Source organism: Cryptomeria japonica, chromosome 1 (assembly GCF_030272615.1).
Source record: "Cryptomeria japonica chromosome 1, Sugi_1.0, whole genome shotgun sequence".
NCBI lineage: Eukaryota > Viridiplantae > Streptophyta > Pinopsida > Cupressales > Cupressaceae > Cryptomeria > Cryptomeria japonica.
The window spans coordinates 325,274,489-325,346,577 of NC_081405.1; the positions used below are offsets into that span (position 1 = coordinate 325,274,489).

The window sequence follows — 72,089 nt, forward strand, 5'->3', positions numbered from 1 at the left end:
ATATTCTGCTCTTGAGAAACAAACTTTTTCTCTAGTAAGAGCAGTCAAGAAATTTAGACACTATATCTTGAGGAGCAAGATATGCACAATTGTGCCGAATCAAGCAGTTAAGTCACTACTTATGCAATCAGAGCTGAGAGAACGTCGAGGGAAATAGATGGCTATTTTACAAGAGTTTGATCTAGAAATGCATCCAATGAGGTTATTTAGAGGCCAGGGTCTGTCTCAAGCTATGGTGACTAATATCCCTCAAATCCAGTGTCAGCAATATATGTTGCAGTCATTCACTTAGGACCCATGGTACACTGCTTTGGTTTTTATCTTATTGAATAAAAAGTGTCATGAGGGGTTGGCAACCACACAAAGACGAGCTTTAAGGCTCAAAAGTGTCAATTATATGATCAAGGATTCAACACTTTATAGGAAGAACTACGAAGGTATTTACCTTCAATGTCTTGATCGTCAGGAAGCCCATAAAATGATTGAGGAATTCCATGGGAAATATGGTACAAGCCATGGGTCAGCAGATGCTACTGCACATCAGATTTTGAAGGTTGGATACTACTGGCCTAGTATTTTTAAAGATACTCGTGAACATGTTCGTCATTGCCATACATGCCAAACTGCAGATTCTAAAGAAAGGAATCCTGCTATGCCTCTCCAACTAGTGTTTGAAGTGAGACCATTTGTCCAATGGGCATTAGATTTCATAGGTGTCATTAATCTTAATTCGTCTGTAGGACACAAGTTCATTCTCACAGCAACGGATATTGCACCCGATGGACGGAGGCCATAACATGTAGGAATGTTAGTGTAGAAGTTGTTCTGAAATTCATTGATGATTACATCGTCACCAGGTTTGGTATGCCATTCACTCTGGTATGTGACAATAGCCTTGCTTTTACTTTAGCACAATTAATGCAATGGTCGTATGAGTACAAGGTAGTTATGAAATTCTCATATAATTATTACCCACAAGGGAATGAAGTAGCTAAATCCACGAATAAAAACATCTTAGATGTTATTAAGAAGTTGCTTGAGAGTAACCCTAGGGATTGACACAATCAATTGAGGTACGCCTTATGGGCTAACCGCACCATAGTTAAAGCCGCCCTAGGAACTTCTTCGTACTACCTTGTCTATGGCCAAAACCCTATTTTTTTGGTCAATTTACAGATACCTATCCTCCAACTAATGAAAGATCTTGAAATTGAGAACTAGGTAGAGGTTCGTCTCCTTAATCTATTAAAACTTGATGAGAAAAGGATAAATATCCTGCAACACTTCGTTAAGCATCAAGCAATTGTTAAGCGATGGTTTGATAAAAGAGCCAAGGTGAAAGCTTTTTGGATCTCCGACTTATTTCTGTTATGAGACAAGGCTAAAGAAAATAAGGGTGATCACCATAAGTTTGAGAAATTGTGGTTAGGTCCTTATCAGATTGCTGAAATTTTAGGAGAGAACACTTTTAGGTTGATCTCTTTGACATGAGAACTTGTATCATTGCCTGTCAATGGTCAGTTCATCAAGCATTATTTTGATTAACTCTCAAAGGAGCTTGATATTTTGTACTATAGTAGTTTAGTTGTTTTAATTTATTTGTTGCGTGTTTTTGCTTTTTGCTACATGTTTGTTTTCTTCGGTTTGTTGGTTTTTGTCTGTTTGTTTCATTTTGCTTTGCTGGGATACATGTTTATTCTCAAGGACTCTAAAGGATAGGTGTTCTTTGCATAACAGGTTGCCAAATTTGAGAGACTTCAACTCTTTGCTCTTTGTAGCTTCATTGTTATTTGGTTAAACTTGAAATATTTGTCTACACTCATCCAAGGTGATATATAATGGTTTAAATATGATTTGAGTTCTTGACTCTTGATTGGAAAAGGCAAACCTGATTACTTAGCATTACTATCACACTAAGTTACATCAGAAAATTTTGTAAGGTATCAGATGAACTTGTTTCCAAGTGAAAAATCAAAAGTCAAGATGTTTCATGTAGTCCACCATGGCTCCCAACCCAGTAATTGGACTTTAATGTTTGAAAGTTGCTTAAAGGTTACAATGAAATAATCCTTCTGTATTCTATAAGAAAAATGATCTACCACGAGCAAGAGAAAGGAAATGATTCACTTAAAGCAACTAAACTTGGGTTTTTCAAGTAGTCTCGACCAGGGCTATGGACGCCTGGTTGGAAATGGAGCACTACTTGATGGGGGCCAGAGGCATCTCTGTTGGGGCTATGGATGCCCGACTGGCAGCAGAACTATGCCTAGGATGACCTTGCATGAAACATATTGATTGACTTCACCTACGTAGCTTGGGCCCAATTTCCTTTGTTTATCTTTGTTATTCAGAATGATGGAGTAATAAATCATGAGCACACACTCAAGAGTTAAATCTTGTTTTGTTCTGAACTCAGTTGTTTGTTCATTAATTTCACTCATCTTTTCACTCTTGTACATTTATTTTGAATGATAGTAGCCTTAAGCGTCAGGTTATATTAGAGATTTTGAAGTTCTAAAATGCCTAGAGTCATTTTTCCCAGATAGTCGCCATTTATTATGCCTTGCATACCTACCCCCATTAGTTTCCTTGTCTTCAAAGTATAGGTCCCCTTTCTTTCTATTTTGTAGTTTTGTTTTGCTTAGTTTTTGCCTTAACACCCCAGAACTCCGTAACCCTGGAGTCTCGAGGTGTTCTTTGCCTGGTTTGAAATCCTACCTTGGAACCTCGAAGTCCTAAGGTAGGCTTTTGTTTCCTGTTTTGGTTCCTACCCCAGAGTTATGAGGTAGGATTTTATTTCTCGTATTGGTCATGACCTCGGAACCCTGAAACCCCACAGTCCCGAAGTCGTGCCTTGTCTTGTGTGTCGTTGAAGCCTCGAAATCCCAGAATTATGAGTTCTTCATGTTTTGTCGTTGGTCACTTCGGAATCCCCGAGTCCCAAAGTTGTGTTCTTTAACTTCAGAATCTCGAAACCTCGGAGTCCCGAAGTTGTTTTTTGTTTTTTTGTTGTGAACTTCAAAACCCCAGAACCTCAAAGTCTTGAAGTTATCTTGTCTCTTCACCTTGGAACTCTGGAACCTCAGAGTCTTGAGGTGAGTTTTTGTCCTTTTTGTGTTTTGACCTCGGAAGTCCGGAACCCTGAAGTTCTGAGGTATGTTGTTGGTTTTCTTGTTGTCATCTCAAAAATTCAGAACTCCGGACTCCCGAGGTCGTGTTTAAGGAGACCATACAAACGAAGTATCAAAGGGGGGTATAAATAAGAGAAATGACCTTTTTTAAGCTCATTTGTGCATTCAAGTTTGTTAGTCTCCCAGCTGTGATCTCCCGACTTCGCTCCTCCGTGTTGTCAAGTTCTTTATGGGTTTTTCTTCTGCCAGGTTGGTGGATTTTCTCCCTTCTTGTGTTTTCATGTTTAGATTTTCTAGTTTTTGGGCTTATATTTTCCTTTTTGTTTTTTTCTCATTTTGTGTGTTTTGATCTTTCTACATGCCCTAGGTTTTCAAAACCCTGGAGTTCTGGGCTTGGTAGTCCTCTTCATCTCAAAACCCCGGAACCTCGGAGTCCCAAGGTTGATCTTTTTGGGTTGTGCTTTTACCTCGGAACACCTTTTGACCCATGAATGAACTACCCCCAACCTCAAGACCCCGAAACCCCTGAGTTCTGAAGTTCTTTTAGGCCACTGTTATAACCTCAGAACCTCGGAGCCCTAGAGTTCCAAAACATCATTTTTTGGCACTCAATAAACTACCCTGGGACCTCGGAACCCCGAAGTCCCGAGTTGACTTGTTTTATCCACCCCGGAACCTCAGAGTTCCGAATTTTCTTAATCCTTTGCGGCCATGTTGTTTCCAACCTGGAATCCCAGAGTTCCAGACCATCTTTTGGGTCGTCATTTAAACCACCTTGGGACTTCGAAAACCCAAAGTCCCAAATGGGCCATGTTAACTGGTCAACCCCGGAACCCCAGAGTTCCGACCTTTATTGTTCCATGTTTGTCTACCCTGGAACCCTAGAGTTCTGAAGTCAGTTGTTATAGAAGGCGTTACCCACCCCAGAACCCTAGAATTCTTGAGTCCCGAAGTGGGCGATATTATTGATATATTTTTTATGCGATAGGCTAATTTGTGAATCCTTATCGCAAATCAGAGAAATTAGATGGACCCAACCTCCAGTAAGAGAGGCAAGGAATTGGACAAACTCCTTGTAACCACGAAGTACCACTACCAAGGGCAAGTTTATGTTTCAAAACTGGATGATCAAATTAGATGGGTAGTTGACACAAAAGTGGGACATGTGGAGTTGGAGGATATTAGAACTCAATTGGATGAACCAAGGCTAGAGGCTCCTTATAGGAGAATCAAGAGGTCAGGACTGGTAGAAGCAATTGTTTTCCCTCAATCTGTTTAAGCCCCGGAGTTCATGATGACCATAGCACAATTTTACAACGCGGACACAAGAAAATGCATTGATGCCCAAGGAAAGACAATGATTGATCTATCTACTGATATCCTCAGATTTGTGTTTGGTATCCCTACAAGGGATGAAGTGCTCCCGTCCACATAGGAAGAAGCCACCGAAGTATGGGATAGGGATATTGCTTCAAGAAAAAGACATATGAATGAGAATTGGCTAGAGGAAGAGAGGAAGAGAGGGCTAAAGGCCACAAATATTTTGAGGGTTGATTTCAGGGAGCCTCAACCGAATCTATTTATCATGCTGAGCAAGGCCTTTGGCAAACCTAATTGCCAACACTTCCATCCTTGGATGTTTCATTTCATGACTACTATTCTGATAGGGAAAAAATATTTTGATTGGGCTCAAATCTTATCAGATAATATACATAAGCAGTTGATTAATGTACACAGACTCAAGAAATTCTTCTTTACCTCATATGTTATCTGGGTAATTGCCCGAGTAGGTAAATTTCCAGGGCTATTTATAGAGGATCAACTTGGTGATGAGGAAGGATAGAAGAAGGTGTGGGAGTATTACACTCAGCTCCCTCTAGGCAATGCAAAGACTCATTTCAAAAGAATAAACGATGCCTTCCTTTTCCCTATTATAATCGAACTCACAAGTGATACAGGCTACAAGATAAGCCCAGTAGCAATGGCCATAATCAAGGAATGGGCATGTTGGTTCATTCAGAACCAACGTTCCACACATATCAGGGTCAGTGGATTCACAGGGAACCCTATGCTATTACCTAGATACTGCAATGACCGAATAATACTCCTGGAATATGTCAGGCAGATGTTGGGGTTACAATCTCTATTGTCTTCAAAACATAAGGCAGGTGTGGATTTTTTCAGTTTCTATTGGTTACTTTTCCTGTTCTAAGATTCAGGTGGCCAAGACGACGGAGCAAGAACTTCAAGATTTAAACAAAAGAATTCAATTATGCTCGAGAGTACTATGACCCATACAAAAAACTGAAGCAAATAATGCCAAAGGCATATGAGGGGCATAAGCCAAGGTTGGAGGATTTTTGGGCTAACCTCCAAGATAGTTTTGAAGTCAGAGAGAAAAATTATTCTAGACTCTATGTGCCACATATAAGAAATTTTGAAATAGAAACTAATCTTCCTAAAGAATTGAGGGACAATGGCGAATTACTAGACCCAACATATAAAGAGCAGGAATTTGATAAGAAGCCTCTCTCTCCAATAGGATGATCAGGACAAGAGGAGGTAGACATAGATTCTGTAAGCCAAAATGTTATAGAGAGGACCAGACAATGGTTGAGTTTGAGGGTTAGACCAAGCACCTCAAAAGGGAAGCAAAAGGAATCAACCTCTGGTGTTCCTCAGTCGGGCTCGTAAAGAGTATGCCCATAGGACAAGGTCTAGCTCCAAAAAGAATACGTCCACGGACCTAGAAGAGGCTGCCCAACCTGAATAAAGTACTGAGGAACTCCTCAAGCAAGTCAAGGAGCAAATGAAGAAGGTCAAAATTTTGAAGAAGGTTGCCGATTTTGGAGTAAGAGAAGGGTTAGGAGTTGTGCCATTGGCAGAGGCACATCCTGTTAGGACGACAATTGGGAAAATGTCAAGAGAGGGCACTCAGGAGGAAGATGAACAAGGGAAAGCTGATGAAAGTCCACGACCTCCTCCTGATAGGACAAGTGCATCTACTTAGCCCCTGCCAACAACAACCACACAGGCTCCAATTTTGACGTCAACCACTATAACCCCTTTGCCAACACCACCTGGTATTTTTGTAACAACATTACCTCCAATAACCACAGTATTAACTCCCACTGTAGAAAAGGTAATCATTCACAACATTGAGTCAGATTCTAACCAGGAGGAAGATCAACCAGTGGTGCAATCGGTGCAGAAGAAGGCTAAGAAGAAAGAAAAGAAGTCTTTCGGGTTTGAGAAGCAGGCACCGGGGGATCCCATGGACGTCGATAAGAAAGATTTGCCAGGGAAGCTATCGGTTGGGAAAGAAGAAGAATTGAATAAGCCCAAGGATGAGGAAGATGAAAGATTAGTCTTAACTCCAAAAGACCAAGAAGATTTACTAAAAGAGATAGCTGCTGGAGGAAGGATGGAGTAAATAGATAAAGGTGATAGGGAGTTTGAAAAAGAGGTGAGTGATAGGTTAAGAGGGCTACATAGGAAACAATAGTTAAATATTGATGCCACTCTCCAAACTGCCCAAATTCAACCTGGTACATCAACCCGAGATGTTCAAATCTAGGAGCAAGAAGAAGAGGAGAAAGACAAAGTAGAAGAGCAGTCAAAGGTAGACATGGTGATTGTCAACATCGTGCCACATGAAGGTGAAAAGGATAAGGATGTGCTATAATGGCTAAACTTCACCTTTGAGAAGAAGAAGAAAGTAGTGCTACCAAAGGTTACACTACAACATGCCATCATTGAAGAACCACATAAAACAAAGAAGGCAAAGATAGTGCATCATTTGTCAAGGACAGGTTCTGGTGAAGTGATTGTTGATGTAGCAGTTCCAACACGAGCTGAAGGTCAAGACTCCTCAAAATACCAGGTGTCACAGGTCAAATTGGGTAAACAGACCAAGTGGGGAGAGCTAGATACATTGGAACTTGCTACTAGTGCCATCAGGGACCGAGTAGAAAAGGAGCACATCTCCCACTTAGAGGTCAAGGCACAACAAGAACAATATAAGTAGCTATTGGTAGAGATGGGTAAGCCCCTAGATACATGTATAGATGACAACCTACCTTCAACCTCATCACTCCTAAAAGGAGATATATAAGCATTGGTTGAAGTAAGACATGTGGCAACTACAACAAAGGCATGGGCATAAACAAATGCCTCTAAAATTAGATTATTTTTGCAAAACACCATGAGAGAATATGAAAAGGCGATGCGGGTTGGAGGAGCATTAGCTTCATGTTCTCAGCAGTGGGAGTAAAAGCTCAACTTTTTTGGCAAACAATTTCAAGTTTTGAATAAAGTTTTGGATCTTGGGGAAGAGGTTATAATGAGAGAAGACCTCTTAGGCAGAGATAGTTGTAAAATTTTGCAATCCTACATATACATTTGGAGTTGAAGATTGAAATGCTTCAACAATATGGGAAGGATATAACAGGTATTCGGTCTCCCCTTCTTGGTGTAATAAAGAAGTATGATAAGTTTATAGAGAAGTTGTTAGGAGTTTTTGGGCTTGGTATAACTAGTGTTGGATATATGGAGGAAGACAATATACTCCGTCAATGGGATGCATATGAGGCACATTATTTTGTAGCTTCTGCTTGGTTTAATGTTGCGTTAATGGACAGGTATACATATTTGATAACTCAGTGTCAACAAGACGTAGGGATAATAAAAAAGTTGGAAGGTAGAAGAAAGAATGCGGGGGATATTTTGAAGAAGTACAAGTTTAGAATCAAACATGTTGTTGACCCTCGTGCGGAAGTGGTTGCATGCATCATTAGCAATTATAGGAGCTATAAAAAGAAGTAAAGAATAAAAAGGTAGTTGCTAATGATAACATCATATTTTTTTTTGGAATTTTGCATGACACCAGAGCTGGGACTTCGACTGTTGCTTCAGCATGTACATGGATTATGGAATGGATTTTGCATGATTACGAAATGTTAGCTCATGCAACACCGTTTTCGTAGTACTCTCCCAGTCCCAGTTTCATAATAGTTAACTAGAGTCTAAGATAGAGACTTGCATGTCAACTGCGACTCCTTGCTTTTTAGTTCTTAATTTAGATAGATTTATTTCCTAGAAAGTAGGACAAGAAACTCTATAAATTGGAGAGTTTGATTCATTTGTAGGGGTCCACAAATTGATTATTTGAGACCCACTTAAAGATTTTAGATTATTTTATGCAGATTGTTATGAATTATAATATTATCGTGATACATTCTTTGAAGTTAATACAAAAAGCAGCTTATAGATTGCTTGATCTATGCGTATGTGCTATTAATTTGTTCTTTGCAGTCTGGTAATGTTTGTTGTTTGAAATCAACAACTTGTCATGGTCTTATGTTTATTGCTTTATGAATCATATTGCACACATAAGTGGTGTATGAGAATTACTGGGATAGACGATATTGTGGTAATATTCTTGCCATGAATTTGTGAGGTTGCTGACTTTGCAGGTTTATCAAAGGTCTGTTACTGAATACTGGTTTAAATAATATTGATGATTTTTGGATTGCAGGGTACTAATTGAGTAGTTCATTAAGTTGTGGTTGCATTAGTTTCATTGTTATTTTCTTGTTCCCTTGATCATCCTTTGCAGTTTATTTCAAAAGAGTTTTAAATCATAAAATACAAAAAAAAGTGAAGTTATTGGAAGTTATTGGGATTCGTTTAACCAGTAAGCCCCTTAATAGGTACATCCGCATCAACCATTGAGTTGCCCATCACCATCGAGACCCAACTATAGAGACGTTGGAGTAGTTAGTTTCTTGAAACTTATTGCTTTTTAGGAGAGGTGGCAAGTGGTCACATAAACTACTTGACTGTTGACGAGTGTGTCAAAACACCCGTTAACAGGTCAATGGACATGAAATGTGAGCAAAATGATGCCATGGGATAGGAAAAGAGGTCAACATGATGCGATCAAACCATAAATTGGGAGAAAATGATGCCATAAAGATAGGTATTGGGAGAAAATAACATTACAAAATCAAAATGGGAGCAAATTGACCTCATCGAGACAGGTTTTGGGACGAATTGATGTCACAAGATCAAAATGGGGATAAAATGACATTAATGTGATAGATTTTAGGACAAATTGATACTATATAATTAAAATGGGGAGAAAATGATATCAACTAGACATAAAAATGGAAAAGAAGTGAGATAAGATCGATAAATAGTAAAGGCTATACACACAAAAGGTTAAAAATAGGAGACATAGGCATTGACCATTTTTTAGTGTCTATAGAAAGTAGTTGGGCATAATATGCCAACACAAACAATATTATGAGAGATCGATGAAGAAGGAAGATTCATATTGGAGCTATAGCTCATTCTTCAAAGTAAGGACAAGAAAACCACTAAGTATCTCATATAATGGAAGAAGTTTCTAGTTGAAGATGTCACATGGGAGGATGAAGAGTTCATTCCAAAGCATCTACACCCAATTAAGTCATACTTATGGTTATGCATAGGGAGGCATAGGGTTATGTGTAGTCAGCTTATGGTTACTGTAACTCTTAATTAAGTCATATTATCATTATTACAATGTTATTTAGCTATTTAGGTCGCCCTAGGGTTTATATTTGGTTTTTAAAGTTGACTTGGGTGATATCTTAGACATAAGCAGGGTTTATATAGGAGGTGGTATGTATTGATTGATCATTGGATTGCGAATTGTGCTCTCATTGGATATATTTGGAGGTTTGCCCCCTCAAAGTGGTTTGTTATTCTAAGGTATTATAAAGTATTTACAACGTATTTCCTATTATATATTCTTTTGTGCAAGTTAGTTCATTGCAACGTCTTTGTGCCTCTCACAATTAAGTTTTTGTGTAATAAAATAAACAATAACTAACAAGGATAGCATTGAGTCGATCACTAAAACTTCTTGTTAATGTCCAATGCAATTAATGAGTGACTAAGACGAAGATGTCCCTGGAGTATGTCTTGACAATGGATATCAATTGCTATTTGTTGAGGGATGTTGATGTTTGATGGTAAATGATGACGAGTGACAACTGATTCTTATAAAACCATAAATTCTTTTGATGCTTAGCTAAAATGTGCTTTTGATGACCATTATATTATATAAGAGCATGGTAAGAAGACATCTTTAAGTACACAACCCAAAATTTTAATGATTCAAACTTTTTGGCATCCTTATTGCTTAGTAATAGTTAGAAATTGAGATTGCTAGTCATAAAATATAATAATTTGAATTTAAAAATTTAAAAATTGAGGCACTCAATCACACTTAAGATCTTATCTAAAAGACAAACTTGTAATTACAATCTTGTCAAGACAAACAAATTGATAGAAACCAAACTATGAACAAAATGAAGTGACACCACTAAATACTAAATTGAACTTATAATGACAAATAAACCCAAATAATCAAATTATATAAAATTATAGATCAAATATAATAACCCCAAAATAGGTGAAAACAAAAGGAAGCGTAAAACCTTCTCCTCTACAATTATAGAGGAATATGAATGAATCTATATATTAGAAAGCCTTACCACTAGGCATGAAACTCGTGAGTCCTATGGCATTGGATCCCGTTGACTGGCCTAGCCCCTAACGAACTGCAGACATAATTCAGAGTTTCTCCAAGCTGTCGGTCACATGTGGCGCTCCCGATCTGACCATGGGCAGCGCTCGGCGTAGGTCTTAACCGTGAATGGTGGAAAATAATTTGAGCAGGTGATCCTGTGAAAAGCGCTTATTTGGTCCTGTCCTCTCCCGCCACAAAACCCCATAAAAAGAAAATAAAAAACTAAAACTACAAAACAAATAATGTGCCGTATTGCACATTTATGCACAGCTGTATAGGCAACCTACTGCAACTTCTTAGAGTCTGCAAAGGTATGTTGAGCATTTTTTTTTTCCTGTCATGTTTATCTTACAATCTGTCATCGAACGTTAATTACAGTCAGGAACTCAGTATTCTAGGCATTCCATTTCTGTCGAGGGTTTCAAACATTTTGTTTCATTCATTCTGCGTCACTTGACGGGAACGTAATGCCTTCCTGCATTGGATTCTGTTCCAGATCGCTAAAGCTTGCTTGCCTGCCTCTTGCGCGTTCGCATTTATGTGCGCGTCACTAGAGAGCGATATGTAGTTTGAACTGGCATTTGTTGTTCGCTGCCTTCTATAGTTTCCGCTACCGTCAATAGACACAAGTTGTGTTTTCGTTCGTTTCTTTGCCTTCCTTGCTTGGCAGAATCAGGTCGCCTCCAGACGTCCGTATAAACCTGGTCAGCTCATTTGTAGCTTTGATTAAAAGTTCTGTCAGTTGACGCTGACGATTTTGTCGGAATGTTGTCATAATCATCGTGCTGCTTGCTATCAAATTTCATGTAATGTGCGTTTAGATCTCAGCCGCATTTCCCTTATCTGACGATTTCCAACATTTAACGTTCATTTGAGCTAGGGACACCTATGCTATAACATCTCGGCCATTTATGTCTGTTATTTAACATAATCTAGTACCTGATATACAATAGTACTGGAGATTCGTGAAAATTCGTTTGCATTTCTGGTCCCATCACTATTTCAGTCTGGTTAAACGTTATATAAATTTTTACATCAAGTCTTTATTAATATTTGTGCATATCTCAAATTTAACAAAAAATCTAAGTAATAATTTGTCATTAGTAACAATCTTGTAGGGCAATCATTAATCCTGCAGAGTTTCTGTACTCTTGCAGATTCATTTGTTTTAACGGCTGTAGAAACGAAATTGAACAGAAGGGAAGCTGAATGGACCAGGTCAGTAATTTATTTAGTTCCTTATGCTTATTTGTTTGAAGTATAAAGCAGGACAATCCTCTTTTATCTTTGATGTATCTTTAAAAAATTGAATTCATGTCAATGGCCTCAAAGTTTCGAACAGATATTAAATCGAAGCGTGAACCCTCTCATGATTTCTTATCTTATTCAAATGTGAGGACAGTGGTTGCGTGTCTTGGCTTTAGATTCTCAGGCATCAGAGCTTTGAAATCTATTGCCTCATGTTTCTGTTTCGTTTTGAGCTTTTAGATGCTTTGTATTTTTTGTTCTGTTTCAGTTTCGAATCGCTTTACTGGAGAGGTAATAGGCATTCTCATTGTTATGCACTTTCGGGCTTATGAATTTTTCCTCAGTTTCTTTGGCCTTTTCTGGTCGCTCATGGACATCAATTTAAATTAAATCAAGTTAAAAGTTAAGCTTATTTGGCGGCAACAATCTTCTTTACTGTTCACTAAATCTGTAACAGGTTACAAATACCGTGTTTATTATTCTATATTTAATTTGCAAGATAGTTTCTCGAAGCTTTACTGTATTACTAAAAGGTTAAAGTGATGTCAATGACCTAATATACATGCCAATACAAAACCTATTATAATTTCTTCTTGACTATGAATGCAAGAACAGAAGTTGTGTTGGCTTATGTTTCTAGACATTGCAGCTTTGAGAATTATTGCTTCTTATTCATGTTTTTAAGAGCTTTTTGCTGGTCTCAGTTTCATTGTTCTTTACCGCAGATGCATCAGGTGCTTCCATTTTTATGTTTTTTTTGATTATGAATTTATCTTCAGATCGATAAGCCATTCTTGGTCACTCATGGATGCCAATATTAATTTAATTTAAGTAATTAAATTTATGCTTATTTACTCTGTTATTAAACAGCCACGATCTTCTTTTAGTTCACTATATCTGTAACATGTTAAAGCCACTGTGTTTACTACCGAAAACTTAATTTGCATTCTACTTCATCTTTTAATGTTGTTACAATTCTTTATTTCACACAGTGTGGTATCTATTTTGTTAGTTGATTTTGAGATTTTATTTCTCTGGTAAAATTTCAATTATTTTGCCTTTGGGAAATTTATTTTATGTTGTTTGTTACTGTTTTCTTTCAGTATGAGAAGGTTGAGAAGATAGGAGAAGGAACATATGGTGTTGTCTACAAGGCTCGCGATAAAATTACAAATGAGACCATAGCTCTGAAAAAGATTCGCCTGGAGCAAGAAGATGAGGGTGTTCCTAGTACTGCAATACGTGAAATCTCACTCCTTAAAGAAATGCAACATGGAAACATTGTCAGGTTTGACAGTCAACTGTTATTGCTAGATTGCCTGTAGCATAATATTGTCCATTTTGGTCTTAGCATTGTGCTAATTGAACCTATGACCTCTTGTTGGCACTTGCTACTGGCTAATCGTAAGACCTAACATGCTTATTTAACTCTATGTCAGAATTGCACAGCTGCAAGGTCAGCTTCTTTAGTTATTTATGCCTGCCATGATGTATAAGTGTGCCTCATTGTTGGCATTATTAGTATGTTGTCTGTTTTTCAATTAAAAACTCTTCAAAAGGTTTATTTATGATTCTCCTTTTTATATCGTATTCCGACTTCTGTGCCATGAATTATGCTTGCAAAATCTTTGATATTATTTAATGTCTGTTCAGCATTGTAGGCCTCTAAGCTGATATCAGCTACATTTTATGAGTCCGCATTACTACCAGTAAAGCCAAAAAGTCACGTTACAAAGTCAAATCTCTCTACAGGCATCTGTTTTTTATTAATGAAGGTTTTCATTGAAAATTTTGTACTGAACTCGGTGCTTTTGGTGCATTCTCTTGCCTACTATTTCCTTTTTAAGCTTTACCGAGAGGGTACAATGGTTAATATTCCAAGGGCATTGTATCTTATATTCAGTTTCATGAGTATGTAGAATTTTCAAGGCAGTACAGGGCTGTAGATTTGTTGTATTCTCATGGCAGTGGCATTGTATTCAGACAAAGGCCATTTGCCTAGATCTGAGACAGTGCAGCTTTAGGCCATTTCTAGAAGCGGATTGATTCTTAATGCCTCTTTTATGGCTGGTTAGTTAGTTGATTCTGTTGAATTGATATTTTAAAAAAAAAAAAAAAAAACTATGCCTGGTAAACTTTTTAGCGTGACTGGTGACGCTGGCATGACACGCCCTCCGGCTCCACGTGAACGCTTTTGACCTGGAGCTATGAACCAGTGAGGCCACAAACGGGGGACCTCATCCCCACACTTCACTTGTTCAAATCCGCGAGCACAACGACCCAGCGAAGGCACAAGGCCTTGCGAGCACAGTGGCCCAGCAGGGATTTGAACCTTGGTGGCCGCTTCACCAACGAAGTGTTTTAACCGCGACACTACATGTCTGAAGATTATGTACTATCTATAGAATGTACTATCTAAATAATAAATTGTGAATTTTTATTATGATCTGTTGTGATATTTTAAGATTATGTACTATCTATAGAATGAATCAAGGTTTATGGAAAAACTCGGCTTTGTAATGGAAGGGGCAAACATTAGATTATAAAGGCATTAAAAGATAATATGCTATTCTTAGAATAAGTGAACCGAAAATACTATATTAAAAAGCTCATAAATAAAATCTTTTAGTTCTAAAGTTACCTGATTTTGGTAGGAGAACGAATGGAATGTGTATCAATAGTTGCAGTGACAATGCTGATTCGTGTCCCAAGAAAATTACAGTTCTGTCTTGAATTTCATAATTGTAAAAGGCAGCTCATTAATTTCTTTGAGACAGCATATGTTGGCTTTTCAATCCTAGTAAATGCTACAATATGCTCATGTCAACGTCATTGTATACTGCTGCTGATTGATTTCAGGAAATTTCATCCTTGAACAATGCCCAGTACATTAGATCTGAGACACTGCAGCTTCCTGTCGTTTCTAGACATGCTGATTGATTTTGTTATCTTTTATAATGATCTGCTTCATAGTGGATTTTGTTGAAGTCATATCAGTAAATGCTATTGAGTCTACCAATAGAATGCAAAATTTAGTGCTCAGAATTCAATGATATTTGAAGATCATGTTTTAAATATTTCTAGAATGAATCAAGTGATCTGGTAAATCTGAGTTTTGCATTAAAAGGGGTATTGTATAGCAGAAATAAAATAATCTGGGCAAGAAGCCAACAAAATAAACCAAGAACAATTGAGGGGTAAAATATTTGGTCTACTAGCTACACTTCAAGTTGGCAGTGACTAATGTTAATGGACTACGAGTAAAAATTGAATGTACTGTAAACAGTACTGAGACAGCCCTCAGTAAATTCTAAGAGACTCATGATACATTTCAACCTCTCCAATGCTAGTAGGAAAGTGATTTTCATTGACCTGACTGCATGTGGAATTTTTCCTATGCTTCATTCAATGGGACCCACAACCAGCATAATTTGGTAAAATAAATTTTAACATAACTCTGGGATGTATTATGGATGAAGGCATGGATAAATTATATGGCAAACTGAGGCCAGTATGAGTAATAGTCACTGACATTTTAAAGAGACACAAGGGACATCATTAGACAAGAGTCTGCATCTGTTCTTCAGAATGTTAGTAGTATTTTACATAGATCAATCTCATTAAGGAAGAGCTTTAAGTTTGTCAAAGATTGAACAATAGACCTGATATAGGAGATTACAAGATGATTAAGGAATGCATATATTATCTTGAACAAAGAAGAATATTACAAGAACTATTGGATGGAACTTTTGTCAATTAAGAACTCCAGATAAAATAACTGCTACATACTGAATACTGTTGTGACTTGCGAGGAAGGTAACTAAGGCTATTATTGCTGCATCACCTACACTCGAAGTAGTGTGATCATGCTTGTAAACAATCAGCAATTGGGAGAACATGAAATTTTAGTACTGTTAGGTTTTCACAGTAAATCATGTTTGTGTTTGAACGTTTTGGATGAAAGCTGCATATGCTTTTTTACCATCAACATTTTGGATCAAACTCCACGATTCGTTTGTCTCTATCATCCTAGCTCTAAGGATGGATTACAGACTGTGATCCAAAACTTCAAGGTTAAAAAAGCAACTACAATTTTCTTTGGTAAGCATCAAAAACAAACATGAAATCTGCTCGAGCAAAAATATTTGGGGGAAAATGAGAAAAACAATGTATAGAATGCTGAATGAGAGACTTGATGTTTCCGCAGTCCATAATAATGAGAAATATGTTTTCTGTGTAAAAACTATGTAGGAGAAGGTTAACATCCTGATGATGGGTCACTTGAGTGACCTGAATTGAAGATGGTAAAATTCTCATTCACACAGATTTTACACAGAAAATATATTACTTCAATTTAAATGTTATTAATTTTTCTACTAAATATCCTTGATCAACTAGAACTTCCTTCATAGAGAATTTCATTTGAGTTGTAGTTGATTAAGGTCAGCGAGTCAAAACTGATCCACAATCTACAAAAATTGTTTTGATTCACATGGCCATAAAAAGGATTTTTTCCAATGTTTCCTGGGGATGTATGGCCAAGACACCATTTCCTTACTGTTGACATCAGGGTGTCTGCTTATGTCTGTACTATTTAAACAGCAAAAGAAAAAAGAAAATCTTCTAATAAAAAATGTGGAAGACTTAAGGTGAGAGTAGAGTAAAAGAATGAGAAATTTAGGTAGCTTTCCAGATTTAACAAAACCTAAATTGATAGCACTCACCTGCTGTAGTTTGTCAAATGTGATTCCAGTCTGTTCCCATGGGAACTGGGAAGACTTACTCCTCAGGCAAATTCCAGATGAACCGAAATACATTCACCAACAAAATATAAACATCAACTTCTTGGATATTATTTCGTTATACAAAAGCAGTAACACAAACAAGAGGGCACCCACTGTTTAGAAGCAAGGAATAAAACACTGCCGTTAAGGGTAGTTGGGGACCTGTTGAATGTAAAGATTTGATTATAAAGGATGTCTTCAGTGTATCTAAATTTTTTGCTAATGCTCTATGGTATATCAATCAATATCACAATGTTTTACGACCAAACATTTGACTACTCACTTTCGGTCCAGTGCAATGATATACTTTTATAATCATTGAGGTTGTTTTGGCACTCTTCTAATCTATTGGCTAAGTAATGCTAGCTTTTGTTCCATCATTAGCAATTCCATATACAAACTTATGCCAAGCAAGTTAAATTCACTGACATCATAGTTGAATCTGTTTTAGACTGGCATTGACTTAGACACCTATGCAGTTGCTCCCTGTCAATTATAGAAAAGTTTAAACATTACTAAGAGTTAGACTTTGTATGGAATGATGTTTATATTTTAAGTGCATATATTTAATTGCTCATTTTTAAAAAAATTTATCTTCTTTTTGTTTTTAAGTTGTTTCTTTAGATATATTAAATTTATTCGTATTTTAAAAATTCAAATTTTAATTTTAATATACTATCTTAATCAGTCTCCTCTCTTCTCCCTGCCCTCACCATTCCCCTGCTGCCTTTAAAATCTGTAATTTTTTCAATCCCTGAAATCCTGTTTTCTCATCTCCCATCCCTGAAACTCAGAGAAACACTGGTTATTTTTTTCCATTTTGAGGGTGTTTTGCTGTTATGCCCCAAAGTTAAGAGGAGATTGATCTCAAACGTGGAAGTCTTTCCCTAATATCCACATCACTATCCAATACAATAATTACTGTCTTTCACGAGATTCACAATGTACACAATGAGAATCTTGTAGAAGGATCATCTGAAGGAAAAGAAATCACATCTAGCAATTAATCTCTATAGAATTGGCTGTAACATGAGATAAAATTATAAACCACTAGTTGGAGGTCACTGTATTTTACTATAAATTGTTGGCTAATATTCTAGAAGATTATTTCTAGGACCTCAAAATGATGGAGCATCAAGTAACCATTACATGATATTCAAGAGAATTTTCAAAGTTAGGCTGCTCATAGGAATATTCCTTCCTATTTCATGCTTGATATGTATACTGATGAATTCAACTGTCAAAGCTTTAAGCCTGCCATGTTCAGTGAGTTGATTTGGCAAATAGATGATTATGTAAATGGTGCTAGAAATCACCTTAAAAAATGAACCGTGATGGTTAAGAAGTGGTCATGAAGAACTAGCAATAGGTGAGGAAACTGCCAAAAGTCAAGAACAGCAAAAGGTTTCCACAGTGACTGTTATTGCTATGTTATGAAGCATCTGATGCAAGTCTATGGGAGTAAGATGTAAAGCTGTAGGGGCAAAATACATGATAGCTTAAAAGAAACAGCATTTGTTTCTGCCATGCAGAAAACAATTTTGCTTTGCTACCTGATCGTTTTCCATTGTTTGCCATTTGTCCTCTATTTTGGGATTTCTCTCATCTCTTTGAAAATATTATGTTTTACATCTGGATTATGCCGGATGTTGCAATATACAAAGTATCAACTATCTGGCATGGCTAGCTTTAAGTCTAGCTCACCTTTGACAAAAACTTCCTGTATGTTCTACGTGCTTGAGTTACATTTTACATGGCTGTATAACCTGTTCAAATGCCTGTTATCTGTTTTCGTAATGTTGACTTCTCTAGTGGTACATGGAATGTTACTCTTGCTGTAAATTGGCCACTTTAGGCCCTAGATGGGTTGTTGTCATTTTGCAATGGTTCATATTATCTATTACTCAAACATTTGAGGGGTGTGTGTGATTTTTGAACCTGAGAGTCTGAGACTACCGTAGAAAGCCTGTCAGGCCAAATTGTACCAGCCTTATAAATTTGGCCATTGAAAATTTGTTGGAAATTGCAAATCTCTGGAATGCAACAAATTTTGTCAGTTTTTCCTTCAATATGCTCTTATACCTCTACAATTTTTATGTGGTAATTTTTCTTTGTTTATTTTGAGGGCAAGTCTTTCATTAGCAAAATAGCTGAGGGTTACACATGAGATTGGAAAGCTCCAGAATGCAGCGAATTTTATCAGTCATCTGCATTATGTTTTTCCTGGGTTATTGTAGAGCTTTTCCCTGCATTTTGCTTTCATTTGAATTGAATCAGTCCATTAGTGCAAATTGTTTCCACAAGGTTCAGCTTGTCAGTTTTGAGGATCAGATGTGCCATATGTCAGCTGTTTGCAACGGTAGTGATGCCACATGTCACTATTTGCAACGTGTAGATCTTGTGAATTTTGACAGGTTTAAAATGTTGCGCTATTGGCTGAATATCTGAGTCGGATTTTTCGTGGGGCCCATTGTCCTTAACATATAAAGCTGCAGGTTTTTTTCAAGGAACCTCCATATGTCATCATAGCGTAGCGGAGAAACTGTGAATGATGCATTTACAAGCATGATGCTATCGGCTAAGAGTATCTAGGTCATTCTTCGAAAGGGCCTGCATTTCTTTTGGAAGCTACTGATAGGGCTTGGTGAAAGTGATCCACATGTCACCATGGCACAACAAAATGAAATGCAAAGATTGCCAGATTTAGAATGCTGTGCTATTGGTAAAAAGGTTGAAGTTGTTAGAAGGTGGGTCTAATCAGAATGAGAACAAAGGGAAAGTGAGCTAAAATATTTTATGTGACTGGGGTCGTCTTGGTGCACCTTCACAAAAATGGTAGTAGTCCCATGTTTGCAAGATTTCCCATTGTCGGTGCAGGTTTAAAGACAAGTGTAAATCTTATCAACAATTTTTTGGCATGCCTAGTGGGACACAAAGTATCACAATTGCTTGATTAGAAGTTAGATTGCATAAATAGGAGACTAACCACAAGATCAATCTCAGGTAATGATCTCAATCTCTTGGTTCCTTTGTTGGTTTCATAGAAAAGGGTAGCTCAATCAATTCCACTACTTGTTTTGATGGTTGTTCCAAGGAATTTTGTTAACATGAATTGTAGTAGCCCGTTGGTTCCTCCAATGCCATCGGATACATGGGATCCTATCCCTGCGAATGCTCTCAAGGCTCTTCTCTAATTTCTTGGGAAGGACTGAAAAACTTATGTTGAACATCTACTTGATGTAGAGGATGTATGTATAAGCCATCATGTAACGGAGCAAATGTTGCTCTAAGATTACTGACAACTTCCTTTAAGGCCTTTGTTTGGTACTGATCTCTTCAATCCAATTCCATATGCACATCAGATCAGTTGGGAAATGCTCTCTTTGAAAGATTTAATGGAAAGGGAGACAACTCATCATTGTTACAACAATCAAGTGTGAACCATAGGAGGCAATCACAAATTTCACTACATGATTCCATTACACATGGCAGAGGATTTCAGCCGTGACAAGACCACCTATGGGTATGGTTATTGTTTTTTATATTAAGGGCTCATAATTTAGATATAGCTGTCATGATTCAATCATTAGGAGGACAAACTTTTCCAACAACATATGTTTTAGTAGTAGGAGTAGAAAGTAGCTTTATAGATGTGGGAAAACTGCCTCCTAGGCCTCCTTTATTAGTATTTCTTGAATTATCAATCCCACTACAAGAGGAAACACCTAACAAAACCTTCTATGTATTTATGTTTACCCTACATCTCAAGTAGTATGAGCTCTTGTACCAGTTTCACGAGCTTTATAAAAAATGGAGGATATGAAGAGTGTTTTAGGAAGTTTCTTGAATAAGATTATTAACTTGAAGAGACCTCAAACTACTTATCAAAATTTTTAAGGACCTCAGCCACGATATCAACCAAACAGGTATCAAGACGCACAAGGAGCAAGTACTCAACCATTGAGCCAAATAGTTCCAGTATCAACTCTGTTATAGAAGACTACATATAATTCACAATGGGATTTGGTCCCAGAACAAAACAATCTTGCAAATGATATGAATGCATGGTGTTTTCCTTGCAATGATGCACATACACCCAAAGCTTGTCTTAGAGGAAATATACAATAGCAGATAGCAGAACAAAGGAGACAAGGTGTTTGGCTAGGAGCATAACTAGGACAATAGCCATACTTGTCGCCAGTAGTTCAAAACACAATTTTGGTGGCACAAATGCAAGGCATGTCTCTAGAACAAGAAGAAGAAATTGCTCTTGAACATGCATTGTTTCCTTGGGTTGAAGAAGAAGAGGCAGTGTTCACAAATGGCCTTTCTACCTTGAAGGCATCTCAAATGCAATTCAATTTGTACCCACTCCAAAAGAAGTATGGTGGAGGGACCAAAGGTAGTTGTTCTTTTTGAGCAGTCATACAAAAGAATCTGTCCGTTCAGACATCTAATCCTATAGTTTAGTGGCATGAGGATACAAATGTATGGGCATACAATCATGGAGCATTGAGTATGCAAGTTGAAAGGCCAAAATAACCAAACAATCGTCAATATCGGAGAGAGGAGAGCAGATCCTCATAAGACCTCACAAGTTCAATGCCACACTGCTTTCCTAATTGCAAATCCAAAAGTAAGACAAAACCTATGTCTTTTTTTGACAGTAATAGTGGGTAAGAAATTGCTACATAATTCCATGTTAGACTCCGATGCTAGTACCACTGTAATGCCTAAGGAGATAGATGACTCACTCCAAGTATCATATAAGCCTATGGAAAAGGGAGTCATGCAATTAGATGGAAAGAAAGTACCAATTATAGGTTTTATTAAGGAATTACCTCTTACTTTGTATGCTTGTCCAAATATTATTGTACCTCGAGAGGTTGTACTAGTTGACGTTCCTCCAATGTTTGGCTTATGTCTTTCAAGACATTTTATTGTTAAAATGGGTACTTTTCTCTTGATTGGTCACATCTTATCCTTAGAACTAAATATGGCTCTAAACTGAACGTTTTATTAAAGATGCTTCATAAGGAACGTATCTTTCATGAAGTGATGGGAGGCTTTGATTCAACTCATACCATGTCTTCAAAGGATGAAGAGCATAACATAGAACTCACATAAATGAAGTCGTGTTGGATCGCAAAATTGATCATGAAGAAGCACTTTTATTGAGTCCATGCAAATTGACCCGTATGGTAATTTTGATTCAATAGGACTACGGACATGATTTATGATGAGAAACAATCAGTCCTTGAAGTAATCAGCTTATTTGAAGCATTAGTTGTTGATGCTTGTAAATCATCACAATTTTGGAAGTTATATTTTGACGGTGCAAGATGTGCCAATGATTTAGGAGCAGGTATTTGCCTCATTTCTACCTAAGGAAAGAAGATACCTAAGGCTTTTTGTTTTAAATTTATTTGCACTAATAACGAAGTAGAGTATGAAGCTTTGATACATGGCCTCGTTTTGGTATAAAGGATGAATGCCAAACAATTGCAGGTATTTGGCAATTTAGAGGTAGTTGTCCTACAAGTTAGAGGAATAATTGTGGAAAGAATGTCATGATGAGGTTGTATCGTCATAGAGTGTTGGATTTATTTAAAAATTTCGAAGCATTGAATATTGAAGTGATTCCCAAATCTTGGAATATAGAAGTAGACATAATGACTTAGATTGGGTCATAGTTTGATCCAACAGAAGATCATTTTGAAAATAAAGAAGCAGTGAAGTTGATAATTTGGGCTACTCTTCCTAATCATAGAGATCATTGGCAATTTTTCAAGAATGATGCTCAAATTGCCTCATTTTTGCAACAATTTGGTGAACTTCTAGAACAATTGCAGCTGAAGATTGAAGAGGCTTATGAGTAGCAAATAATGCAATTAAAATCAAATAAATTGCCAAGAGGGTTGATAACCTTCGAGAGCTTGTTTGGCCTAGATGATGCCAAGGTGGATGAAAGGAAATTTTTTTGCTAATTAAGGAGATTATATAGAAATAGAAGCCAACAGTGGAAAGAAGGTTAAAGATGGGAACATTAAAACCAAAGTGGAAAAGGATAGGCTGATTTACTTTTGTAACAAATATGATAAGGCAATGGCCTAGAAGTATGTAGATCTGATAGGATACGACTTGGTCTAGCACACGATTAAGTTAATTCCTTAGTTGAAGCCTGTTCAACAAAAGTAGAGACTAGTTAATCCAAAAATTTAGCCTTATGAATCAATAATTCAATAAAGCTAATGGATATGAAGATTATCTTTCTAATCAAACAGTCAACGTGGGTGTCGTCCAATTTGGTCATGGTAAGGAAAAAGAATGTCAAAATAAGACTTTGTGTCGACTTTTGAGACTTAAATAGAGCTTCTCTTAAAGATCACTACCCACTTCCTTTAGTGGAACAAATGCTTCAAACAGTTGTAGGATTAGAAAAGCTTTCCCTACTTGATGGTTTTTTTCGGTATAATCAAATTTGGCTTAAAGAAGAAGATCAACATAAGTCACATATACTACAAAGTGGGGTATTGTTGCTTATGCTAAAATGCATTTTGGTCTTTTGAATGTAGGAGCTACCTTTCAATGTGCTATGGACATTGCATTCGATTAATTAAATTATCCTAATTTACTTAGATGATCTCATCGTGTTTTCTAAGTCAAGAGGATCATTTCGATCACTTGGAAAAAGTTTTTTATAGGTGTCAAGAATTTTGGATCTCACTGAATCCTAGGAAATGTGTATATGGAGTACCATAGGGTAAACTCCTTGGACACATTGTCTCAAAAGCAGGGATCTCTATAGATCCAAACATTGTCAAAGCTATTATGGATTTACCTTTGCCGGTTAACAAGAAGGCTGTTCAATCTTTCCTAGGAAAGATTAATTTTGTGGGTAGATTCATTTCAAATTTTGCGGGATTAGTTTGATCCATCACTTTGATGCTCAAGGAATATCAAGATTTCAAATGGACTGCTAAAGGAAGACAAGCTTTTGAAAATATTAAACAGGCCATCTCGATAGCACTCATCCTTGTTGATCTTGATTTTTCAAAAGATTTCATAATGAATTTATATGGGACTAACCACAATCTATCAATAGAATTGACTCAAGGATGTAATGGGAAAAGGAGAGCATCCTATTGCTTTCAATTCTAGAACCATGAAAGATTATGAGAGAGTATAATTTTGTTGAAAAACAAGCTTATGCTTTAGTCAAAGGTCTCAAGAAGTTTAGGCACTTCATATCAAGGAATAGAATCATGGGTGGAGAGTATTGAAAAGAGAGCAAATTGGATTACAAAAATCTTGGATTATGATATAGAGGTGAGGTGAACCATGTTCATTAGAGGAAGAGCTCTTTGTGAATGTATAGCTCAAAATAAAAACTCAACAACGGGGGATGATTAGACACATGAAATAATCTTAGTTAATCAGTAGAAAGAGTTGGGGTCAGGGATAAAAGATAAGATGTGTTTCATGAAAACATGACATTATTGAAGTCAACTTCCTCTTTCTAAAAGAAGATTCACAGGCTTTAAGGAGCCAATTTTTCCATAATCTATAATAGTGTTCTTAAAAGAGATTTTGATGGAATATTTCTCAGATGTGTAGAAAATGAAGAAGTCGACAAGATTTTGGTTGAATTTCATTTCCGGCCATTGGGAGGACATTTCTTAGCAAGAACAGAAACAACAAAGATTATATGCGTCGGGTATTATTTTCTGTCAATCTTCTTGGATTGCCATAAATTGGTTAGGCAATGTCATCAGTTTCAATTTTATATTGGGAACAGAAGAAATTCTGCTCAACCCTCTAATCCAATTCTAGTAGAAGAACCATTCACTCAGTGGGCACTAGGCTTCATTGGGATGATAAATCCAACCTCAAGCGCAGGTCACAAATGGATCCTCATGGCTATAGACTACTTTACAAGATGGAGTGACTGTGATACTATTAAAGGAAGCAATAGAAAAGGTTGTACTGGAGTTTCTTGAAGATTGTTATCATATTTGGGCTCTTCTCATACAGTCATATTAGACAATGCCAAAGCGTTCTTGGGTTCTAGGATCTCTGAAGTTGCTTTGAAGAATGACATTTTTCTAAAGACTTCCTCAAACCTCTATCTGCCAAGAAATGGTTTGGTGGAATCAACAAATAAGAATCTGATCTGATTAATTAAGTGGATGCTCAAGATATAAAAGGGGATGGCATAAGAACCTCAAGACAACATTATGTGATGATCAGATCAATTCGAAACAAATCTTGGGGATATCCCCTTATGCTATAGTATATGGAAAAATGTTGTCCTGCCTATATCAACGAAAATTCCTGCTATCTAGTTGATCAAGCAACTCCAATTCACAGAAAACGGTGCAATAGAGGTTCAACTTGCAGAATTAATGGAGCTTCAAGAAAAGAGAGAGCTAGCATTCAATTCTATGGCCAATTATCAACAAATGATTAAGTGATGGTTTTGAACTTTGAACAATGAACTGTTGACCTGCAGTTCAAGGTAGGAGACTTTGTTTTAAAGTGGGAAGAGCGGGTTGTTAACCTAGGACAACATTCAAAGTTTGATTCCCTATGGAGTGGTTCATACAAGATTGTAGCATGCAAGCAAGCTAATGCCTATGAGATGGAGAATGATGTTGGAGAGTTGCTTGAGATTCTAGTTAATGGAATCTTCTTGAAACACCACAATTGAAGGCATGAGTCCAGTCTTATACCTATTTAGACTAGGTGGGTGTGTTTTTGACTCTTTTCTAGCAGATGGGTGTGTTTTCTTGCTTCTTTTAAATAAGTGTACATTTTCACATTTAAATTCAGTTGTGTGTTGCTTTCGATTAAAGGATTTTCCAAATTTTCCAAGTGTCACCCCTACTTTGATTCACGATAGAAATGGCATCTATACAAGTTTCAAGAACTTGCCGAAAAGACAGTTCATCTACCTGATTGCATAGGCATTAAATTAAGTATAATCGAAGATATAGTCATGATACGAAAAATCAGCAGTTATGGCAGAAAAGGAGTTGCGAGACACCATTTCCAACTAATTGGCATTGACAAGGCCTTACTAAGCCATAAAGTTCACACGAGGGGTTTTGTTAGAAATGTAAGGTTAAGAGTGCAAGAAAATTTATTTGAACGTTGTGAAGAGTTTCAAATGTCTCTGCACTTTGTGTAACTGTTGCCTTTTCGACAGTTCTGAGCAAAGAAAATGGATCCACAAGGATAAGCTCCAACTTCAAGTAGTGAGATGCCCATGAGAATGAAGAGTTCATTGTCTCAACAATCTCAAGACCTACTTTTTGGACTAGGAACCAGCAAAGCCTATGCTGCTGCCCCAGATTAGCCAAAGATCAAGGTCCCTAATTTTAGGGGGGTAAAGAAAGGTATATGTAGAGATTTGACTACATTTTTCCACCTTGTAGACCATGTTTTGATACAAATCTTTCTTAAACCACCGAGACATTTGAGACAAAGAGCACATGCACACATTACAAACAAAGTCAAGACGAGCAAGGTTGAAACATTTAGGGTTAGAATTTGGATCCTCACGTTGGTTCAATATATGGTTCCAATTGTCCACCCATGTTACGAGTTGGTAGATGCATGTTTTTTAGGTGTTTTGACTTAGGCACGAGAACCATCAAAGAAAGGAACCTTCTATTAATTATCAATGTCAAATGATATTAGGGACTTGTTGAGAATATGCTATGATCCAACAACCCTTTTTAGCAGCCATACAAAACTACAAAATATATGGGAAATGAGGGACAACCAACTAGGATTTCTCAATAAAGATCTTCACTTAGATGAAAATAACAATGTTTGCCACAATTTTCACAAGATGTTTAGAACACCTATTCAGTGCTAGTTTTCATTTTCGGCTTGGATGATGATTAGAGTGTCCACAATTTCTAGCTAGGTGCTATTTATAGGCTCATGACTATAACTTGAAGGCAATCTTTCAAAATGGATTTCTAAGAGGTCATAGTTGACCAACTTTGCTGCGAATTGAAAAATTTCAATAATCAATAATTCTTTAGGTATTCCTCATTTTTATTACATTCGATTCTACATCAAAACCCCTGTTTCTTTCAGTCAACTATGCATTTGGTAGTAGTTGATGACTTGACGGATCCTTAAAAGAACACAACAATGTCAGCATGGATTCATCTCCTTTCATGCACATTTTGACTATAATGAGCTCTTGGAGAATTTCCTTGCTCTAGTATTCATTGAATTTTTGGAGGAAGAAATTTATATTTTCCCCTATGCCAAGGGGTTTTTTATTCTTGAATTTGAGTCTTTAGTAGACAAGGTTTGGATGCTGGAAAATGGCCGTTGGGTTCTCCAAAGTGACTTCCTATGCATGAAGCCCTCGTATCCCTCCTTCGATTTGCGTTCTGAGACCTTCTCCTTCACCTTTTTCTAGGTGTGCTTGACATATCTTCCCTTACATTTTTGGGAAATAGATTGTTTGTAGGCTATTGGCAATGGTTTAGGGAAATATCAATGTTGCTCAGAAGAGACAATTAACTATCAAAGCTCCACTCGTGCTTGAATTTGTGTGGAAATGGACCTTATACAATGTAATGTCCCCATTTTTGTGAGCATTAGTTTTAAGAGGATTAGCCTATTTCTTGACCCTCACAGGCTAATGTAGTTGTTCAGAGGGTCCAATTTGGGCATCATGAAGCTTTTCAGGTGGTAGTTGTTAGCCTTTACTTCTCTAGATCTTTCTTATGTTTTGAGGCTAGGTTATTCAGAGGTTTCTGGCTATGTTTTGAGGTACTTACTATTTATAGTAAGTCAGTGCTACATTAGAGACCCACCTTACTATTATTAGTAAGGCAGTTGGATGCGTAGAGGGAACAATGGTTGACCTCCAGGTTTAGACGGGACAAAGAGATAATGAGTAATCAATGAGATATTAAAATTATAATGGCATTTAATGATATTATTTGTTAATTGATTATATTATAAAGTTATTATTTAACTTTATAAAATGTCATTAAGAGTGGGGCCATTTTAGCATTAAGTGACTTTATAAAATGACAATATAAATTCATTTTAATTAATAAAGCTCTCCAGCTTGTTCGAGAAGCTACGTCATAAGGAGGAATTAAAAGTAAAGGAGGATTTATCCCACATTGAGCGTGGAGATTGATTTGGAGTTTGAGGAGTCTTTATAAACAAACCTTGTCTTCCTTCAAGAGCATGTTATGAGAATATTATATTGAGTTATTCCTCCATTTTTGCTGATATTCAGTGATTGGACTGTTCTAAGGGCGAAGTCCCTTGGATTTCGTGGTGTTGGATGGAAAACCAAGCACCATTGTGAGGTGGTTTCACTCGGGAATCACTATGGAGTTTATTGCAGGTTCTAATGGCAGCTAGGGTCTGCAAACAAATTCATATTATCAGCTGCATATTTATCCCAGAATGTTATAGCAGGGTTTGAGAACAAATTAAAAGGGCAAACATTGCAGATCTGAAGATTTTGGTAGATTAAGAGTTAAATATTTGCAATTCTAAATTTATGTTGGCTGCTACGGTGGATATGAACACTAAACGCTACAGTACTTTGGCAATATGATGAAATTTACACAAGGGTTTCACACTTGATTGAAGGGAAGTTTGATTTGGGTAAGAGAAGGCACCATTTGTCAAGTAAAGAGCTGCCACCTCTTCATCGGATATGGGCGCTTATTTACGCCAGGTTCCTCATGATTTTTAGATGTAGTTTACATTGTCATATCAGTCATATTAGCTTGCTGCTGTAGGTGTGCTTTCATCAGATTTACATGTCATTGTGAGGCCAAGAGTCTTGGCTAATCAAATCAGCTTATACTCAGCCTATGCTTTATATTAATCAAGGAAGTAGTTGCACATCATTATTTATCTTTGGGTATTTGGCTGTAGTTGCACATTAGTTTACATGCCAAGTGTTTGTGAAAATGCTACTTGGCTGTAGGTATGCATTTTACCTTGGGAACTCATGTATTTGCATTTGAAAAGAGTAAAAACAAGTGCATTTCATTCTCAGCTTATTGTTAGATCTTTTGACATTCTTTTCAAATCATTTGCATCATTTCTACTTGATTTTAAGAGCATACACAGCAAAATGAAATTCATATCAGCAAGCTACAACTTCGCATACAAGTGTTTGATGATATTCCTTGAGCCTCTAATCAACAAATTTGGATCAGAATTGGCAAGGGATATTTCATACAATGGGCTCCCTGCAGAGATTTCATTGAATGTGGGAGATCGCTGCTGGTTGCAGCCAGTTGATTATGAAGAAGTGGCTTTCTGATGCAGAAAATGCTTCTACAGACCACTTTACTTCTCAATGTTAAAAGATGAGAGCTCACAAGTGCGGTTATTTGGATCGAAGTGGTAAAGCCCACTTGGTGGATTGGGGTTGAGCCACAACACTATGTGATCCCCCCCAACTCTTAGATTGGTTTGAATTCAACTCAAGAGAACTCTGCAATGCCTTTAGCCACTCCTGTTTTGGATACGTTGGCTCCTGTCAGCGTGGATGCTCCTTCTGACATTCTTGTGGATGGAGACTCTGTTGCATCCTCAATCAACACCAACTCTTGAGAATTCCTAGGAGCCCCAAACATCCTTGCAGGTTACGAGCTTCAAAAATTCTGAAATAGATCAAGGGTGGATAGAAGTAAAGAACAAAAAATCAGTCCTATAAAAAACGAAGCATCAAATGAATTTAAGATCATCAACAAAAGAGAAAAAGATGGAAGGATTGGACAAAACTGAGGTTCCTCTGTTTTTGGGTTAATGTATTCTTGCTAAGCTTGTTTTCAATTGAGCGTATTTTTGTAATAAGCTGATAGGGGCAATGTATTTGCATTGTTGTACCCCTATTATTTAGGGCTTGCATTTTATCGTGTTATTGTTTTTAAAAATTATAAATGGGGTACGGCTCCCTTATGCCTTGTATGTGTGTGTGTCTATATATATATATATATATAAACTTACAGATCAAAATATATATACATATATATTGTATTTCCACAACACACACACATATATACGATAGCTTGTCACAGGCTTTATTGAGTGTGACCCTATTATTAATTTATAAGTATTTCCACAACACACGCATGCATAGATATGATAGCTTGTCACAGCTTTATCAAGTGTGAACTTGTTATTAATTTATATAGTAACATGGAATAGCTTTAAATCCAGAAACCGCATGAAATCACAGTCAGGTATGATACTGATGAATGGGCAATTCAAATCCTTGCAGCCTTTTATAATGAGTAGCAAATGGCTATTAGGTTAATGCAAGAGACTGATAAGAATCTTAGCAGGGCAATTCAAATCCTTACTACCTTTTATAAATGATTTGCAAATGGCTTTTAGGTGAATGCAAGAGACTGATAAGAATCTTAGCAAGGGCAATTCAAATCCTTACAACCTTTTATAAATGAGTAGCAAATGGTTATTAGGTGAATGCAAGAGACTGATAAGAATCTTAGTAAAAGAGGAAGAGATATCTATAACTTATATCTATCAGAAACTCTCTTGGATTGATTTTAAATCAATTTACTTGTAAAACCATTTATGACATACTCTTAGCCTTGAGAAAATGCTCTATTGTCTTTGAATGTCTTCATTGATGTGATGCTACTTGTATTGTGTTATTTACTTTTCTATTTTGCAAATAGGTGTATCAAATGCTCTTGTAATTAAGCTTTTGTTAATATTTTATTGGGTGCTGTAATTTATCAATTTCAGTGATTATCCTATACTTTCTTTTGTATTGCCTTCTTACCATTATCTTCTCATTTTCTAGGTTGCAGGATGTGGTGCACAGTGAAAAGCGCTTGTATTTAGTGTTTGAGTACTTGGACCTGGACCTCAAGAAACATATGGATTCTTGTCCTGATATGGCGAAAGATCCGCGTCTAATCAAAGTAGGTGAGACCTTTCCTCCTTTTGCTTCGATTTAGGACAAGTACTTGCCGAAGATGCTTTGGGAGAATTAAGAGTGAACAATCAAATATGGTTAGACTAAATGTTTCAAACATTCCAGTTTTCAAGCTATTTTCAATAAATGGGGGTAAGAAAAATGTGGCTAAGCTTTTGAAGAATATTGTTTGTTAAGTTAAAAGCAAGTCCGTGGAACAAAGACTGTTGTAAATTCATTCTAGACCAAATAATATGAAATATTTCTGCTATAGTGGACTGGACCAATCGTTGCATTGCTAGGATGACATTTAATCAATTAGGTATTGGCTTGCCAGTCATATGTGAGGGTAAACATGGTATCTATTGTTATGCATGTTCAAGTCAGGTGACAATAAACTGTTCAATATATGTACCTCTTGGCAGTGTATCTATACTAAGTTTTGTGTCTTTGGTTGTTGGCTGACCTGAATAGGTTAAATTTATAAACTCTGTATACAACTCTTAACTTGTTAATAAACAAGTTTTAAAGCTATCTAGCCCGACATAAGTTTTCCTTGGTGTTCTCAACTTTGGCCCATCTTTGCGAGGCACAAAAAAACCAAATGTAAATAAATGAGTTTTAAAGGTATCTATTGTTAATTTGTTATACATGTTCAAGTCAGGTTACAATAAACTGTTCTTATATATGTACCTCGTTGGCAATGTATCTGTATTCAGTTTTTTGTCTTTGGTCAGAGGTTGAACTGAATAGGTTAAATTTATAAGCTGCCTACACAATTTTTTTAACCTGTTAATAAATGAGTTGTAAAGCTCTTTAGCCCTACATTAATTTTCATTGGTGTTTTTAGCTTTATCCCATCTTTGTGAGGTGCAAAAAAATACTAAATGTTTTAGCAGGGTATATTTGCTAACTTGTGTAATGCTGTTTTTATCACACTTTGTGACATGTGGAACTCTGATACATATAATGGATTTTAATTTTTTGTATGTTATACATTTGGAGATGCATGATTGCCAAAGCTAACTTTTGGAGACCATCAAATTTTTAAAATTGGTTCAAGAAATACAGTTTTGGTATTGAGTAAAAGTCTAATTCTTTCCTTGAATTAGTAACTTTTTTTAATTGAAGGAGTAACTTGTTTTGATCTTTTGTTGAAATAAGTATTATTTAATGTTTAGGTGCCTTCCTAGTAAATTTGGAAAAAAAATATAAGTGAGTGCTGTGTGATACAGCAGATTAGAAAGTAAAACTTACCACTATAAAATATATTCAATTCCCAAAGCTTTATGTTCCAAAAGTTTTGTTGTCTATAAAAGAATGATCAATGCCTTTTCACACAGTTCATTGAATGCATGTAAGGATAACTCTTCACCCCACATTCAATGCATACCTTTTCATGTTATCGCATCTAATGCAACGACCTTATTTCATTATTAATATGTAATGTTGCACACCTGACTAAGACATTCCAAAGGCATTTAAATAAAGAATGATCACTGCAGATTGGAGGAGTATTTACAACAGGGACAAGAGTATAACTTCTATCTTTCTGAGATACATGCTAAGGATTAAGTCTGAAATATATAATAAACTGTTAAAACTATGATTTCTAGGTTGATTGTATACTGTGCAACTATTATTGTGACTTAGATTTGTTATTTAAAGAAAAAAGGGAAATTTAAAAGGGGACATTACATCTCCAGCCATCCTCGTCTTGGAAATTTGGTTTAACTTAGCGATTCTTTTGACTTTGATTCAACCTTCTGCCACTCTTCACAAATCATCATGTATTGTAGAGCCTCTTGCACTTCCAACATCCTCTCTAACAAAATGAAATAACAAGCATATCTAGTCTCCATTTGTTTGAGAAATTTTTTCTTTGAAAAAGACTTGAACAGTGCAAGTGATGTGTGGTGGCTATGTACATCTATATGTCTCTAGCTTTGGCCATTAGTGGCTTCACCCAATCTATTTTTTTGATGTCTTACAAGTCATTGTTAAAAGCTTGTACACAACATGGAGTCCAGAAATGTGTTTGTAGGTGCTCTGAGCTAATTACAAACATGAGCTGAATCTATTACAATTTTCACACCATTGAAAGCGTCAAGCTTTAATATGGCCTTTCTCAAAAGTTAAAACTAGAAATATATGTCCTGGTGTTTCCTATAGCAATCAATAGCTTTAAGAAAGTATGAATTAGCTAGACATGTAATAATAATATTAATGAGTGGCCGATGTTGATTATCAGTCCACCCATCCATGACAATGAAGCAAAATGTTTAAATCAATGTTTGTCTTGTCCTTAAAATTTTTGTCTTTGAATATTGTTTGTTGAGGAGGGAGGTACACAATCTATATTCTTTAGAGGTGCATATGAGGATCCAATTGTGTTTCTTTTCTTTCAACATCTCTTTAAAAGGAGATTGTGGTACATGAAATGGGATGGCATGGGCATAAACGATTTGGCCGTCATCTTCCCTCTATTAGAATCCTGTCTTCTACTAATAACAATTGATACTTTGGAATGCTTTGAAATAGATGGCATAGTTGTAGCTCTAGATTTTGCTTCATGCTTCCCAACCAACTTTTTCATTTCAACCACTTCTTTCAGAGTTATTTTCTCACAAACCCTTACCCCATGTCCACTCTAACTTAATAAATTGTATCCACCCCTACTATAACTACCATGAAGATTAGTATTGCAAACATAATACAATCAATGCATGCTGCCCTTTGCATTTTTTGACCAAATATTGACCCAAATGGTGACAGATTCCATCAAGGTTTTTTGGGGATTGCGAGGGCCTTTTGCATAATATTTGAGAATGATCAAGGGCATGCAAAATGGTTTGCTGTAGTAGAACTTGAGTTATCTGAAGAATGAGAACCCTCACCACTCCCATCAACTTCATTTTGATTTTGGTTTAAGTTGACATTCCTTTCACTCTTCATCTCATAAATGATTGGTGCTCATTTTTACTTACAAAGAAATGTCTAACAGCAAAGAGTAGACTAGAAAAATAAAAGTAAAAGCACCCCCTAAGCTCTTTTGAGAAAAAAAGAAGTGAAAATAAACTAAAAATAGCCATGGTGATTGTGGTATACTTTACAATGAATGAAATTGATCTTCAATGTGGAGAGTGCCTGCAAATCTTCTTCCTTATTGTTTGTTCCTTCCTCTTCTTCAAGCTGCAAAAAAATTCAAATGATGATGGCAACAACAATTATAGTAAATGAGTTAATGTTTTAAGTTGTTTAGGGTTGCATAAGGAAAGTGGGAGGGCTTGTGGGCCCCCCACATTCCTTTTAATTATTTATTTAAAAAAATGCAGTGCTTGATTTTTTAAGCATTGGAAAAAATGTTGTCAATGTCATGTCTTTGTGGAGGGAGTCTGAAGAAAGTTCTTGGGAATCTTCGGAGAAAGGGGATGGCCACGGGATGTCCCCTAATGTCCTGCAATCTCAAGAACAGCTGTGGAGATGACAGGAGTTTTGATGGGGTACATGTCCCTATGAAACATAGCACTAAACAAATATGATAGAGAAGAAGATTAAGGGAAGAAGAGAGGAATCTGCTGGGAAACAAGTTGCTGTTCAAAACAAAAAAGAAAAAAAAGAGAAATAGAAATCTGTATAGAATCCAAATGGTATGTATGAACAGTGAATATAGATAAACGGTGACAACATAGATTAACAGTAACAAAATCGATGAACAGCAGTACAATGCAAAGGGACAAAGATTGGGTACTTTTTTTAATTTGTACAATAAGCCCAGTATTTTTGCAAAAAAATGTGAAAACCTGCATTATATTATTGTGCGATTGGTTATTTTTTGTAAGTTAAATTTTTTTATTGTATGTTGAAACTTTATCAATGGCCAATATTCAAAATGTTGTTTTTCCTGAAGCACAAAAGATTGTAGGTCAGAAAATTTAGTGTCTAGAGTCACAAAATGCTTAGCATTTACCAAGTATAGGAATTGTGATAGAATAATCCTACAAACAAAAACCGAATGGCTTCAATTCCTGTAGATTTTGATAATTGTAATAAAGAAGTCTTTTAATTAAAATTGTTTGTATTTGGTGACTTGGTCTTAGAAATTTGGAATGCCCCTTAGTTAGTGATCTTTGGGAGTGTTTGAATAACAAGTGCTGAACTTTTGTAAAAGATAGTCAGCTGTATTTGAAAAATTTATTGTTTTCTATGAAGTTGGGTGATAGTCACCATGAGAGGATCAACTATTTGCTGTCAATAAACCAGCAGATGAAGAAGATATGGTTGCTCGGTCATCAATAATTTGTTCAACTTTGTCACCATGGTTTGGAAGTTTTAGGGAGTTGTTGCACTTGTTGGTAAAGTCAAACTTTCACCTTTGTAAAAATGAGCTCATACTTTTTGCAATTAAATGGAGACAAATGCAAATTGTTGAGTCTAGTTTTGTACAATTTGAAAGTGCACATGCTGCAGAGTATAAGGGCAAAACAAAATACTTTTGATTGACAATCCAAACACAAAGCTAAGTGTTGTTATTGTTATAAGTTTGGGCATATCAAGCAAAAATTCTAGAAACGAGAGTATGATCTATCCCAAAAGAAGCTGCACGGTATGGCAATTGAGATAGAATAAGATTGTGTGGAGAAAATGTATGTTTTATGACATCTTCTTGAGATAATAGTGATGCAAACAGTTGTTGGTTGTTTGATTATGGTGTATTTGTACACTTCACTGGCCGTAGAGTTGGATATGTCAAGATTATTGCTGATCCTAGTTCTATAGATTCTATTTTTGGGTGATGGTAGAGCACATACCACAGAATGGATATGACAAGTTTATTGCTGATTCTACTTCTGCAGATTCTCTTTTTAATGAAATATAGTATTCATTTTTTAATTACATTTTTTTCCTTTTTTAAACTTGGGTAATTGAATTCTATTTACAGTTTTGTTGTGCTGTGCAAATGTATGCTACTATGGTTTGCCGATTGCTATCTATCCAAGAGAACTGGGGTATATTTGTGGGGCATTTTTGGCTAGTAATTAGAAATGAAATCTGTTTCCTGTTGAAGGGGCATGGTGCACAAAGGGGGCTTTACATTTCATTGATGTAGATCTCTATGAGCCATCTTGGGAGTCATTAAGATTTCTCAGTGTTGGTATTTTTATTCTTGACTGATAATTTTTCAAAGAAAACGTGGGTTCACTTGCTGAAGAAAGGTTTGATTGTTTTAGAGCTTTTGCCAAGTTCAAAGCATTGGTTGAAAATCAAGTGTAGGGGAATTGAGACCTCTCGGTTTGATAATGGTGGCTATAGTTCACTTCCAAGCAATTTCAAAATTACTATGATAAAGGTATTTGACTGCAATTGACAATCCCTTTTGCCCCTCAACAAAATGAGGTGATTAAGAGAAGCAATAGAGCTATCATGGAGATGGCCCAGTGCATGATGCACAGCAGAACCGTGTTGTATAAATATTGGGGAGAATCTTGGTTTGGGCTCAATCCATAGGTAACATGTTTTAAAAGTTTTGATTCAGCCACATATATCTTGGTTCTTAATAGTGAAGGGAGTAAACTAGGTTCTAAGAACACTAAATGTTTCTTTGCTGGGTATAGGTATTAGGGAACAACCCAATGAATTTAGACTAATTGATATAATCACTAACGAATTCATAGTTAGTTGGGATGTTGATGTAAAAGAAACAAAATTTATTCTTGATTGTAACTATAATTGGTAGGTTGTCATTGAGCATTCTAGAGCTAGTGTTGTGGTTCCTTTGAATGAAGGCTCGAGTTCTTATATCTATCATCGGTACTGGTGTGAGCTTTAGATTGATATTCTGTTGCGCCATTGGCATCAAAGGCATAGCCTTGAGTTAATTGCAACTCTAGATGTGGTTGCCCATTCACAAGAGTAGGTGGTATTATTTCTCTACTCAAGATGTCTGAGAAGCTAACCTTTTTAATAAACCACAGTGAATTGGGAAACATATTGTTGGTACAGATGAACATGTTTATTTTGCTTCCTTCTAACCTTTTTAAAGTTCTCTATACAATTGATACACAGAAGTGAAAGGTACTTGAATGGGAGTCTGCCATGGATGTTGAAGATGAGGGGTTGATGAAAATTCATACTCGGGTGTTGGTCAATCGGCCTTGGATGCGAATGGGTATGTGAAATCCAAAGTAAAGCCAACAATGCTTTGGACAAATGTAAGGCTCATATTTTTGTGAAAGGCCATTTGCAATATGGGAGGATATAATATGAGGAGGCTTTTGCTATTATGACAAAGATGGTCACATTCTGGTTGCTTTTCTCCAGAGCAGTTTAGTTTTGTTGAAAGGTGTATTGAATGGATGTGAAGAGCACCTTCTTGAATGAGGACTTGAATGAGGTCTGTATTGTGCAGCTTGAGAGATTTCAAGTCCTGGTGATGATTATTTGGTTTGTTGGGCTTCTGATGTCTTTGTATATACTCAAGCAAGAACCATGAGCCTAGTATATAAAAATTGATCCAAATCTCCACGTCAAAAGGGATGGTGATGGATCCTTGTTGTCCATGTTGATGATTTGACACCACTAGTGGGTGGGGCCACTGCATTGTAGCGTGTGAATTTGATCTATGTATTGCTTTTGACACATGATTGATCCATGCCTTATATAGTATTACTTTGGCATAGAGATTTGGCAACATGACCATTTCATTTTCATGGCTTAGGTTAAATATGGTAATCCTTCCACTACACCTATGAAGATCAGGTTAAAGTTGTCAATCTATGATGATTTATTGCTGGTGGAAGAGTCACTGTACAGAGTAGGGGGCAAGTTTGACAAATTGACATAACTTACATCCACATGACTGAATCTTTCTTTTGTAGTCAGTTGTCTCCCTCAGTTTTTTAGCCCAATAGATTCTTGTTATTTGGAAGACAGAAAAATGAGTGTTGTGACAAATTGAAGGTACTCTTGACTTTTGAATTTTCTAGTTGAGGACAATAGATTTTTAGTTGATAGAATATGCATACTCTGATTGGACTAGTTAGTTGATACTGGATGGCCAACTATTAGCTATGCATCTTCGGTGGTCTTAGGAGTTGTTTTGTGGCATAGTATGTTTCAGCACATTGTAGCTTTATCTTCCATTGAAGCAGAGTATAAAGAAGTTTGGTTGAGTTTTTAGTGGCCTGCAACTTTCTCAGATTACACCGATTCCACTTTTCTATGACAATCAAAGATTTTTGAAATTTGTGACGAACTCAGTTTCTCATGCTTGAACCAAGGATATTGAGAGTCATCATCACTAGGTTCATTAATTAGTTGACATTGATGATATTTCTCTCCATCACTGCACTTAAAGGAACAATCTGCTTTTCCTGACTAAACCTCTTGGTGCTATTTTCTTTTTCAAAATTTATGACAAATTGGACTTGTTTCTGATTGTCATTAAATAGGGTAATTAGAAATAATATTTCTATCCACTATTGAGATTCATCTAAGAGTCTTGAAGTTAGTGGAGAACTCAGTTATCGAGCTTGCACCGAGTATTTAAAATTAATGATATTTCTTTCCATTACTGCACTTTTAGAAACAATCCACTGATCAATTTGTGACATAATTGGAGTTGTCTCTGGTTTAGTTATTAAACAGGGTAATATTTAGACATGATGTTAGAATCTTCTAAATACACATGCATTTATTGCTTATTATAGTAATATAACATCACATAAGCTATGTCTTAAAATCAACTTGCAGTTTAAGTCAGAACCCCCTTGTAACTTCCCCATTCAATATAAGCCACACTCATTGAAGTGTGTGTAATCCAATTCTCTTAAATTTTGTGTATTCATTCTTCTAACAGCTCACATCATCTGGGCCTGGGGATAAACACAGTGGACAACACTTTAAGTCGCTGGTACTTTGATTTGTTGTAAATGGAAGCAAATCCAACTAGTGGTTGCAGTATATATATTTTTTTGCAGAATTAACATCTATTGAATGAAGAGCATAATGTTGGACAGATACAAAGAACAGGCTTGAATGAAAAGCATAATGTTAGACAAATACAAAGAACAGGCTATGTATGTTGAAACTAATTTTTATTATATTCAGTTCCATCCTAGAGAAAAGCACAAAATATTACAAATTGCTATGTATGTGCCAAGGAATATTATGAAGTCCTTGTACTGAATTGCGAGCTAAGCCTCAAGGGATAAGAGCGGACTCCCTGAACATGCAAGTGGGCTGCCATGGGATGCCGTTCTGCATAGATATATCTTCACCCTGACATACTTTGCCATATAAGATTGTATGTGAAGGAGCAAATAAAATGGAGAGGCTTGTGTTTCTTGTGAAAGTTTGTCATTCATAGGTTTTATTTTGCTTTGGGGGGTTACCAAGTTGGCACACAGATAACTGATTTGGTGAGTAATACATGAGTACTTAAATTATTGTGTTTTGCAAATTTTTTGCCTTCTGGAGCTGTTTTCAGGGGCTAAACTTCTTTCCAACACCTTCTTAAGAGTTGTATAAATGAAAAAGAATCCATCCATTAATCACACTGCATGCCACTGCAGTGATTATTTCTTCACTACGGGAAGCATGCCTGAAAAATTACCATGCATTAAATAAATTGGTTTATTGTATCCCGTTAATAATTAAAAGGAATGTCTCCTACACTGTAAAAATTTCAAACCAGTAATTAATAGAAGAAGGGTTCGCATTGATCAAAATTTGTTGTTCCAAGCACAAACACATCTATCAGTGCTAAGCAGTTTCTATTGTATAAGTTAAATGGCTTGCATATAAAGATATTGTGAGAAACATCATTTCTTGGGCTCTTGTAATCTGGCATTGGCCTTATGGTTAAACTTGCCACACTTCAGCCTTGACATACATGGCAATTTTGACTACTACATACATTTATGAAACATCTAAAGTTTATTTACTTCGTGTTGTTAATGGTATAGCAGTTCTGGCTCCCTGTAATTGCCTTTTTGAAACTGGATTTGACTACAAGAATTAATGCATGTATCAATTATTTAGCCTTTGTCACTATTAATTGTAAGGTATTTGTTGCATATGCATTATATGCATTGCCATTAAAGTGCTCAGTTTAGAGTGCTTCTCTTCATTTAAGTGTGTTAAAAACTTAAGCCACTAGTGCGTGCATCAATTATTCAGCCTTTGCTGCAGTTGTATTATATGGGTTGCTATTGTAATGCTCAATTTACTGTGGTTTTCTTCATTCAGGTGTTAAATCATAACAGTGGTCTAGAAGGATTGAGGCTCATCTCAACCCACATTACTTTGAGATAACAATAACATGCAAAAGTGAAATTCTGATAAGAAGGATTCTGATGCACGAATGATTTATTAAGCCTTTCCTTTTGTATTGCAGACATTTCTATATCAGATTCTCCGTGGCATTGCATACTGTCATTCTCACCGTGTTCTTCATCGCGATTTGAAACCTCAAAATTTGCTCATAGACCGCCGAACCAATGCTCTGAAACTTGCGGACTTTGGACTTGCAAGGGCATTTGGAATTCCAGTGAGGACCTTTACTCATGAGGTAAACGCTGTTGTGCACATGAATTTTATGGCTTTTTAAAATTAAATTTTTTCGTATCTGCAAAAAGTGAATAAAACATTTATTGTCCAGGTGGTTACATTATGGTACCGTGCACCAGAAATCTTACTGGGGTCTCGACATTATTCAACTCCTGTTGATGTTTGGTCTGTGGGTTGTATCTTTGCGGAAATGGTAAATCAACGACCACTTTTTCCTGGAGACTCAGAGATTGACGAACTCTTTAAGATTTTCAGGTGAGATTGAAAGTTGTATGTTACACATTTTTTGATAATGATTTTTTCACGCTGTTTGGAATTCATGCTTGGTCTTGATCCTTTCATGTCTCATTTGTAGTATCTGAAGAATGTCATTTTCTTTTATAATGCTTTTTTTTAAGGGTGCTAGGCACACCAAATGAAGAAACATGGCCTGGAGTAACCTCTCTACCAGACTTCAAGTCAGCTTTTCCAAAGTGGCCTCCCAAGGTATTTATCCTTATTGAATGGCTTTGTTGCATATATGATGAGATTTTCACTTACACAATTTATATAAATTAGCTTTCAGTTTTTGCTTATTATTTTACCTTTTTACTTGTGCTAGCCTTGTTTAGCCAGCTCATATTCTCATTATTGTATATCTATATACTCCTCATTAATGGTAACCATATGGTTTTGGCAACGATTTCTTAGCTCTATTTATAGGTTCTAAAAAATATAAGTGGGAGGTGAGACTTTATGAGTGTCACATCTAGCTAGGTGCAAATAAAGGCAGCCGATGAAACAAATGACTAAATATAGCAACATAACAGGCACATAGGTCTGTTTAGAGGAACCATCACCCAATCATATCTGAAGAGGGGCGTCCCTTGATGTTGACTACCGTAAAGGTACCATTAGTTTTGGACTCTAATCAATTTATTTCATCAACTGGCACAAAATAATAAATAAGCAACCAAACTCATGGCAACAGCAATGCATATCTTTACAATAAAGAGGCGTTTCAAAGACTTGAGGATTCATATCAATTCTCTGAAACATGTGAGGATTTCACTATGTGTTGTGCGATGTTTGGGATTAAGTATGTCAATGCCTTGTAGGAGTTGGTCACATTCATTTATGAAATGTCTTAGTGCATTTAGGAGTTGACTATATCATCGAATATTATTTATGTGGGGACTTACCTGTATCAATGCTGCTGTAGGAGCTTTATAGTGGGTGTGGCCTTTTTTAATCTCTTTTTGTGCAAACACATTTTTAATTTTTTTGCCCTTTGGCTTGTGAGTCATAAATATCTGTCAACCGTGGTGGGCTTAGTGATTCTATATTCTTAGTAGCTACTGCTAGTTTAGGCTCTGGTATTGTATTTGGTGTATTGTTATGTTACACCAAATTTCTGGAACAGGTGCAGCTGGATAGGGGGACATGTTTCCGGGATGGATTTTTTTGAAGACTATTTTTGAGATGTCTGGGGATGGCTATTTAAAAACAACGGAAAGTTTAAAAATATAGAAAAATTTCAAATATTCATATGATAAGATTGATGAGCCATTCGTCATATACATTATAGAATCACATTACATAATATTAGAGCTGAATAGATATTTCACATGAGAGTCAACACACATTAACAAATTTTCATAGCTTTCATTGTCAATGCGCATATATATTATATAAAAATAACAACAAAATGCCCAAAGGCTACAAGTTACAACTACAAAGGGCCATTAGAGACTGATTTTATAGCAAATATATGACATACATTTGCCAAAGGCCTTCCAGAAAATCGAGGTCTAGTCATTATTTTATCTTGTCTTGACAAATCTATTTTTCCACAATGAGAACATTGCCACTTCTACATGCAGGTGGAGAATATTACCCCCTAGAGGTTTTCATGGATCATTGCTCAACATTAATTGATCCTCTATTTTGCACAAGACCGGAATGCCCATGCTTATGTGTTTCAAGTACAAATTGTGGGCAGCCACACTAGCAGTTGCAAATTTTCCTTTAAGTTTCTCTCTGACATTTTTATTCTTCTTCAATCAAGTATTCTCAGAAACAGACGTCTAAGTTCCATCACCTTAAGTGCTAGGAATTATCAGTATCTATAATATAATAGTATTTTAACATTGAGTTGATTCATTCCGTTATTAGGGGTTTAATGAAGTCATGCTAGTGAGTTAAAAGCTACCAGTCAGTTGTGGGAGGGCAGGCGGATAACCTAAGACATGGTTAGTATATATGAATGTCCATAAATTATAGCTTCTGGTCCACGTAAGTAATAAATTATAATATTTATGTGACATCAATACATTTTGCCACTATAATATTGGTTTTCAATGTTACTTCTTTCTGTCAATTAATATGTTTACATTACTATTAAGATTGATCATCGATGCCACAATAATTTGTTAGTGAAAGTAATACACAGATCCATGTTCATTGATTTACTGTTAGCTTCTGCTTAATCTTCTACCACATGAGAGCTCAATCCTCTTCCAAAAAACAAATATTGAGTTATGATAAACTCCATAGACATGGAATTCTTGATCTTGCTCAGATATAAATATAAGGTAACCTGCACATCTTACATACATAAAGTTAATTCGTATAGGGATTCAAGCCAATTATAGGAGCCGTGCTCATGTTACTGCCCAACAAGAGGCAGAAATGAGTCCAAATGAGGATCGTTTCTGCACCTCAAAAGGTAATTACAGTATTTTCTTTAGGATTTTAGTTTTTCTGGAATGTGAAATCTTTTTAAACCAACAATTTTTTTGGCTTTATTATTGACTGGGCTGTAGGTGATGACAAGGCTGTTTCCTCATGTTTCTGGATTTTTGATGTCCTGGGGATGTTTCCTATTTTTGCTGCAAATTGGGGACAGCTGTGGAAAGTTTCCAACTGGTCGCAGTGTCTCTAAAATGTTTCTGATAGGGGACAGGTCTGGAAATGCAGGGGACATGTCCTTGGGGTAAATAGGTGTATTGGTCTTGTGTTCACGTTATTGTCAATCCATGTACTTGGATTGGTTGCACTGTGCTTCTGATATAAGTTATTATACATAAATATGATACTCTGCTTATCAATAAAGATGATCCTTCTTGGTTTATTCTAGTCTAAATTATTTATATTATTGATTTAGCTTTTTACAAATAGTAATTTTAAGCATTAAGGCATAATCTAGCCAAATGATAATTTATTTTTGGATATTATATCTTTCTGTTGCATTAATACTGTGAATTTTTTTAAATTTCAATATTTAAGGCTTAATGCTATGAGTAGTTTGATAAGTCACCTTACATATTTTGCAGTCCTTTCTAAATGAAATGAAGCTTGTTTCTTTAAAATGTTTCCTTAAAATTGTGGAATTGTGCTATAGGGTTAAATCTTAACATGTCATTCACTCTTTGTTCTGGGTTTGACAGGATTTGACAAGTGTTGTCCCAGGACTTGAACCAACTGGAGTTGATCTTCTTTCTGTAAGAACAAGCACTTTTGTTATTTGAAGTTGTTTAAAATCAGTAACTTCTAAATATTTATCATCATTTGAATAACTTGATATGATGTTGAGTGGCAATTTGTTTATTTGTGACTTTTTTTTGCTTCATTTTCTTTCTCCAATCAACAATGCATTGCAGAAAATGTTGTGCTTGGAGCCCAGCAGACGTATCACTGCTCGAAGTGCCCTCGAGCATGAATATTTCAAAGATCTAGGTTTTGTTCCCTGAACTACCTGTATATTAACTCTGATTGAAAAGAGTGTTGGGGAATTGTATTGTAGTGTTTTTTCATCAATGAGTCGTGTGTTAGAGAATGATATGTTAGATATAGACATGTATGAGTACCAGGATTGGTTGTCTTTTTTGTTTTCCCCCGCCTTTGTTAAGGTATGCACCTTGGGTATTACTGATTTGGTGTGATTGGTTATGATTTCTCAGCCCTTAAATGGGGCAGGGCAGAACTTTGCCATGAAACATATCGTTTAGGATCAGCAAGAAAACCCAACATATAGTGTTCTTTGTTGTCCTTTCTATGGGATGATATTTGCATGATCAAATTATGAGATGAAAATGTTTTGTGCCTGCCAGAATGCTTTGTTATCTTTTTTATCATGTAATCAATGTTTCATGCAAGGTTTATTTGTTTATTACCATCTCAAGAGTATCTATCTGCAACATATCAATGAAAATATTGTTGCTTGTTTCGGTAAATGCTCAATCAGAATGATGGGTTTCTTGTTTTTTACCATAAACTTTTCATTGTGAAAGGTTCAACCTTATTTTGTAAGGACCTAATTTTTTCTTACTTCTTGGCATGAGCTAAATTGTAAATTATCTCACTAAGAAACTGAGAATTCTCTGCCATCACCTAGATTGTTGCTTTGGGAGATCGGTTTTGAATCAAAAGGTGGTTCTACAACAGCATCATGAAAATGTTGAGACTTCAATTCAGATAACAAGAGCAAGCCTCGTTATTTATGAATTATTGGTCATCTCTGGAAGTCCTCGTGCTAGTAATATATGGTCATGCTTAACTCAGTTTTAGGATTATAGTTGGTAATCTTCCTCTGTTTGCTTAGAAAATGTTAAAAGTTTAATTTCCTCTAATTAATTTATCTCAGTTAATTAATTACTTCGATTAATTGAAGTCATTTGATTGCTTTAGTGTATTTAATAAGCCATTTTTCAAAAGCAATTAACTTGCATTTTATTTATTTATGAAAATACAGAAAACATAAAAAGGGTTGTATAATCATTTAGTGAAATTAAAGGTAGATTAATTAATTTTTTGCCAACAAATATATTAGGTTTTTTACTCTTCTCATTAGATTAGTTTTCTTATTGATATAATACCAGAAACATTGCAAAATTTAAAAAGCAAATAATTATTAAACATTTTACAACATTTAACACCTCTAAAACAACGGTAACATTCAACAAATCCACTTTAATTGCAGACACGCCAAGCATCCACATCCACGGCTTGACTCAACATGATCCTCAAATGTTGTCCTATTTTGAGGCATCTTCGTTTTTGTGAACCCAAATTTAAACTCATTTTTGTTTTTCCTTTTTTATTTTTCCCTTCAATTTTCTCCACCCTTCCCTCTCTATCTATCCTATTTTGTATTAGTTTTCCCTTCAATGTGGACTGCTTTTCTTAGGGATTTTAAATGCCACTATAATTAGAAACGAGGAAGTGTTCCTTAAGGCCTTAGTGTTCCTTGTACTTCGATGTTTGAGAATCCTATATGGCAAAGAGGAACTTAGGTGATTCGTACATCAATTAAGCTTATAATCTTCATCTCCCTTGTGTCCCTATGTATGCTTGATGGTTGAGCAAGATATATTTTATTACCATGACCCACAAATTGAGGGAGTAAGTTTGACACTTTATAGAGAGGGAGGGCAAGATATATTGAGCAACAAGTTATCAGATGGAAGACAATTTAACTCAAGCCCACATTATTAAAGTCATGAATCTTGGTAATCCTTGCCAAGCAAGATCATTCATTGTCTCTTATATGAAAGCAAGGCTTGGACAAAAGTTGGGGTTATCATGTCCTCATCATGTCTCCCACAAGATGATTAGACCAACAAGAATAAATGTGACCCTCCTTGAGATAGACATGCTATCCATATTAACCATACTAATCAAGATCAAAACTAGACTACCCTTGAAACTCTCATTGCCACCTTGGTTGAGAGAATCATGACCTTAGAGGTTATTGATGGACAATCATATGACCAATCATCTACCCATAATAACACACGACTAGCGTATCCTAAAACTTGAACAAGACATCAATCCGTACCTTAATATTGTGGACTTAGCCAACCAAGGAGCAAACAAGGTAGTACATTATTGTAACATCTATTCATGCAATAATAATGAGGCATATTTGCCCCATATTCACCACCACATACAACCTCTTGTGCATATATCCTTAGTGGGCTACCTAAAGTCTAAATTCATTGTTATCTTGTATGTACCTTTTAAGTTTTCTGAAAACAAATTCAACGTATTTTACATGTCACATCTGTCCCATACATCTAATGAGATCAATGTATGATGTACAACCTACTACTAATGACCCCTTCTTGGGAACATACCAAGAATATTTAAAGAAACATTTAGATAGCATGGTTGGGGGCAACATCCTTACCTAGGCCACTTCTTAAATTGCCCAAGCTTGAAGGATGTGGGACCTAAACAATTACATAAAGGCCTGTACAACAACTATTAAGCATTTACTTTCTTGCAACATAGTCAATACTAAAATCTTTCCAAAAAAGTATGAAGGGATTGCCCTCAATTGGTATTACTAGTTGCTAAAAGGATGAGTCCATTCGGATTTGGGACATAAACAATTACATAAAGGCCTATACAACAACTATTAAGCATTTACTTTCTTGCAACATAGTCAATACTAAAATCTTTCCAAAAAAGTATGAAGGGATTACCCTCAATTGGTATTACTAGTTGCTAAAAGGATGAGTCCATTCTTTCTGCCAACTCATTGGGGAATTCATAGTTACTTTCCACATGAATAAACTAATCAAAATTAGAATTAGGATTTTTTTAAAATTATTAACTAGACAATCAAAAATCACTTTTTTGGTTGAGATAAGCTCTACACTCTCCCACTAGTGCTCTCCACATGGATTAATTATAACTTTGAGATCTATTTTTGTATGCACTAAACAAAGATGTGCAAGGTTGTCCAAGGCTTGACTACTGTTGGGAAAATGGTGTCTCAACCTTGCATTTACATGAGGTTACTATTTATAGTAAGTTTTTGTTTAAGCACTAAATGATGTGAAATTCTCCCCAAAGCTTTGGAATGGCTAGATAAGTATGCTGGCAAATTTTTGTCGCAAGATCATAACTAGTTTTGAAGATATTAAAGTTTTCATTTTTGGAGGGTGTGATGAAAGACTTAAATTTAATTGAGGACTTTAGACCCTCCAAAACACCTTGAAAAATGGGCATAACGACGTAGCAGGCTATGAGGTGATAGAGCACTTTGCGAGCTTTCCGGTGCATCAAACGGTTCGTTAATCGGACACCCAATTCACAAGTTATGGCCTTCGAAAGTTTGGACTTTTGAAATAGGAAATATAAAATGCATTAGACACATAAATGAGTTGTAAAAGGGAGGAACACGTGTTGAAGTGTGTTTTGACACGTCACATGACATCTAGAATGGAGATAAAGTCGGCTCTACTTTATTGGGTGGTTTTAGCCCATAGTTTTGTAATATCGTTTGACAAATTCTTGTATTGTATCTCCTATATATGAGGTGTGTGAGATAGAGGTTGTGTGTAAGAGTCTTATAGCTATTGCGTTACCTCTGAGTCTTTGATTAGTGGTACTCTTATGAAGAGCTTGCTCTGCTGCTTTTGGAGTGTGGGTTTTTTCCCCCGAAATGGTTTTCTCCACGTAAATTACTGTGTTGTGGTATGCATGCTGTTATGTCTATTTTTGTTAAATTTCTGTAACTGTTGTACCGATGTGATTTTTTTTTTGCATCCCTCCTCTCAAGGTTAGTGTAGGAAGTTGTTCCACTACTTAACTTCCTTACACCTACAAATCTTATGAGGAAGCTCTCAAAGTGCCATGAGAATTGACCAAGCAACTATCAATAGTGGTAGAAGGGTCAATGGTTGAAATGAAATATTGAACACTCTAAGTAGAACACACAATAGAAAAAGCAACCATAGTTTTGCCCCAAACATCTCAAGAAGCAATCAAAATGTAACCATCTATAGGGTTTGAAATACATAATCAAGCAAAAACAACAGTAGTAGTTACCATGGTTTTAACTATGACAACAATAATCAAAGACGCTCAAATGTCAATGATGTTGCCCAATGCGAATGTTGCGGATTATATTCAACAAATTGGCTATTACCAACGAAACTATCATTCTTTGAATAATTACATTTTTGCAAACTATTTTGATCCCTATTATAAGATTAGGGATCATGACACTAAGTTTATAGAGACTACAAATCCATTTTCATGCAAAATTCAAACTTAAGAATGATCAAAATCTTTATTCTAAGAATGGATAAGGAGGTCCAAGTCTTGATGTGCAATCTAACCCTTCTTTATGCTCAATTGCCATTTTTGATCTTGAAGATACAAATATGCTTCCTCATTTGGGTCAAGTAGGATAATTAAAAATGCTTGGTCTAGTTAGAATAGGCATGGATGGAATGTTCACTTCACTATTGTTTGAGCATGAGATACACAACATTTTTTCCACCAAACCATATCCATGTTTGGTGGGTATGTATGATTTGGCTAAGGTTTTTAATGAGACATTTACACTTCATTCATAGAACTTAACAAGAATTCATTGACCCATTGGGCTACACTTTTCGAGGCAATCAAACTTAAATATTTTAGCAATATCACTCCCCATGAGAACTAAATCAATCACATGGATTTGGACCTCAATCCCCCAACTTTAGACCTTCAAGACTCATGTTTCCTCTTTGACATCAAGCAAATGCCTTGAAATTGAGATCACAAGGAGAAGATAACCCATAATCTCACTTCAAGTGTATGTCTATAATAATTGTATAAAAAGGACAATGATTGATATTGAGGCCACAATTAATGTAGTTCCTTTCTATCTACTACAAAGCATGGGGTATAGTGAAATAAACACCATCTCTTGTTTAGACACATTTAGACAATATGCTAACATCAAGGCCACACAAATTGAAAAAATGTCCTAGTTACTCTTGGTCCCAAAATGATTCCCACCTAGTTTTATGTCTTAAATAAGGACACCATATACATGTTATTTAGAAGGCCTTGGATTTACAAAATGAAATTCATTCACTGCACCTTGTTCCATGAAGTTTGATTCTTGCATCTCAGAAAAATTAAGTGGTGAGAGGAGAACCCATATTGAAATGGTAAAGGTATGCAAGCAAAAAAGGTTGGAATTCTAGTTGATTATGAACTATATGTGAACCATATTATAACTCCTGTCCCTTCCTTGCAAGTCAACCCTACAAAGAAACATGGTAAATGTAGATAAGTTTAAAAGAAGATTGGGATTTTGGTTGACTACGAACTCCATGTCAATCATATCACAACATTTGCCCCTTCCTAGCAAGTCAACACTACAACAAAAAAAGAAAAATAGGTCAAAAGTGAGAATTGAGTGCCATGTTTTTGATTAAAAAAATAACTTTAACTGGGGCGCTGACCTTTTACATAGCCATAGACTATCAATTTTAAACAGACCAAGCAGGGGTGCAAAACCCAAAAGAACAAAGTCGGACATGCCAAACAAACCTATCAAATCGACAATAATCCAACCCAACTCAAGAGTGGGGAGAAATACCCAAAACTTGACAATGGGGGGGTGGGGGGTTGGGAAGGGGGGGTAGAATTTCCCTTTCGCCTACAACAAACAACCGTCCAAGCAACACTATCATTAAGGACAAAGTCACTGCCAGACTGCTGCTGCAGAACAACAACATGCGGTTGTTGTAGAACAACAACAAGAGTCGAATCACCAGGAGAAGAGCGAAGGTGTGGAGCATGAGCAATAAAAGTAGGAGCCAAGGGGGCAGAAAAGTCCACAACAACAGTATCATCAGCAAAAGCTTCATCAGTAGTATGGGGCACCTCACCTTGAGAGGATTCAATCGAAATAGAGTCTGGAGCATTAACAGTCAAGTGATCTTCCATAGCATCCTTCCACCAAGTAGCAACACCTCTGCGACGAGAGGGAGAATAGTTTGAAGCAAGGTGACCTGTTGAGAAGCACCTTCGATAGTGAAAGGGGAGGCCCTCATAATCCAACGGTTGAGTCCAAGGCCTATCCCCAACCATTAGAACCACATCCTTGGGGAGGGCCAGAGATATGTCGACATCAATTAATAGGCGAGCAAAGGTAGAATGGCCCATGGAGAACGTGACATCATCAACCTTCAAGAAGCTGCCAATGGAGTTACCGATGGCCTCAAAACAAGAGGGCTCCCAGAAATGGAGAGGGAGATTGTGGAGGCGAACCCAAATTGGGCAAACAAAGATATATTAAGTAAGGGGGTTGAAGGAAGGAGTCCAAGGCTTAATAGAGAGAGAGTGATCCCCCCAAGTCCACAACTTTCCCAAAATCATTTAATGATAATGAATAGAGGTAAAGGAAGCAATGAAAAAGCCTTTAGCATAAGGGAAAATCTCAATTCCATGAGCAACAAGAGGCTTCCAAGAATCACTCACCCAATGATGAAGGTTCGGAAGAGAAGGCCAAAACCCAACAAATCTGTAGACCAAAGCGCTGTGTTGGTAGAAATCAACATTCTCCACAACCTCCCGATCACAAACCACAATAGGAGAGGTCTTGGCACAAGAAAGAGGACAAACCCCCTTAGAAGGGTGGACAACAGATCTAGCCACATGAGCAAAGCTACTTCCTAGCAAAGGGTCTGGACAAAGCAATATCACCCGTAGGAAGGTTGTCAACAACACCAACAACAGCCTCAAGGGCATCCAAATCAAGAAATGGATTAGAGACACCAGGTTTGGGAGGAACAAAATCACCAACATGGATCTTGACACCCAAACCCCCGACATCAGAACCTAGAACCGTAGGAGGACCTTCCGCAATAGCAGGAAATGCAGCAGACAGAGAACCCACAATACCAACAACGAGTGGGGGAAACTCATCGACCCCACCAATAGCAGACCAAGGCACCACTGCAGAGGAACGCCGAGCAGCAGCCGCAAGGGAGGAGCCGTTGGGAAAAGCAACAGACGCAGGGGAGGAGCCGTTGGGCAGAGCAGGACAAACCGTTTTCAAACTTTTTAGTAATTAAAAATCTCCAATTGAGTGCCATGTTAACTTTCAAAAGAAGAAATATTTAGTGTCAATGCTAGTATTTCAATTGAAAACATAAAATAAACTGCTAGACTTATTTGTATTTTCACTTGACACTCATCCCTTGGGTGGTTATGCTACTGTTAGGACAATGGCTAATCCTATGGATGAAATCAATGACATGTACATGATTGATGTCTCATACAATGATCTGAATCCCTTAAACGATGACTTTTTTAGATTGCAAGTTCATTTTATACGAGTAGAGAATCCATTAGAGAAGGTGGGATGAATCAATAAGGGAGTCCTAAAACCAAGGCAACAAATATAGTATGAGTGAATAATAGTAGAGATAATTTGCATCTGGTTGAACTATCATAATATTATGAAGATCTACTATAGATGTATATCCCCATAAGAATAGGGACATAATACCATATACTTTAGATTACAAAAGAACCACAAACTTTTTAAGGATTACACATCTTGCAATGTGCAAGGTTTTATAAGAAGGGCATTAAGAACCACTTCATGTTTCTAAGCCCTTGAAAAACTATTTTTTGAATGAAGAGCTCACTTGTTGGACATTACATCATCAAATAGATTCTCAAAAACCATTGGAGGATATGATTAAGGACCTCCTTGAGGTTGTGAATATTAGTACCTTATTAAGGACTTGATGATGTCAACCTTGCAAATCTTAGTTTTAGTTTAATTATTGGGTTAAAATTTAAAATAATGTACCCAAATGAAAGAGTGCACCCGCTTAGATGGAATCATGAGATTCTATTGTTGCCACTCTTAGCCATGTGTCATTTTCTAATAATAGTTGTAAGAAGTCATTGACTAAGGCATCATTAGGTGGACTATGCCTAACATCTTTGACAAATTATTAATAGTATATGTAAGAGGTTTGTAAGAGATTATTTCACCTACATAGGACACTTGAGAGTTACTTTGACCCTCTTGTTCTTGGAATTCAACTAACCAAATAAGGAGTTATATTGTAATTGTGGAGTTACATCTAGAGGGGTTCTTGTTGGAGTTGATAGTGAACCTCATAGCTCCTAGGAATCACCTACAATCAAACCACCTATCACATATAGAGAGAAAAAAGCCATTGATTGTGCTTATGCAACCTTGATAAGTGAAAAGATCCACAGATTCATCTAATATTGAAATGAATAATAAATGAATAGAATGCACAATAATGAATGCTTACAAAAATAAAAAGCAAACCTAATGGAACCATAGGCGAGGTTTAAGTTAGATCATGACAAGTTCATCATCCTATGCTATGAGATAAAATGAACTAAACATAAAAAAACACTTCAAAGTTTAGTTTGAGTGTATTCAAGTAAAAAGGGGACCTAATTAATTAATCATAGATTAATTTTATTTAATAAGGTGATCATCACTTTACTCCAACACCCTCATTAAGTATAATTAAGGGAGAAGCTAAAGACATGATGATGACTACAAATATGGATGTATAGATGGGTCACGACTACAAGGCTTGATGACAAACAAATGAATCTATCATAACCAAAAAAAAAGAGAAAATCTCATGGGAAGAAAATTCTCTACAAAAGGGACAAAAAAATAAATGTCCTAATTAGTGAAAGAAAGGACTCAATATGACCCCCACAAAATTCTTTTGTCACATAAGTACAACGCATCTCCCCTAGTAGGCGAGATAAAATGAGATATGAATCCTCCCCATGAACAAATATCTCTTGTGCCAATGATGAAAGCCTAAAGACAAAACACAATCTATTGCTTGCAAACAACATTTCTCCCCTCAGGAAGAAACATATCCACTGCTAATTAGAGAAGCCATTCCCATAAGTTGGATGAATAGGGAATCCATATCCAAATTATGTGTACATGTGAAAACTAATAAAATGTGCTCATGTTGGAATGACATGATGTTAATCTAGAATCTTGTGAGTATTGATGTAGAACATGCTCCAGAGATAGTGATGATGGTGGCTAACATCAAAGAGAGGAGATGAATGTCCTAAATAGAATCTTCTAAATTTTCAATATGAGTCTTCACAAACAACGGTGATATTTTTGAAAGATTCGAATTCTAGGTACCTATTTTTGGAAGAGGATGGATGTGTTGTTTCACTAAATCAATAGAGTCCATGGATGTGGTGATATTGTTTTGATCACGAATGATAGAGATGGAGATTGGGTCCTAGTTTGAAGAGTGGGAACAATGAGACAAGCCTTTGATCCATTGGAACATGCAAGACTTGTAATATACTAAAACTGGTATAAATCATCATCACTAATGGATATGAAACCTATATAATGAAGGTGAATGAGAATCTACAATAGGATCCTTTGTGAATTGAGAGATATTAGGGTCTCCATGAATCTCCTAAAGCCTAGTCCAAAGTGTTTGGGGACAATCAATGTTTGATACTAAACATAGTGTCATGATCAACATTGGAACAAACCACTACAACAATATGGTCAATAAAGTTACCTCAAGATAATCTACTCCATAGTGTGTTTGGTTTATGTATGAGTCCATGACGACAAGACAAAAGATTAAGCCACTTGAGATGTAGTGCCCCTCCTAGACTTGTGTTTTGATTTGCGTCCTGATAGACAAATAGATTTGTGATGGATACTTGGATGGTTATTTATGACTCTACTGCTATCTTAGATGGTAACATTGATACTAGGACTCTATGTGTATTTATGATTACTCGATATGACTCATCATGTTTTGGAGATTTATGTGATTGATGATGCTAGACCTATTATATGATATGTGACATTTTGATGATCCTTATGGATGTTAGTACATAGTATCACCTTGATGGATGGATATATATGATTCATGGATTTACATATGATCAGTGCTTACGTGGACTATATGACTCATGATGATACTAACCCTATTTCATGATGATGATTCTATGTGATGTCTTGATGTTATATTATGCGCCTGTCTTCGTGAGTAGAGATGATGCCATATCACTCATTGCGAGCGGGATATGCCATCGAGATTCTCTATCACTTGTCTGTTTATTATGATGTATATGCATCATATATGTTGTGTTGGTCTTTGATGCAGGTTTGCAGGTACTAGACATTGACTCCACCTGGCTTCATAGGTCTGAGTGTGTCTTCATCCCAATGGCAAGTTGTCGGAGATGACATAGTTTCCCTCACACACTCTAGGTATAAGATGTGTACCTTGTCGATTACGCCATGATGCAAGTTATGGTTAGATTCTTGTGTTATGGTTGTCCCCTTGGCGTAAGATGATTGGAGTCTATGCTTATTTATTTGGGTGATGTGATTATTGTCTAACTATTTGATTATGGATATTTATTTGATTATTCTAGGATGATGATTTGATTATGAGATTTTATTTGAACCAATTAGGATTAATTTGATTGATCTATTGGTTCATTAACTGATTTAATTATTGTGCATTTTTGAATTATTAATCATCTATTTATTTAAATTGATTATTGATGAGATTTAATTATATTAATAGTTTATTTATTGTTTAATGATTTATCTATTAATTGATTTTGTAATGGTGGAAAAATGGTGAATGATACATCAAGAGGAAAACTACCCTTTCCCTCAAAGAGAGATGAGAGTCTCACTATTGATTACCCTTCAAACACTTTTCACCATGTTACATTTGGAAGAGGAGAGGAGAATTCACTAGATTCAATCTCTCCACAAGAAGATGGTAGAGTGAATTCTGAATGAAATGGGAATGATAAGTTGATCCCCTCTTCGTTGTTTGAAATGGAAAGAAATTGATTGAATTATGTAATGCAAAAGTGACAAAGAACTGATTATAAATTGAGATTGGAATATGGGTTGAAGCTATGCACTTGGATTTGACAGTAGTATGTCGTGATGAATTCATCCTGCGAATTTGAGGAAAAGTTGCCGGGACCATGGCGGGAATGTACACGGTCCTCCGAAAAATCCATGAAACGAAAAGGGTTTTTCCGCCTCTACAAATGGAGCCCAAATCTGAAAGTATAGCTACGCACCTGTAACCTACACACATAAAAGAGAGGAAAATGGGTTGGGATTGAGGGTTTGCCTTTAAGTCAAACCCCAGTTTTGGAATTAACCAAGTAATGAAAGAAAGTACTTGCAAGTAGATGTAAACAAAAGAATGAATTGTAAATCACTTCAAGGGAGGTTGTGATAGAAATGTTGAAAGAAGTGCTTGTGTGGAATTGAATGTTGAAATAAATCTCCTCTTCAATGGTTGAATCCTTGACTTGAATGCAACACCTAGCCTTGAAGGGAGACTTGAGAATGCTCAATGCTGGAAAAGCATGCTTGAATGCTTGACCTTTTATGCAACTTGACACACTCCAATCTTATCCAACTTCAACTTATGCAAATGAGAGGATGAATGCCCCTTAAATACATGTTAGTGGATTTGATTTTCATCACAGGCCGACATCGGGGGAGTTTCCCACCCAATGCACAACCAACAATCCAACCCTAGGAAGGGTCCTGCCCAAAATAGGACAGGGACAGGGGTGCCATGCCCATGTCCTGGGAGGACAAGGGCGACACGCCCTTTTCCAAGGGGGGACAGGGGCGTGGAATCCTTGACTTGAATGCAACACATAGCCTTGAAAGGAGACTTGAGAATGCTCAATGCTGGAAAAGAATGCTTGAATGCTCTTGAATGCTTGATCGTTTATGCAACTTGACACTCACCATACCAAAGCCAACTTACTGAATATGAACATGAGTATCATGACTAAGCCAATTCCATAACCAAACCATACTGAAGCCTACCGGATCATGCCGGATCCAAAACAACCAGAAAACCACTCAACCTACCGGGACCAGAAGGGTGCCGGTAAAGCATCCAAACAACTAGTGTTGGCATCAATGACAAAAAATCAATGCAACACATAATCAATTCCACCAAATGGCCAACAATCTCCCCCTTTGGCATTGATGGCAACACTAGATGTGAAAAACATCCAAGTACCAAGAAATGCCAAACAAGTCTCCCCCAATGGAAGATAGCCAACAATTCTCCCACTCAAAGATATAGCAATGAAATTATGAAACAAGGACTAAACTCCCCCTGTGAATGATATCTCTGTAAAGCTCTGAATCTCTCCCTCTATCAATATCTCTCCCTTTTACTTTTTCTTTTAAATATCTCTTCCCCTTTCTTTTTTCTTTTTCACTTTCTTTTTCTTTTTCACATCAATCTCTCCCCTTTTGACATCAACGCCAGAAATTTGAAAAAATATCAAAGCAAAAACATAAACCACTGAATCACAAAGCTGATTACTCCCCCTGAGCAGTAGCATCCCACATCAGTGCTGAAATGAATATTATCTCTGATAATGCATACTTGACTGATGCCAAACCACATCAATCGAGTCTCTACCATAGGGACATAAACTCCCAATCTGTCTCTCAGGTACTCAAATGATTCTTTGGGCAAAGGTTTAGTGAAAATATCTGCAATCTGCTCTTTAGTGTTCACATAAACCAGTCTAACTTTATTTGCTTCCACTGTTTCCTTCAAAAAGTTATACTTAATAGATATGTGCTTTGTCTTAGAATGAAATACCGGATTCTTTGATATATCAATAGCAGCAGAGTTATCACAGTGAATAACTACCTGTGCATCTCAATCCACTTTTATATCCTCCAACATTGCTTCATCCATAAAACCTGTGTATAGTTAGTAGCAGTAGCAACATACTCAGCTTCAACAATAGATAAAGAAGTACATGACTGTTTCTTGTTGATCCATGAAACTAACTTCTTTCCAAGAAAGAAAGCTCCACCAGAAGTACTTTTCTGATCATCAACATCTCCAGCCCAATCAACATCTATATACGCACATAAAGTAAAGTCATCTTTCTTAAGATACCACAAACCATATTCTTATTTACCTTGCAAGTATCTAAAAATCTTTTTTACTGCACTCACATGATTTTCTCTAGGATCACTCTGAAATCTTGAAACAATACAAACAACATTCATTATGTCAAGCCTAGTTTGAGTCAAATAAAGTAGACCTCCAATCATAGATTTGTATCTTGTAGGATTTATTGGTGTAGAAACATATTTTCTTGTCAATTTCTCACTTGTAACCATAGGAGTACTTACCAGTTTAGAATCTCCCATACCAAATTTCTTTAACAATTCCTTAGCATACTTAGTTTGACAGATAAAAATACCTTTGTTGGTTTGAGTAATCTGCAAACCTAAGAAAAATTTCATCTCTCCAATCATAGACATCTCAAATTCTTTCTCCATATTCTTATAAAATTCTATGCATAACTTATCTTCACCTCAAAAAATAACATCATCAACAAATACTTCAATAATTAGTATATCATCATCAGTGATCTTATAATATAAATTACTGTCAGCACTACCCTTAGTAAAATCAAGTTTCAAAAGATATTTATCCAACCTCGCATACCAAGCTCTAGGTGCTTGTTTCAATCCATATAAAGCTTTCCTTAACCTGCAAACCATGTTTGTATCATCTGATAGTGAAAAACCATCATGTTGTTCAATATAAACTTCCTCATCAAGATCCCCATTCAAAAATTCACATTTAACATCCATCTAATAAACCTTGTAGTTTTTATAAGCAACATAGGCAAGAAATAATCTTACAACTTCAATCCTAGCTACAGGTGCAAAAGTATCTCTATAATCAATTCCTTCCTTCTGAGAATATCCTTTACAAACCAATCTATCCTTATTCCTTATAACTTGACCATCTTCATTCAATTTATTCCTAAAAACATTTAGTTCCAATAACATTCTTATTTTTAGGTCAGGGAACCAAAGTCCATGTGTTGTTTTTCTCAATCCGATCTAATTCTTCTTCCATAGTTTTCAATCAATATTCATCTTTACATGCCTCAATTACTAATACCAGTTCAACTTGTGAAATTAAACATACCTCATTAGTTGCCAGTCTTCTTCTTATCATTACTCCATTGCTCTTATCCCCAATGATTTGATCTTCTGTATGATTCAATCTCACATACTTAGGAGTCCTCTAACTCTCCATTCCTCTTCCCTGTTCTTTAGTTACTGCAGAATTCTCTGATACTGCCAGAGTAACTGGTTCAACACTCTTTTCCGGTAAAGGTGCTACCAGTTCAGATATAATCATTTCCACTGCTGGTTCCTTCTCATAAACTCTGATTTGACTTCTGTTCAGCTCATCTACTTTGACATTAGCACTCTCCATAATTCTCTGCAATCTCTTGTTATAACATCTATATACCTTGCTTTCATTAGAATAACCAAGAAATATGCCTTCATCACATCTAAGATCAAAATTTCCAATGATATCATCTCTCCTGATATAACATTTACTACAAAATATTCTGAAATACTTAACTGTAGGTGTATTGCCAAACCATAATTCATAAGGTGTCTTACCGGTTTCTCCTATGATATGTACTCTGCTGAATGTATAAACCGCTGTACTCACTGCTTCTTTCCAGTAGATATGAGGTAGACTAGCTTCCATCATCATTGTTCTAGCAGCATCCAAGATAGTTTTGTTCTTCCTTTCCACAACTCCATTCTGCTGAGGTGTCCGGGAAGCAAAAAATTGTCTTCTTATACCATGCTTCTCACAAAATTTATTAAACTCACAGGATGTGAATTATCCACCATGATCTGACCTCAAACATTTAATTTTCAATCCTGTCTCAGTTTCCACTTTAGCCTTAAAGATTTTAAACTTTTCAAATGCTTTAGATTTTTTCTTTAGAAAAGTAACCCACATCATTCTAGAATAATCATCAATGATTAGCATGAAATATCTATCACCTTGAAAACTTTTAACTCTAGCAGGGCCACACAAATCAATATGAATAAGATCAAGAACATCATTTTATTTATCTTGTATACTCCTAAAAGAGGTTATGACCTGTTTACCCATTTGACATTCTTTACATACTGGATTACAGGGCTTCATAATCTTAGGTATATCCGTAACTGCCTTAGTTGAACTGATCTTCACAATGCAATCAAAATTCACATGACACAACCTTTTATGCCATAGCCAACTCTCATCAATCTGTGTAATCAAACATGTCTACTCACTGGAATTCAAATAAAATATGTTACCTTTTGTCTGTGTACTAGTTGCAATCTCCAAGCCATATCTGTTAATGATTTTTCATTTTCCATCCTTGAATTGTAATTGAAATCCCTTATCCACTAATTGTCCTACACTGAAAAGATTATGCCTTAAACCTTCAACATAATAAACATTGTCAGTATTGTTCTTACCATCCAATGGTATAGTTCCTTTTCCTTTGATCATACATGCTTTGTCATCTCCAAATCTAACTAGACCACGATCAAATTCTTATAGAGATAGAAACTTTCCTTTATCTCCAGTCATATGATGTGAACAACCACTGTCAATTCCCATTCATCCGTGTCTTCAATTTTAGCAGCAAGTTCCTTCTCTTCAGGTACATTCTCTTCTAGTGCCGGATAATCTTCCTTGATAGCTAGGAACACCCATTCCTTCCCATTGCCGGAACCACTAGCAGAGTCTTCTGCCGGTTCATCATCATAATCAATAATGTCTTCTTCATCCGCTATGTAGTATGATTTGTCTCTATTTTTCTTGTACTTATACTTGTTTTGATATCCAGGGTTAGGCTTAAATGATCTTCTAACTCTTTCTTGAAATCTTGAATTCCTTTCAGGACATCTAGATGCAAAATGACCAATCTTATTACATGCAAAACATTTAAAAGGTGCTTTTCCTTCATACTTACTTCCTACCAGTCCTTTAGGTACTCTTCTAGAAAATAGTGCTTCAAGTTGCTCAAACTCATCATCTTCTCTCTTCATATCTTCAAATTCCTTTGCATATAAACCTTTCCAATCTTGCTTACCGGTTGCAGATGTAGATGCGTAAAAAGCAGGTCCAGTCTTCACAGCTCTAGAAGGTCCAAATTCTTCAAGCTCAAAAGCAGATAGTTTCCCAACCAAAGTATCTATGTTCATAGACGTATTAGCCATTATTCTCAACTCATTAATAGTAGTAGCCTTCATTTTGTAAGCCGGTGGTAGGGCTCTCAGAACTTTAGAAACAATTTCATCTTCGCTCAAAGTTCCACCACAACATTGAATTCCCATAACAATCCCATTTACCCTTTCCATGAATGCAGTAATTCTTTCATCTTCTTCCATCTTCATATTTTCATATCTCACCTGGTAACCATCAGGTTTAGCAATCTTCACTATAGGGTCACCTTCATTAAGAGATAGCCTTTCCAGATGATTTTTCGGTTAATCCCATTATTTGTTGATTAGAAAGTGCACACAAGAGGGATTCTCTTGCTCTACAATCATTCTCAAGCTCCTTATCCAGGTTTTCCGGAGGATGATTGCCAGATATTGGATTATGAGGTGTGACACCATTTTGTGTGATCTCCCAAATCTCCTTGCCAAGACACCTCAGATGAGTCTCCATCTGAATCTTCCATACTGTGTAATTTGTTCCATCAAGCTTAAGAAAATCTCTCCGAAAGATAGCTCCAGATGAACTGTTAGACGCCATAGGATCTTCCTCAAGTGGTTAATCTTTCTGCAGAGAGGACCAAAGCTCCAATACCAATTGTTAGACAATTCAAATAACCAGAAGACAACTGAGAGGGGGGGTGGGGGTGAATCGGTTGTCACATATTACTAGAACCATTAGCAATTAGAAATTTAACACTGGAACCCAAAACATTAATACCAGAATAGTAGTTAAACCAATTAAGCATAAACAATAATCATAGAATAAATACCATCCACATGACACCAAGATTTATACGTGGAAAACCCAGGAAAGGGAAAAACCACGGTGGGAAGCCTACCCACAGTTAGATAATACTTCTGTAGTAAGTATGTAAATTACAATTGAGGAGCCTGAACTTGCAGGACGACCAACAGCCTAAAACACACTCCTCATCACAAAAGGATCCTCACTGACTACATAGAAATCCAAACTACAATCTAGAGAAGTCTTGAACTGCAAAAGATAGCATCTCCTATGCTTGAGTACAGTTTCAGTTAAGCTCAATACCAGAGAACTAAATCCTCTTACATAAACCAAATTCGATCTCCAATGATCAACCAAATCCTGTACCTGAATGATATTGCATTATTCGCACATTACATATCCATTTCCCATTCCTATATATGATCTACAATGAGATCTTACATCTATATATACAAACCCTCAACCATAAACAATTAGGTCGGCCACCCGATAATAAACCAATTACATAATTACAAACCATGTCGGCCTTAGACCAAACAAATAATATCCAACACATAAGACATCCCGGAAACGTATCAAGAGGTCCAATCCACACACTTCATTAAAGCTGGTCCATAACTTAGATCAACCGGGACCCAATATAAGTCCACACGCTATAGCAATGATCTCCATCCGCCAAGTCTCAAACATGATCACCATCAGCATCCTGCAACTCCACTAGATGCTGCACCAACGCCACTTATTCAATTCATCAAAGATATTCATCAAAAGCTCTGTCGGTGAAACCCTCGCTGGAACCAGAAGCCAGGCTTCTAAGCAAATAGGATAGCATCCAATCACCAGACCAAAACCAACTTACTGAATATGAACATGAGTATCATGATTAAGCCAATTCTATAACCAAACCATACCGAAGCCTACTGGATCATGCTGGAGCCAAAACAACTAGAAAACCATTCAACCTACCGGGACCAGAAGGGTGCCGGTAAAGCATCCAAACAACTAGTGTTGGTGATGCAGAGGCCTACCCAAACTCCTAATGACAAGACCAAAAAAAATTAGGCTAGTGACCCCTTAACTACTCACAAGGGTCCTGCAAGGAAGGGCTCTACACCTTGGATGAAACTACACACACATTCACTAGCCTTAGGCCTACTCAAGATGAGTAAAAGGCTTCAACTCCTCAAACATGCTTTATCGGTGACCTCTACTCCTTGGGATTTTGAAGTTAGCCAACACATGTCATCTAAAGACTCTTTCAAACATTGGTTTTGATTTTGGCCATCAATTCCTTATACTTCCTTTGTAAACCTACCCCCTCGACTTGTAGCCCTATTTGACGATAGAATGGACCTTAACTCAAAATTTTTCCAAACACCCATACAAAATATTTAACATTTCAGACACCCTTTTGGAAGTTGTATTGATCCCCGAAATGGTTTGGCCAGATTTGTAGATACAGGGTCTGTTCCCTTCAGAGACTAAGAGACCTAATAGGGGCAATTAGCCCTATTTTCCAAAGCAACTACCTTCACCGATACACCAAATGGAAAATCAACTCCGTGGGCATGTGGGGGGTAGTTAGAAACCTCTAATTCCAGGGTTGCATGCTTGGAATCCACCGCTATGTCAATTTATGATGACTATCCTAAAACTTGTCTTAGGTAGTCAAATAGAGATGCCTACCTAAATCTGTTCTTTTCTCCACATGACAAAGTTTCCCCTGCTACACACCATGAAAAAATTAAAGTATAGAGGCTTATCTTGCATCCCTCCCAAGGAAGAGTCTTCTAATGGACTAGATTGCAAGATAAAGCTATTTTGGTTCAAAACCCTCTCCAAACCCTCAATTTCTGGGTTACAGTCAGTAAAATGGAGGGTTCTCCCTACTCTAGAATAATTAAGACCTTAGACCACCACCAAAAGAAAAATATTTCATCTCCCTATCTACTCCATGGATGGTGGGATCCAGATCAATCCGTATAGGCACGTACAACTCCTGCAAACTCAGATTTTTTTGGGAAAACTATACTATTTTGTGTATTATTGATTCTTAAACTCCAATTCCAATATATCCACCTTGGGAATCATGACCACAAGGCCTATAAAACTCTCCAATGGTTGCCCACCGAATTTGGAGTAGGTTGGAGCCGTTGAAAGGCTTCTCCCAACCGATTTACAAAAAGTTGCACTTTTGCCCTCAAAAGTTGCATATTGCAAAAGTTGCATTTTTGCAATTTTGCACAAAAAGTTGTCATACTCTCTAAGGTTGGGATCCACATACATGGACCAACCAAACAGACATAAAACATGTCTAAAACCTATCAAACACAAATCTAGACCTTCTAGTACCCCTTTTTACCACATTGTCCCAATTGGCTTCTCAAATTGCTTAATTGGTGACATGGGCTTACATGGTGAGGTTTATTGCATACATGAAACACAAAAAACACTAAGACACCCTAATGATCCTAGTATTAATCCTTAGGGTCATGAATAGCTTGTTGATGAGGTGCTCCTGCACCATACTCCCCGGGAGAAGAGATCTCAAGCCCACTTGAGATCAGAGTTTGTAAATCTGCACCATTATGAGATATTTGCTCACTTGTCATCCAAACTGCCTTAGAGTCTGGTTTGTCCTGCCAAGCCACCATGTACTCAATGTACTCCTTGTTCCTTGTCTTCTTTGTGACTCTAGTGTCTAACACTTTGTTCAACTTAGGTGATTCCTGCCTTGGAATGTCATTGTCTGCTACAACCTGCATTGGTTCTTCTTCTTCATTGTCAGTACCTTTGAAAAGTGTAAGATCACACACATAAAAATGGGTGATAATCCAAGATCAGGAGGAAGTTGGATCTCATAGGCATTTTGTCCACACTTCTTCAATATCTGACATGGTCCAATCTTCCTCTGCATGAGTTTGGTGTATTTGCCTTTTGGGATTCTCTCCTTCTTCAAATGTACCCATACCAAATCCCCAACACTAAATTGTACATCTCTCTTCTTCTTATCAACATGAGCCTTATACTTCACTGCAGATTTTTGGAGATGAGACTTAACTTGGTCATGCACCTCTTTAATGGCTGATGCAAAGGCTTCACCATTTGCACTAATGGATTCTTCTTTGGGTAAACCTCTTAACTCCAACACTCCCCTTGGGTGGATGCCATAAACAATCTGGAAAGGATATTTACCGGTACTCCTATTTATGGTGTCATTGTAAGAGAATTCTGCCTGTGACAAAATGTTATCCCACTTCTCTCCATGTTGCCTTGTCAAACACCTTAATAGGTTTCCTAATGACCTATTGACACCTTCAGTCTGCCCATCCATTTGAGGATGTTAAGCTGATGAGAAAGCTAGGTTAGTCCCCAAATTCTTCCAAAGAGTCCTCCAAAAGTGACCTATGAACTTCACATCTCTATCTGAAACAATGTTCAGGGGCAATCCATGTATTCAGACCATCTCTTTGAAGAATAGGTCTGCAACATATGATGCATCACAAGAAGTCTTACATGGCAAGAAATGAGCCATTTTACTAAACCTGTCCACTACTACAAAGACATTGTCAAATCCTCTCCTTGTCCTAGGCAAACCCAACACAAAGTCCATACTTATGCTCTCCCATGGCCTAGAAGGAATGGGTAAGGGCTGATAAAAACTTGCATTTGTAGACTTCCCCTTGGCTTTCTAACATATAACACATGTCTCCACAAACTTTCTTACATCTGCCTGCAATTTAGGCCAAAAATAATGTCTCTTCACAAGGTGTAGGGTCTTGTCAAGACCAAAATGACCTTCCATGGCTCCACAATGCTTTTCCCTAATAATATTCAATCTCATGGAACACTTAGGAATACACAATTGCACTCCTTTGAACAACAATCCATCTTGTATCAGAAACTCAGAAAACTCAAGATGATACCGGTCACCAAAAGTTTCACATACCTTGTAGATCTCTCTAAAGTCTTCATCAACAACATATATACTCTTCAAGGAATCAATACCAACACTCTCCATCTTGATTTGGTTGATAGTTAAGAGCCTCCTGCTCAAAGCATCTGCCACTTTGTTCTTAACTCCCTTCTTGTGTTTGAGGGTGAATGTGAAAGCTTGTAGGGTCGCTACCCACTTCATGTGCAGGTGATTAAGCTTCTCTTGACTATTTATGAAACTGAGTGCCCAATTATCAGTAAACACTATGAACTCCTTAGGCAATAAATAGTGCCTCCACTTTTTCAAGGACTGTACTAGAGCATATATCTCCAAGTCATAAGATGAGTATCTTTTCTTAGCATCATTTAGCATTTCACTGAAAAAATCAATAAGCCTTCCTTCTTGACTGAGAACTGCTCCAATGGCCATGTGGCTTGCATCACATTCCACCTGAAATATCTTGTTGAAGTCTGGTAAGGCAAGGACTGGTTGTTCTGCAACCTTCTTCTTCACTATCTCAAATGAATCATCTGCCTCTTTGGTCCAACTAAACCTGCACTTTTGTCCTCCCATTATGGTGTCAAGCATGGGTGCATAAACATGACTAAATCCTCTTATGAACTTCCTATAAAAATTTTCTAACCCATGGAAACTTCGGACATCATTCATAGTTCTAGGTGTAGGCCAAGACAGTATAGAACTTACCTGCTCTTGGTCCATTTTCAACTCACCTTGTGAGATTACAAAACCCAAGTAGATGATCTCCTCCTGCATGAACATACACTTATCCAAATTGATCATTAGTTTCTCTTCATGTAACCTCTTGAGAAACATATCTATTTGTTTGAGGTTCTCTTCCCTTGTGTGACTGAAGATCAAGATATCATCTAAGTATACCATGACAAATTTTCCTATGAATTCCACCAAGACTTCATTCATTAACCTTATAAAGGTACTAGGGGCATTAGACAACCCAAATGGCACGAGTTTCCATTCATACAACCCTTCATTAGTTTTAAAAGCTATCTTCCATTCATCCCCTGGCCTTATTCTAATATGATGGTATCCACTTTTTAGATCCATTTTTGTAAAATACTTGGCACTCCCTAAGCAATAAAGTAAATCCTCTATTCTAGGGATTGGGAACCTATATCTTATGGTTATCTTGTTGATGGCTCTTGAGTCTGTACAAAGCCTCCAAGTGCCTTCTTTGTTGGGTGCAAGGACTTACGGTACTACACATGGGCTTAGACTCTTGCCAATCAGTCCTGATTCAAGCAACTCTTCAATCTGCCTTGCCATTCCTGCATTTTGGTCTAGGGTGAGCTTGTAGGCTTCTTTTTTGGCAATGTAGATCCAGGGATAAGATCTATATAATGAATGATGTCCCTTACCAGTGGTAGGGACCTTGGCATTCCATCTGAGATGATGCCTTGATGTTTATCAAGCAACTGTCTGACTTCCAGGTCTATGTGTTTTGGTCCTCCTTCTTTCTCTTGTGCATACTGCTCTTTCCTTGTCACTTTGGGACTAGGCACGAGGGCATAGCAAACTGCACCTTTCTCTACAATCTCCCTTATGAACTATTTACCTTCTATCATCAACACTCTTGTATCCTTCCCTTTTGATTCCATCTCTTCCTCTATCAAAGGCAAGAGTTCTATCACCTTCCCATCTTTGGTGATTGAGTAGGTGTTTCTCAACCCATCATGATGAGCTTTCAAGTCATACTGCCATGGTCTCCCAAATAAGAGATGGCATGCATCCATTTTGGCTATGTCAAATAACAATATATCCTTGTAGGATCCAATCTGAAACTCCACCCAAGCCTTCTCTTCTACCACTGCTTGCTGACCTTGGGTGAGCCATGAGACCTTATAGGGATAAGGGTGAGGCAACTTCCTAAGGTTAAGCTTTTCTACCATTTCAAGTGATACAAAATTTTTAGTGCATCCAGAGTCTATCAGAACCTTGCATACCTTTCCTCCTACCTTGCAAGTGGTTTTGAAAAGAGATTTCCTTTGTGTAGGCTCCTTGTTAGGTACCTTCATGGTGGTTATTGCTCTCCTCCTCATCAGAGCCTCTCCTCTTTTAGGATAGCCATAGCTATCAGGAGCATTGACACTTTGATAAGTGTTTGCACTTGCCACACTTTGACAATCAAATTCTTGCACCAAATTGCTTCTCCTTTCTCCCATGGAGATAGAAGCCTTCTCTAGACATCTATTGGCCATGTGCCCTTCTTGGTTACAGTTGTAGCACCTAGGAGGTCCTCTGCCTTGGGATCTCCCCCTAGAGGGTGGTCTTCTACCCCTAAAGATCCCCCTTGGATTATAGCCTCCTCCTTGGTTGTAACTGCTCTCTCCTCTATTGCCTTCTTGGTTAGAGTCTCCCTGGTATCGAAAACCATTTCCTCTACCTCTGAAAGGGCCTCTTCGTCCTCTCTGCTGTCTCCCTTTACCTCTGCCATTTTTCTCCTGACTACTCTTCAACTTCTCCTCCACCTTGAGCGCCAATTGAAAGCACTTTTGGAATGTCTCTAGGGTGTGGAGATTCAAGTCTTCTTGGATTGTAAATCTCAACCCATTGAGATACCTTACTACCTTCTCATCTTCACTCTCTTTCACCTTAGTCCTCACACACAACTTCATGAACTCCTCGATATAGGAACTCACGTCCATCTCCTTTTTGTTTCAAATTCTATCTCCTCCTATGCAATTGGATATTGTAATCCATTGGGACATAGGCTTCTTTCACCAAAGCCAACATCTTCTTCCATGTAGCTACTCTTCTGTTTCCCTCTTTCACCCTCTCATCTTGGATGAAATTCCACCAAGTTAGTGCAGCCCCTTTCATTTTGGATTGGGCCATCTTCACCCTCTTGTGGTCTGGTATGTCTTCACTTTCAAAAAAGTTGTCCAAGGAGTCTATCCACTCCATCACTGTGTCAGGCTCCATATTGCCTGCAACTACTGGCAAATCCATCTTCACATCCATTGTCCTTCTCTCCATGGACTTGAGGACACTCATCAGGGGTCTCTGGTCTGCAGGTACCTCTAGCTCTTCCCGCATAGGGATCTCCCTTTCATCCGCCTCTTCTCCAAAGTCTCTCTCTCCCCTCTCCACTATGTCCTTCAACCAGTCCATCTCATTCCTCAAGGCCTAATTCTCAGCCCTGACTGCTCTGCTCTCTGCCATTTTCTTCTTCACTAGGACATTTAATTCTGCATTGGTCATTCTTGAAGGTGCCTCATGGGATCCTTCTTCTTTTGACATCTTGTCTTCTCCTTCTCTTCCAAAGGACACTCCTTTGCTCTGATACCACTTGATGCAGAGGCCTACCCAAACTCCTAATGACAAGCGAAAACAAGGTTAGGCTAGTGACCCCTTAACTACTCACAAGGGTCCTGCAAGGAAGGGCTCTACACCTTGGATGAAACTAAAAACACATTCACTAGCCTTAGGCCTACTCAAGATGAGTAAAAGGCTTCAACTCCTCAAACATGCTTTACCGATGACCTCTACTCCTTGGGATTTTGAAGTTGGCCAAACTGTCATCTAAAGACTCTTTCAAACACTGGTTTTGATTTTGGGCATCAATTCCTTATACTTCCTTTGTTAACCTACCCCCTCAACTTATAGCCCTATTTGACGATAGAATGGACCTTAACTCAAAAATGTTCCACACACCCATAATTTTTTTTTAACATTTCAAACACCCTTTTGGAAGTTGTATTGATCCCCCAAATGGTTTGGCTAGATCCGTAGATACAACATCTGTTCCCTTTAGAGGCTAAGAGACCTAATAAGGGCAATTAGCCCTATTTTTCAAAGCAACTACCTTCACCGGTACACCAAATGGAAAATAAACTTTGTGGGAATGTGGGGGGTAGTTATAAACCTCTAATTCCAGGGTTGCACATCTGGAATCCACCGCTATGTCAACTTATGATGACTATCCTAAAACTTGTCCTAGGTAGTCAAATAGAGATGCCTACCTAAATCTGTTATTTTCTCCACACGACAAAGTTTCCCCTGCTACACACCATGAAAAAAATAAAGTACAGAGGCTTATCTTACATCCCTCCCAAGGAAGAGTCTTCTAATGGACTGGATTGCAAGATAAAGCCATTTTGGTTCAAAACCCTCTCCAAACCCTCAATTTCTGGGTTACAGTCAGTAAAATGGAGGGTTCTCCCTAATCCAGAATAATTAAGACCTCAAACCACCACCAAAAGAAAAATATTTCATCTCCCTATCTACTCCATGGATGGTGGGATCCAGATCAATCCATATAGGCACATACAACTCCTACAAACTCATAATTTTTTGGGAAAACTGTAGTATTCTGTGTATTATTGATTCTTAAACTCCAATTCCAACATCAACCACCTTGGGAATCATTCCCACAAGACTTATAAAACTCTCCAAATATTTCCCACCAAATTTGGAGTAGGTTGGAGCCATTGAAAGGCTTCTCCCAACCGATTTACAAAAAGTTACACTTTTGCACTCAAAAGTTGCATTTTACAAAAGTTGCATTTTTGCAATTTTGCACAAAAAGTTGTCATACTCTCTAAGGTTGGGATCCACAGACATGGACCAACCAAACACACATAAAAAATGTCTAAAACCTATTAACCACAGATCTAGACCATTTATTACCCCTTTTTACCACATTGTCCCAATTGGCTTCTCAAATTGCCTAATTGGTGACATGGGCTTACATGGTGGGTTTTATTGCATACATGAAACACAAAACACACTAAGACACCCTAATGATCCTAGTGTTCATCCTTAGGGTCATGAATAGCTTGTTGATGAGGTGCTCCTACACTAGTTGGCATCAATGACAAAACATCAATGGAACACATAATCAATTCCACCAAATGACCAACAAAACCATGACTGCAAGTAGCAAAGTTCCCTTCACTATGAGTCATGAAAGCAAGGATACCAAAGATTACAAATATTTTTTTTTTTTAACTAAGTAACTCTAAGTATCAAAGAAGGAAAATATGAGTGGAGTGTATGCCCCCACGTTAAAGCGATCTCGCGTGCCTTACCGAGAGCGATTGCTTTAAGGTAGGATACACCCAAGAGAGAGAAGAAAGGGAGCATGGTATTGCAAGGATTTAGCCCCAAATCGAGGAATAAATCCAAGGATAATGAACAAAAAACATGAGGTAGTGTCGCTTTCCTTGGGGTCAGTATGCTATATAATAACTCATGTATATCATGTATGTATATGCATATAATAATCGTCATTCCCCAAAGAAGGATACTACCTTAGAAGAAAGGGAAGAGAGGATGTCTTTTGAGTCAACATGAAAGAGACCAAGAAAATATCTCAATGCTTTGCATCGTCCCCAAGTAGACATTAAGGGAACAATAGAAGAACAAGGATACATATAGAAGAATGGCCACAAAAGGGAAAGAAAGGTGAGAGAGAAAGATCTACAGTGCTAATATTGCTAATCTAGCATGACATCCACCTCTCGATCTTGCTGATCACTATTTTAGGAAGGCGAGCAACACGCCAGAGGAGTGACATCGAGCACAAAAGATGGAGCTATCACAAGATCCAAACAAGGACTATGCTCATGTTGTAAGTCACTTTGTTCGATTCTAGGAGCTAGGATTAGGGTTTGTGAAAACTCGTCCGATAAATGCTTGTCCACATCAACATACTCATACTCACTATCAAAAGAATTAGGAGTTGTATTTCCATTATGAATAACATTTTCACCCATTTCTTCATCAAAGTTTAGAGAAAGAGGAGCAAGAACACGAATAGGAATAAAACCATCACATGTTTTAGGCAACTTATGATTTGGAGATGTTGGTTGAACATCTTGCTTAGGAGAAAAGGGAATCATGTCAACTGTCGGAGTCTGAGGAGATTGAATATTTTGAGGGATAGCTTCATGAGCTCGAACATGACGTCTTCATCAATGTTATCTCACAATTCCATTGAGTCTTAGTGGAAGGCTGAGAAGGAGGAGGAACAATTGAAAAAGTAGGAATGTTTCTCTCCCTGATAGTGGAAAGTTTAGGTTGAGGTCTTTTTAGTTGAATAAGAGGAGAAGCATACCTCTTCTTTTGATAAGAGGGAGGAGGTGGAACTGCACCATAGAAAGGAGGAATATTAGGTGTAGGAAGGAGATTGGTTCCATCATGAGGAGGAGGTATAGGTCTAACCTTAGGAAGAATATTGTTGTTCTCCTTAAGAGAAGGTAAAGTCACATCCATAGGAATAGGTGGACGATTTTCCTTAGGAGGGAGATTAGTTCTATCCATGAGGGGAAGAACCTCATCTTGAAGAATAATATGAATGTCAAGTGTTGGAGATCTAGGTTGACTTAAGGATAAAATCATATCGTTCTTCCATTTTTGATAAGATTGAAAAAGAGCATCGCTCCTTGATGGAAGAGATTGAAATTGTTTAGGCCAAGGGAAATAAATAGGACCACCATGGATTCTTTCAGATGGATGAAATAAGATATGGTTCATGGTTATGATTTCACCATTGTGAGGAAATTTCAGACACTTATAGATTGGAGAAGCAATAGCCTTGATGGAAGATAGCCAAGGATAGCCCAACTTCACACATAATTGCTTAGAAGAGGGTATGATAACAAAGTCAACATCCATGGATTTAGTATGAAATTCAATAGGAAGAGTGATAGAGCCAATGGTAGGACATGAGAAGCCATCAAATAACTTCACAACCACATTAGAAGCCTCATATATTGGTTTATACAATCGTAAAGTCAAAAGATACTCTTCAGTTATGACATTAACCATGCAAGAGGGATCAATCAGGGCACCACAACAAGGGATATCCTTAACCTTCACAACTATGTATAAAGGACTCTCAGGTGCTCTAATGGTCTCTCTAGGGTGAAATGTAATACAAGGATCCTTAGGCAAATCTTGTGTTTCTACCATATTAACCAAGTTTGGAGCCATAGAGGTGAATTCTTTAGAAGAGAGAGAATTAGGCACAATCTCAATAATGTTAGAGGTATGAGATGGCAAGGGATCAATGAAAATATTAAGATTTTGATTAGGAGGAGCTATTGATTTATCCCCTTTATCATTCACACCTGCCACAGATATAGTATTATTATCAATCAAGTCTTGAATCTTATTCTTGAATGCAAAACATTTCTTAGTATCATGACCAGGTTGACGATGAAATTGGAAAAAATAATTATTATCAAAAT

The 72,089-nt window shown here is 36.9% G+C and overlaps 1 protein-coding gene across 3 annotated transcripts; it reads left to right on the plus strand.

The window, feature by feature from the left end:
• The first annotated feature begins 10,721 nt into the window (after nt 1-10,721).
• On the plus strand, nt 10,722-44,359 carry LOC131073156 (cell division control protein 2 homolog). 3 transcript variants are annotated; one of them, XM_058009543.2, is made up of 9 exons: nt 10,722-11,021; nt 11,868-11,928; nt 13,062-13,246; nt 30,583-30,703; nt 40,094-40,267; nt 40,358-40,521; nt 40,665-40,752; nt 43,695-43,748; nt 43,908-44,359. In XM_058009543.2, the coding sequence occupies exons 2-9, from the start codon at nt 11,920-11,922 to the stop codon at nt 43,995-43,997; spliced, it is 885 nt and encodes a 294-aa protein (XP_057865526.1). In that variant the 5' UTR covers nt 10,722-11,021; nt 11,868-11,919; the 3' UTR covers nt 43,998-44,359. The 3 variants fall into 3 exon arrangements, with proteins under 3 accessions (XP_057865526.1, XP_057865527.1, XP_057865528.1); XM_058009544.2 differs by lacking the exon at nt 10,722-11,021 and adding an exon at nt 11,207-11,521; XM_058009545.2 differs by lacking the exon at nt 10,722-11,021 and adding an exon at nt 11,207-11,414.
• The last annotated feature ends 27,730 nt before the right edge of the window (nt 44,360-72,089 follow it).

Bases quoted from the DNA above. Each gene is read 5' to 3' on its own strand.
- LOC131073156 (XM_058009543.2), top strand. The intron at 13,247-30,582 runs GTTTGACAGTCA...CTCATTTTCTAG, and splicing joins CAACATGGAAACATTGTCAG to GTTGCAGGATGTGGTGCACA. The intron at 40,268-40,357 runs GTAAACGCTGTT...TTTATTGTCCAG, and splicing joins TGAGGACCTTTACTCATGAG to GTGGTTACATTATGGTACCG.